At 37.9% G+C, this 71600-nt stretch overlaps 4 protein-coding genes and 1 pseudogene across 15 annotated transcripts in view; 4 read left to right on the forward strand and 1 right to left on the reverse strand.

Annotated features, from left to right (window-relative positions):
• Positions 1–20686: 20686 nt before the first annotated feature.
• LOC110600595 lies at positions 20687–22087 on the forward strand (annotated as a pseudogene).
• A 4769-nt stretch (positions 22088–26856) lies between these two features.
• LOC110631290 lies at positions 26857–38830 on the forward strand. Of its 4 annotated transcripts, none has more exons than XR_006348438.1 (11): positions 26857–27469; positions 28077–28331; positions 30555–30797; positions 30963–31112; positions 31266–32623; positions 33616–33689; positions 33805–33886; positions 33967–34092; positions 34232–34325; positions 35387–35544; positions 37753–38830. XR_006348438.1 is itself a non-coding variant. In XM_021779058.2 (11 exons), exons 1-11 carry the CDS (start codon positions 27029–27031, stop codon positions 37972–37974), a joined length of 3213 nt encoding a protein of 1070 aa, XP_021634750.1. In that variant the 5' UTR covers positions 26860–27028; the 3' UTR covers positions 37975–38830. The 4 variants fall into 4 exon arrangements, 3 of the variants coding, with proteins under 3 accessions (XP_021634751.1, XP_021634753.1, XP_021634750.1); XM_021779058.2 differs by having other exon boundaries at positions 26860–27469; positions 34222–34325; XM_021779059.2 differs by lacking the exon at positions 35387–35544.
• A 3809-nt stretch (positions 38831–42639) lies between these two features.
• LOC110600596 (uncharacterized mitochondrial protein AtMg00810-like) lies at positions 42640–46722 on the forward strand. Its single transcript, XM_021737463.1, has 3 exons — positions 42640–42861; positions 44216–44350; positions 46273–46722. The coding sequence occupies exons 1-3, from the start codon at positions 42640–42642 to the stop codon at positions 46720–46722; spliced, it is 807 nt and encodes a 268-aa protein (XP_021593155.1).
• Positions 46723–51104: 4382 nt separating this feature from the next.
• LOC110630946 (protein TIFY 6B) lies at positions 51105–54816 on the reverse strand. 3 transcript variants are annotated; one of them, XM_021778605.2, is made up of 7 exons: positions 54528–54816; positions 53289–53530; positions 52795–53057; positions 52624–52714; positions 52259–52535; positions 52100–52160; positions 51105–51350 (listed from the first exon to the last, which is right to left on the reverse strand). In XM_021778605.2, the coding sequence occupies exons 1-7, from the start codon at positions 54610–54612 to the stop codon at positions 51317–51319; spliced, it is 1053 nt and encodes a 350-aa protein (XP_021634297.1). In that variant the 5' UTR covers positions 54613–54816; the 3' UTR covers positions 51105–51316. The 3 variants fall into 3 exon arrangements, with proteins under 3 accessions (XP_021634297.1, XP_043806040.1, XP_043806039.1); XM_043950105.1 differs by having other exon boundaries at positions 53331–53527; positions 54528–54815; XM_043950104.1 differs by having other exon boundaries at positions 53331–53530; positions 54528–54815.
• Positions 54817–68435: 13619 nt separating this feature from the next.
• Positions 68436–71600, forward strand: part of LOC110630873 — a 7068-nt gene continuing 3903 nt past the window's right edge. For 6 of the 7 annotated variants that reach the window (XM_043950195.1, XM_021778502.2, XM_021778503.2 and 3 more), the window contains exons 1-2: positions 68437–68748; positions 70938–71600. The exon at positions 70938–71600 is cut by the window's right edge. In XM_043950195.1, the coding sequence (XP_043806130.1) occupies positions 70962–71600 (639 nt within the window). In that variant the 5' untranslated portion in view covers positions 68437–68748; positions 70938–70961. Of the gene's footprint in view, positions 68818–70937 lie in introns of all 7 variants that reach the window. The other variant, XM_043950194.1, reaches the window with a different exon arrangement.

A 71600-nucleotide genomic window follows, 5' to 3' on the forward strand; every position in this document is an offset into this window, starting at 1 on the left:
CATTTTTCTAATCCACATTAAAATGTGTGTTCATGAGTCATTCAACAGTGCATAACTCTTGTACTTACCTCGGTTGTCCCTTCCTTAAGACACTGGATAATTTATGTAGTCTCCTTTATACCCTCACCTCTCTGGCTTTTGGGTTTGTTTTTGACTCGTCCCCTTATCTTGTTAGTGTATTTGCCTTAGGCTATTATCTTGGATCTTTTTGTATGTCATTTTGGTTATTAATAAGAGAGGTTTTTACTATCATTATTATTTGTTTGCATGTTACATAATAATGATTAACATCCCTGGTTCCTTATTATTATGTTGATAATAATAAAATATAACTAGTATGGTTATTGATTGATAATCATGAGATGATTATGTATATATTGATATAATTCAATAATCATAGATATTTGTTAGAGAACAAAGTATTGGATGGACCCACACTGAGATCACTACGTGGGTTATTGTCATAAGTGGATCTCAAAGTAGTTATGTCTTAATCCTTTGACTTGAGATTGTCATAGTTTCCTACATAAGGACTGTTATGTTTTGATATAACCAAACATTGTCTTTAATTGGACAATCATAAAGGTTGTGATTGAGCATAATATAAATTATGTAGAGGATATTGAATAATCAAGAGAGAATTTGTCCCTCTCTTTGAGAGAGATATCTTCTGGGCCCCTCGATAAGTGAGACTGAGAAATGCATGGCCGTGCTCAAATGAATTGATAGTGTGATCAATATCATTTGAATTTATCAGTCTACTTAGAGATCGAGAAATCATAAGTTTGAACATTATAAGTTTGACATTGACCATGACTTATGTTCAAACTAGATATCATGTGACAAATGGATTAATACATGTTCTATTTATTAGGCTTTATCAGACTATCGATCCTCATATTAGTTGGGTAGTCATAATGTCTTGCTAGAGGCCGCTTATGATTTATGGACCTTGTGGGACTGGACCTGTTGCCAATTAATGTGAATCTATTGGGTCAAACACAAGAACGTTGTTGATGTACTATATTAATGGGCTAAAGGCCCATTAGTATAATTAATAATAATAAAGTGTTATTATTATTAATATTAATTATTTATTATTATAAGATAATAATATTTAAAAGGATCTACAGTCTATCTGTAACTGTTACAGATAAAGAATTCTATCACATAAGATATTTGAGTATCTGCGAGATTGTGGTAGTTGGTTATGAACACAACTCTATCACATAAGATATTTGAGTATCTGTGAGATCGTGATAGTGGGTTCTGAACACAACTCTTTTACGAAAAGAGTTGTGGAAAAACACAAGACTGAAACATATAAAAACTCCTTCTACGAATTATGGAGTTAATGTTTTTAGAAAAATTTAGTCTAACAGTTGCATATTGTGGAGCACATAATCTATCCATCCTTGAGAGAGCTAACACTCTAGAAGGATAAGAGACGTTCGTGTGGATACCATAGCGGGTGTTCGTTGAAAAGCAGCACCTTGAGTCCGAGATTGTATATTCTCGTCGAGTCTAACAGGTTAGTAGCTTATCCTTCCTTTCGAATTAAACAAATCACACGGATCCCGGGAAGAAAATCAAAGATTTTAATTTTTCCGCTGCGTGTTTGGGTTGCAGTAAATCTCTGAATTTTCTAACATATCTTCCCTCAGCGCCTGGACTTTGTCATTAAGCCTTATGTACTTTTGAGCTTTATCCATTAGCTGCTGATAAGTAGCAGCGGGATTCTTGATTAAGGAATCCATGAATTTGATGTTGCGAGTTTCCTTTTTCAGTGCCTTATGCGCTATTTCATGATTTAGCTCTTCCACCTATATCGTTTTAGCATTGAAATGTGAAATGAAACTCCTTAAAGACTCACTCTCTCCTTGGCGGATCTTTCGCAAGTCAAAAGAGAGTTTTTTAGGAAGTATAAAGGTGATAAATCTAGATTTAAACATCATAGCAAATTAAGTAAAGTTTTGAATAGAACTTGAGCTCAAATATTGGTACCATTTCTGAGCCAAACCTATGAGTATGGACAAGAATACTTAGCATAACACGAAATCATTGATGTCTTAAAGCTGCATCATTGTTATGAAGATTGCTAGGTGACTCATGGGGTTTGCTGTTTTATCATATTTATCCAAACTTGGCAGCTTGAATTTGGTAGGGAAGGTTTCTATAAGCATCTACTCCAACAGGAGCGAGGCATCGTCCAGGTCATAGTCCTCCTCCTACTCTTTCTGGTACCTTTACACTGCTCTGACCAGCTTCCAGTCGACGTCCTTTGGAGCCTTGTCCGATGACTCCTCATTCTCCAGATTGGTCTTCCCTTTAGACTGTGTTTGAATTGCTTTTATCCGAGTCCTTGATGTAATACCCGGCTAGACTCCGGTATCGGAATTCCTACCGTCCGGTGGAATCTCGGATGTCGAAAGCCTCTAGTAGGGTAGAAGCATGTTTTCGTAAAATGTTTTAAGGTATTTCATAGTTTTAAGTATGGAAATTTAATGAGTTTTTGCATGAAAAGTCTTTGGAGGAAAACCCAGGTTCGGCCGCCGAAAGTCAAGTTCGGCCGCCGAACATGCATGCGTTTTGGAGGCACGTTAGGCCCCCGAAAGCATGAGTGAGGAAAGTCCAGGTTCGGCCGCCGAAAGTCAAGTTCGGCCGCCGAACATGGCATGCATGTGGAGGCACTTTCGGCCCCCGAACGTGGCCTGGCCAGCCACCTATAAAAGGGTCACTTGGCCGAAATGGGCGAGCTTTCTCCCATTTTCGGCCACAGCTAGCTTCCGACCTCCCTCTCCCCAGATCTTGTGTTCTTTCTCCAAATCTCCTCCATTTTTCTTGAGTTTTCACCTCTCATTGCAAGTTTTGAGCATTTAAGACAAGTTTTGGAGCCTTGGGAACTCAAGAGCTCATTTGCTTGGATCTCCGAGTTTAGGTCGTCTCTCTCTCGATCTTCAAGAGGTAAGAGCCGATCTTAAGCTCATTATATGTTTTAAGTAAGTTTTAAGTGGTTTTATGGGGTAGAATGGCATGTATAGGGTTGTATGAGTTTTTAAGCAAATGTTATGTTTTTGAACAATGTGAGTTGCTTGTGTGTTGTAGTTGGGGTTTTTGTTGGTTTGATGCCCCTAGGAGCTTGTATGTTTGCTTGTGAATGCTTGGGAATGTTGTAGAATAGGTTTATGCATGATTGGTTAGTTTTGGAGGCATAAATGCATAAGGGAGCCAAGTTTCTGCCCTTTGGCAGAAACCAGGTTCGGCAGCCGAAGGAGCTTTCGGCCGCCGAACGTGGCTGGGGAGGCAGGCCTTTCAGCTGCCGAAGTTGCCCCCGAAAAGAGACTTTCGTCTCTGTCTGGGACTTTCGGCCGCCGAAGGTGCCGCCGAACCTGCCTGACTTTCGGCTCTGGAGGGACTTTCGGCCGCCGAACCTGCCGCCGAAAGTGCCCTGTTCAGCCATTTCTGCATGTTTTTATGTAGTTGTTTTATGATGTTTTAGGGGGTTTTTGGGGGATGTTTTAGAGTTATGTTCATGTATGTTTGGTCCCTCATTGGAGTCCACCTGTGTAGGTTCGGACCCGAGGAACCGAGGACCCCAGCAGTGAGCCAGCTGCTACAGAGTTTGTCAGAGCTAGCCAGAGGTGAGTGGAATAAACCTTAAAGTTTTAAAATAAATGAAGTATGAATTTTGAGCATGATCCATGCATCATGAATGCCATGAGATATAGTAGGTTGTTTGCATTAGTATTCACGAATATGTTGCATTGCATTTATGATGTTGATGTGGATTGGTCATTGGATGATCCTTTAGTCCTCATATGATATGATGATGTTATGGCATGATATGGTATGGAAGTCCAGGTTGTACCCATTCTACGTCCCTGGCACGATGTAAGAGGAAGTCCAGGTTGTACCCATTCTATGTCCCTGGCACAGTTGGACTGTATGATATGTTATGTTAAGAGAAAGACCGGTTGTACCCATTCTACGTCCCGGCACAGTTGGACTACGTAGAGGACTATTGGTGACAATACCATCCGAGATGTGATTAGTTGTGATGTGTTGCATTACATAATGGCATGAGATTTTTTTTAAATATTGTTTTCTATTATTCTGCTCACTGGGCTTTGTAGCTCACCCCTCTCCCCTAACCCCAGATGTGCAGGTACAGGGTAGACCAGGAGGTTAGCCAGAGTTTTGAAGTATGTCTATGTAATAGTTAGATTGTGGACATGACAATTGTACTATGATGTAATGTAAGAAATTACAGTATGTTATGTAATGAGGTATATTGAGGTTATAGATGTGTTTGACCCTATGAGTATTGTAATCCCTTGTTGATGCATGATCTTAGATATTTGATGATACAGATGTTAGCCAACTCAACACATGTATATATCGCCCATTGGGGCATTGATGAGATCCCACAGAGGGGTAAAGTTTATGATTATGTTTTAGTGCATGCACAGGTTGAGTTTGGTGTATGAGAAATGAAAGAAAAGTTTAAATTTTATGCATGTTGTTGATCATGTATGGGATTATACAGGTTTCCAGGATGTATGTTTGGCTTGCTACGGGTCCCGGCGGCCTTAAGTCGACCCGGATCCTAGCGCCGGTAGCGGTCCGATTTTCGGGTCGTTACAGAATGGTATCAGAGCCCTAGGTTCATAGGATCGGACCTAGAGTGTCGGGCTCATAGATGTTATAGAAGGTCAAGCACAATAGGAAAGATCATGTCCACTAGGATAGGATGTGGAGTCCTGTCTTGTTTGATGATGTGAAATGCCATGATTATATACATGTGCATTGATGCTATGATATGAATGATGTATATGTGATGAGGGTTCATGTGTGCCCACATGAACCATGTGATGCTAATGTTTGTATGATGTGTACTGGTTTTCAGAAAATAGGATGAGAGGAACTCGTCGATCTGCACGATTGACTGGAGTGCCACTTGAGGATGAGGGCACGAGCGCCCGTCCTCCCACATTGCCTAGGGCAATGTCTTGTAGAGCAAACAGAGAAAGAGTGTCAAGGGACCTTAGAAGGTCTTTTGATGCTAGCAGAAGGGGGACTGATAGAGGAGGAAGTTCTTCAGATGTGAGGGAGGTTACAGAAGAGGATCAGAGGAGGGATGGGAACCTGGATGTGAGCATGGAGGAAGAAGGGACAGGGGAATCTCAGGGAGGCGTTCAGGCCTCGGGGTATGGTTTTCCACCCCATTATCCACCCTTCCCACAGGGTTCAGGGTATCCGATGGGAGGTACATCGGATTACTCCAGCTTTAACCCCTACCCTACCTACATGCCCTATCCACCTTTCTATCCACCTTACACACAGTACCCAGCTTATCCACCCTCACCTTTCTATCCAAACCCGGCAAACCCCACCTCGGGGAATGCTGCACCTCCACCTCCACCACCTACAGAACCAACAGCCCCAGTTACTCAACCTCCTAGACCTAGCTCAGCAGATGGGAGTAAGGTAAAGATGACAGATTACCTCAAGTTGGATGCTCCCAAATACAAGTCAAGGGATGACCCCTTTGAGTATCTGAGAGTAGTGAAGACAATAACTGATGACCTAGGGGCAAGTGACAGCAGGGCCATTCAGATGGCAGGGTTCACTTTAAAGTGCAAGAAGGCACGGGAATGGTTCAAGTGTTATGTGGACCCGAGACTAGACGATATGACATGGGAGGAATTCGCGAATGAGTTCGCGGGATGGGCTTTTCCAGACAGTTCCAGAGAACTGAAGATGATTGAGTTTGAGCAACTGAGGCAGTCAGAGCACATGGGTGTAGAGGAGTTCACGGATAAATTCTTGGAGCTGTTGCCTTTTTCAGGGCAAGCTCTAGATACAGATACGAAGAAAGCCAACAGGTATGTTATGAAGCTGCATTCCAGGTACTCCTCGTTGATTCAGTCAGCTGAGAGAGAAAGTTTCCACACTGTGGTGGATATGGCTCGAAGAATGGAGGCAAGTGCTATAGTTGAGGGGTCAGTGAAGCAGTCAGTGACCCAGTCTTCAGGGGTTAAGACCCAAGGTAGAGGAGGGCCAGGTCTCTCTTCTCAGAGCTCAGGTAAGAAGAGGTGGGATAACACCACCAGGAAGCCGAAGAAGAATAAGTTTTGGAACAAGTTGAAATCCGGTCTGGGATTTGGCGGTGGCTCGAGCTCAGGCTCAGATGGTACAAAATGCCAGAGATGTGGAAGACCGCACAGGGGAGTGTGTCGAGCTGGGACTAACACATGTTTCAGATGTGGACAGGAGGGACACATAGCTCGGGAGTGTCCTAGAGCGCCTTTTATGGGCCAGCCCCAGCAGACAGCTTCTGGTAGTGTGGCACAGCCAGCAGCTCCAGCCACAACTCAGGGCAGTGGCAGAGGTAGAGGGAGAGGGGCAGCCTCTTCTTCTGGTTCCCGAGGTGAAGGTCCATCAGCTCCAGCCAGGATCTTCACCATGACACAGCAGGAGGCTAACACATCCAACACCGTGGTGTCAGGTAATCTCGTCATTGGGTGTTCTGATGTGTATGAATTAATGGACCCGGGTGCATCTCATTCATTTATTGCTCCGAGAGCCGTTGAGAGGTTGGGTCTGATAGTCTCTGGGTTAGAGTGTCCCCTATGGGTCAGTGGACCCAAGTGTGACCCGTCAGTGGCAGTGTCAGTCTGCCAGTACAGTCCAGTTTTTGTTGAGGGAAGATGCCTCTCCGCCGACCTTGTGGTTCTAGATTTGACAGACTTTGACGTCATTCTAGGGATGGATTGGCTATCTACCCATGGTGCTACCTTGGACTGCAGGGACAAGGTAGTCAGGTTCAGATATCAGAACGGGTCAGAGGTCGTCTTCAGAGGAGACAAGAGGGGCACACCTAGAGGTCTGATATCAGCTCTTCAGGCTCGTAGGTTGCTTAGGAAGGGATGTCAGGGGTACTTAGCTCACGTGAGAGAGCTAGACAGTTAGGTCAGGGAGCCGGCCTCGGTGCCAGTTGTCAGAGAGTTTCAGGATGTTTTTCCGGATGAACTTCCAGGTTTACCACCTGCTAAGGAGATAGAGTTCGAGATAGAGTTGGTGCCTGGAACTAGACCGATCTCTATCCCTCCCTACAGGATGGCTCCAGCTGAGTTGAAAGAATTGAAAGAACAGTTGCAAGAGTTGGTAGAAAAGGGCTTCATCCGACCGAGCACTTCACCTTGGGGTGCACCAGTTTTATTCGTAAGAAAGAAGGATGGATCCCTTAGACTTTGTATCGACTACAGACAGTTGAACAAAGTCACTACCAAGAACAAGTACCCATTGCCAAGGATCGATGATCTATTCGACCAGCTAGCAGGAGCGGGTTGTTTCTCCAAAATAGATCTGAGATCGGGGTACCATCAGCTGAGGATCAGAGAAGAAGATGTGCCAAAGACAGCTTTCAGGACCAGATATGGGCATTTTGAGTTCCTTGTAATGCCGTTCGGGTTAACCAACGCCCCTGCAGCATTCATGGATCTCATGAACAGAGTATTTAGCCAATACCTGGATCACTTTGTTATTGTCTTCATAGATGATATCTTAGTGTATTCTAGGAACGCAGAGGAGCATGCCCATCATCTGAGGTTGGTTCTGCAGACTTTGAGGGAACATGGCTTGTATGCCAAGTTCTCTAAGTGTGAGTTCTGGCTAAGGAGCATTTCGTTCTTGGGGCATGTAGTGTCTGAGAATGGGATTGAGGTGGACCCCAAGAAGACAGAAACTGTGGCTAACTGGCCTAGACCCACTTCAGTGACAGAGATCAGGAGTTTCTTGGGTTTGGCAGGTTACTACAGGAGGTTCGTTCAGGACTTCTCGAAGATAGCAGCTCCTCTGACCAGACTAACCAGGAAGAATCAGAAGTTTCTGTGGACCGACCAGTGTGAGGAGAGTTTAGAAGAGCTTAAGAAAAGGTTGACTTCAGCACCAGTTTTAGCTCTGCCATCTAGTGATGAGGACTTTACAGTCTTTTGTGATGCGTCCCGTGTGGGACTGGGTTGTGTACTGATGCAGAATGAGAAGGTGATTGCTTATGCTTCTAGGCAGCTGAAGAAGCATGAGTTGAATTACCCCACACATGACCTTGAGATGGCAGCAGTAATCTTTGCACTCAAGATGTGGAGGCATTACCTCTATGGGGTGAAATGTGAGATCTTCACAGATCATAAAAGCCTGCAGTACATCTTGAGTCAGAGGGATCTGAATCTGAGGCAGAGGAGATGGGTAGAGCTGCTGAGTGACTATGATTGCAAGATTCAGTATCATCCGGGTAAGGAGAATGTCGTGGCAGACGCCCTAAGCCGGAAGTCACTAGGCAGTCTATCCCACATCACGGCAGAGAGGAGACCAGTGGTGAAGGAGTTTTACAAGCTCATTGATGAAGGTCTACAGTTGGAGTTGTCTGGTACCGGTGTCTTGGTTGCCCAGATGAAAGTGACACCCGTGTTTTTGGAGCAGGTGGCTCAGAAACAGCATGAGGACCCAGAGTTAGTGAAGATTGCCAGGACTGTTCAGTCAGGCAATGATAGTGAGTTCAGATTCGACAGTAAGGGGATCCTCCGCTATGGGAGTCGATTATGTGTACCATATGACATAGGGCTAAAAGGAGACATTATGAGGGAGGCTCATAATGCGAGATACAGCGTTCACCCCGGAGCCACCAAGATGTATCAAGATCTGAAGAAGGTTTATTGGTGGCCAGCGATGAAGAAAGAAGTGGCACAATTTGTGTCCGCCTGCGAAGTATGTCAGAGGGTGAAGCTGGAACATCAGAAGCCGGCTGAAATGCTTAACCCGCTACCTATTCCAGAGTGGAAATGGGAGAATATAGCTATGGACTTCGTAGTGGGGTTACCGGCGGCGTCCAACAGAGTGGACTCCATATGGGTGATTGTGGACAGACTCACCAAATCTGCTCACTTCATTCCTGTCAGGAGTGGCTATTCTGTGGACAAGTTGGCGCAGGTGTATGTAGATGAGATCGTCAGGCTGCATGGGGTTCCTGTTTCGATAGTGTCAGATAGAGGGCCCCAGTTCACCTCCAGGTTTTGGCGGAGTCTGCAGAATGCCATGGGTACTAGGCTGGATTTCAGTACTGCCTTCCACCCCCAGACTGACGGACAGTCAGAAAGGACCATCCAGACTATCGAGGATATGTTCAGAATGTGTGTGCTGGACTTGGGCGGTTCTTGGAGGCAGCATCTACCTTTGGTGGAGTTTGCCTACAATAACAGCCATCATGCTAGCATCGGGATGGCTCCATATGAAGCTTTGTACGGAAGGAAGTGCAGATCACCTGTTTGCTGGGAGGAAGTTGGAGAAAAGGCCTTGGCAGGGCCTGAGCTAGTAGAGATCACCAGCAGGGTGGTACCCATAATCAGAGAAAGAATCAAGACTGCTGCAAGCAGACAGAAGAGCTATGCAGACGTCCGCAGAAGACAGTTAGAGTTTCAGGAGGGGGATCTGGTATTGCTTAAGGTGTCTCCAATGAAAGGAGTGGTTCGCTTTGGGAAGAAAGGTAAACTCGCCCCACGATACATCGGACCCTTTGAAATCTTGCAAAGGATTGGAAATGTGTCGTACAAGCTGGATTTACCTGCTTCAATGGAGAGAATCCATCCGGTTTTCCATGTTTCAATGTTGAGGAAGTTTGTGTCAGATCCGAGCAAGGTTCTTAGTGAGCCTGATGTGGAGGTCCAAGAGGATCTCACCTATGTTGAACAGCCAGTACGGATCATAGACACCCAGATCAAAAAGTTAAGGAACAAGGAAATCCCGATGGTGAAAGTCCTGTGGAACCACCACAATTTGGAGGAATGCACTTGGGAGACACGGGAGTCTATGCTCCAGCAGTACCCTCATCTCTTTTAAGGTTAGATCTCTTTGTGTTTATGTGCTGTGTATGTATGTTATGTTTTATGCCATGCTTTGTGCTAGTTGAGGTACATTCGGGGACGAATGTTCTTAAGGGGGGGAGAATGTAATACCCGGCTAGACTCCGGTATCGGAATTCCTACCGTCCGGTGGAATCTCGGATGTCGGAAGCCTCTAGTAGGGTAGAAGCATGTTTTCGTAAAATGTTTTAAGGTATTTCATGGTTTTAAGTATGGAAATTTAATGAGTTTTTGCATGAAAAGTCTTTGGAGGAAAACCCAGGTTCGGCCGCCGAAAGTCAAGTTCGGCCGCCGAACATGGCATGCATGCGGAGGCACTTTCGGCCCCCGAACGTGGCCTGGCCAGCCACCTATAAAAGGGTCACTTGGCCGAAATGGGCGAGCTTTCTCCCATTTTCGGCCACAGCTAGCTTCCGACCTCCCTCTCCCCAGATCTTGTGTTCTTTCTCCAAATCTCCTCCATTTTTCTTGAGTTTTCACCTCTCATTGCAAGTTTTGAGCATTTAAGACAAGTTTTGGAGCCTTGGGAACTCAGGAGCTCATTTGCTTGGATCTCCGAGTTTAGGTCGTCTCTCTCTCGATCTTCAAGAGGTAAGAGCCGATCTTAAGCTCATTTTATGTTTTAAGTAAGTTTTAAGTGGTTTTATGGGGTAGAATGGCATGTATAGGGTTGTATGAGTTTTTAAGCAAATGTTATGTTTTTGAACAATGTGAGTTGCTTGTGTGTTGTAGTTGGGGTTTTTGTTGGTTTGATGCCCCTAGGAGCTTGTATGTTTGCTTGTGAATGCTTGGGAATGTTGTAGAATAGGTTTATGCATGATTGGTTAGTTTTGGAGGCATAAATGCATAAGGGAGCCAAGTTTCTGCCCTTTGGTAGAAACCAGGTTCGGCAGCCGAAGGAGCTTTCGGCCGCCGAACGTGGCTGGGGAGGCAGGCCTTTCGGCTGCCGAAGTTGCCCCCGAAAAGAGACTTTCGTCTCTGTCTGGGACTTTCGGCCGCCGAAGGTGCCGCCGAACCTGCCTGACTTTCGGCTCTGAAGGGACTTTCGGCCGCCGAACCTGCCGCCGAAAGTGCCCTGTTCAGCCATTTCTGCATGTTTTTATGTAGTTATTTTATGATGTTTTAGGGGGTTTTTGGGGGATATTTTAGAGTTATGTTCATGTATGTTTGGTCCCTCATTGGAGTCCACCTGTGTAGGTTCGGACCCGAGGAACCGAGGACCCCAGTAGTGAGCCAGCTGCTATAGAGTTTGTCAAAGCTAGCCAGAGGTGAGTGGAATAAACCTTAAAGTTTTAAAATAAATGAAGTATGAATTTTGAGCATGATCCATGCATCATGAATGCCATGAGATATAGTAGGTTGTTTGCATTAGTATTCACGAATATGTTGCATTGCATTTATGATGTTGATGTGGATTGATCATTGGATGATCCTTTAGTCCTCATATGATATGATGATGTTATGGCATGATATGGTATGGAAGTCCAGGTTGTACCCATTCTACGTCCCTGGCACGATGTAAGAGGAAGTCCAGGTTGTACCCATTCTACGTCCCTGGCACAGTTGGACTGTATGATATGTTATGTTAAGAGAAAGACCGGTTGTACCCATTCTACTTCCCGGCACAATTGGACTACGTAGAGAACTATTGGTGACAATACCATCCGAGATGTGATTAGTTGTGATGTGTTGCATTACATAATGGCATGAGATTTTTTTTAAATATTGTTTTCTATTATTCTGCTCACTGGGCTTTGTAGCTCACCCCTCTCCCCTAACCCCAGATGTGCAGGTACAGGGTAGACCAGGAGGTTAGCCAGAGTTTTGAAGTATGTCTATGTAATAGTTAGATTGTGGACATGACAATTGTACTATGATGTAATGTAAGAAATTACAGTATGTTATGTAATGAGGTATATTGAGGTTATAGATGTGCTTGACCCTATGAGTATTGTAATCCCTTGTTGATGCATGATCTTAGATATTTGATGATACAGATGTTAGCCAACTCAACACATGTATATCGCCCATTGGGGCATTGATGAGATCCCACAGAGGGGTAAAGTTTATGATTATGTTTTAGTGCATGCACAGGTTGAGTTTGGTGTATGAGAAATGAAAGAAAAGTTTAAATTTTATGCATGTTGTTGATCATGTATGGGATTATACAGGTTTCCAGGATGTATGTTTGGCTTGCTACGGGTCCCGACGGCCTTAAGTCGACCCGGATCCTAGCGCCGGTAGCGGTCCGATTTTCGGGTCGTTACACTTGAGGTCTTGATAGAAGCCACCTCCCTTATTATGTGAGCCATAAATGAGGCCTCCTCCCGAGCCTTATATTGCTTGAGAGTTGCTTGCAATTTTTTAATGTACCGGAGCATTTTCTCGTTATTTAGATTATTAAGGTCTGCCTCATTGACTATAGAAGGTGTATTCTATCCACTGCCAAGGGTGGAAGAGATGATGGCCCCTTTGTTGGCAGCAGATTTAGCAGCAGTTTGGGAGTTGTCGGCCATTTAAAGAATAGAAAAAAAAAGGAAAATATCTTTTAAGAGAAAGCGAATGAGAAATTAGATTTAAACCAAATCAACAAGAAGAATTCAATGGATATCCCGGCAAAATAGAACTGAACTGCGATTGATCAATCTGCAAAGGAGAAGAGATGAGGTGGTCAGCGCCTATGGGTAGCCACTCCGATGCTCAAGTTAGCAAATTGATAGAATGGGCGAATGTAAGAAATTGCTTTGAGTTTAGAATGAGTGTTTAAGAATGTGTACCTTAATATACTGTAATGAGATGGAGTTGATTATCGAATCTCTTAGAAATTCGACTGGTACCGGCTAGCGGATAAGGGATCCCGCGTTTATAGGCATAACAGGTATTTGCTAGATTGTATCATGCTAATAGTAACTTTTCATGAATACTCGACCTGCTAAGAAGAGTGCAAGTATTGATGGAGTACTGAGAGTTATAGAGTCCTAGTCTAACATTTCTATGGGTGAGACTTCTGCAATCACATGTCAGTTTATTAGATTCTTGCCACGTGGTCATGTCTTATGGTGAGAGTTTATGACTCACTTTAGACGATTATTATGTTACATCATGTCCATTCATATTCAAGTATTATGCATTGCCCTTCGATTGTTATGGTGATGGAGGAATAAATATATTTTTCGAGATGATATTCAAAACTTGAAATATAAATATTGCATTTTATGAAATAAAATTGTAGTTGTAACGACCCCAAAATGGACCGTCACCGGCACTAGGATTCAGGTCGGCTTAAGGCCGCCAGAACCCGTAGCAAGCCTGCTATACTCTCTGTGTACCTGTAAATCTCATACATGATCATACAGTTTCTGTGAAAATAAAACTCTTCTTGAGCTCATCAAAGCTCTCTTCGCACTGGTTTGACCAGACGAACTTCTGGTTCTTCTGAGTCAGTTTGGTCATAGGAGCTGCTATCTTTGAGAAGTTCTGAACGAACCGCCTGTAGTAACCTGCCAGTCCCAGAAAGCTTTTAATCTCAGTCACTGTCGTGGGTCTGGGCCAGTTAGCTACAGCCTCTATCTTCTTGGGGTCTACCTCAATACCCTCTGCTGATACCACATGTCCCAAGAAGGAAATGCTCCTAAACCAAAACTCACACTTCGAGAACTTGGCATATAAACCATGCTCTCTCAGTGTCTGCAGAATTATCCTCAGATGCTGGGTATGCTCCTCTGCATCTCTGGAATACACTAATATATCATCGATGAAAACAATGACAAAGTGATCCAGAAACTCACTGAACACTCTGTTCATGAGATCCATAAATGCTGCAGGGGCGTTAGTCAACCCGAACGGCATCACTAAGAACTCATAACTATTGGATCATTCAGCATTCACTCACATCACCAAATAACTAAGCAATGCAACATATTCGTGGATACTAATGCAATCAACCTATTGCATAATCATGATGCATGAGATATGCTAAAACATTCCATTGTGCAAGTAAAAGAGTTAAGTTTAGTTCCACTCACCTCTGGCTATCTGGACTGACTGACTCTGCAGGCTGTGTAAACTCTGGAGCAGTACTCACTGCTGCTCTCTCTAGTTCCTCTGGTCTGTACCTATACAGATGGACTCAAATGAGTGACCAAACTAGCTTATGAAGCACTCTATTAAACTTCCCAAGAATTAGGGGTGAGCAGTATTCGGTTCAAACCGAAAAAACCGACCGAACCGAACCGATTTAAAAATTTGGTTCGGTTTTTTATATATTTTGGTTCGGTTCGGTTTTTAATTTCAAAAATTTTGGCTATTTCGGTTCGGTTCGGTTTTGATCAGAAAAAAACCGAAAAAACCGAACCGAACCGATTAGTAATAATAATATGTTTTTTCAATAATATATAGAAATTAAATCATATTAAAATAAAAATATTTTAATTAAATTTTAAAATATTAAAAATAAAGTGTAAAAAATAAAAAAATTATTAAAAATCGAAACCGATCAAACCGAACCGAACCGAATCAGACCGGTTCGGTTCGATTCGGTTTCTGACCAAAATCGGTTCGGTTCGGTTTTCATAAACACTCAAATTTTGGTTTTTGGTTTATTCGGTTCGGTTTGGTTTTGAACCGAACCGACCGAATGCTCACCCCTACCAAGAATCCCCTTAAACTCACTCTAACATCCATGCAAAGCATGCAAAAGAAAGCTGGACAGGACACTTTCGGCGGCAGGTTCGGCGGCCGAAAGTCTCCTCCAGAGACGAAACTCAAGCACCTTCGGCGGCCGAAACTCCACTTTCGGCTGCCGAACCCTTTCGGGGGCAAGTTTCGGAGCCTGAAAGGCACTCCAGAGACGAAAGTCTCTAACCTTCGGCGGCACATTCGGCGGCCGAACTCCCCTCCAGAGCCGAAACTCAAAAGCTCGGGGGCAAGCTTGGGAAGCCGAAGCCACCTCCTCACACCTCCTCAAGGGTTTGGCGGCCGAATGTACCTTCGGCTGCCGAACCTGAGTTCATCAGCAGGGCAGAAACTTGCCCTGCCTCTCGCCCAATGCACGAAACTCACTCCACTTCACACACCTCAATACTTCCACTTGCATACACTCATGTATATGCTGAAAGGGGTCAGAAACTACCTAAACACCCCAACAACACAACACAAATAACACAGAAACAGGTTCTATGCACAAAATCATCAAAACCTCACACATAACCCTATTCATGCACCTCTCTCCATAAACCCCATAAAACCTTCATAAAACATAAAAACAAGCTCAGGATCTTCACTTACCTCGTGAAAACAAGTAGATGAAGGATCCTAACGTGGAGTTTTGAAGCAACTCTTCTTTCAACTCTCTAAACTTCACACCTTTGAGTTTTTAGCTTAAAACCTTCAAAAGATCATAAAAACGAAGCAAATCTTTGCATGATTTAATGAAAACATGAAAGAATACTCACAAAGGACAAAGTTTCACCTCAGCAAGTGAAAGAAACGGTGCTCTTACCGCTTCAACCGACTGAGGGCCATTTATAGGTGGCTGGCCAGACCACCTTCAGCGGCCACACGTGAAACCGAAAGCCATGCATGTTCGGCGGCCGAACCTCAACTTCGGCGGCCGAACCTGGCTTTTCTGCCTTGGTTCATTTCACTCAAAAACTCATTGCCTTATGCTTTAAACCTATGAAACATACCAAAACCTTATAGAAAAATATAAATCTAACCCATCTAGAGACTTCCGACATCCTGAACTCTATCGGAAAGTAGAATTCCGATGCCGGACTCTAGCCGGGTATTACAGTAGTTAATGAATCTGCTTGTGAAGATATAAATTAGGCCTCAATACCACACTATACTAGGGATTCCTTAGCTTCCTCCATTGGATGGGTGGATGAAATTGAATGTAGACAGGCCATCTAAGGGGAATCTCGAATTAAATGAGTGTGGGAGAGTGCTTAGGGATGGTTAAGGTTGTTGGTCAGGAGGCAATATGATCTAATTGAGGATGTATAATGTTTTTCAAGCCAAACTGACTGGAGCAGTAAAAGGGTTACAACTTGCCAGGGGTCTTGGGTTTAAATAAGTTATAGTGGAGATGGATTCCACCATAGCTATGGCTATGTTTACTAACAATCCTCAATATGATAAGCGAGAGGTTATAGGGCATTCATGGAAAATGTGTTTGAAGCGCTCGCGTCGCAGATAAATTGGCTAACCTAGCCATTGCTACCACAGTGAGAATGTTGCTCTTATTTTCCCTCCTCCCTCTATTATGGATCTTTTATTGTGGGTTATTTAAGGTGGATCCACTCGTAGAACAATCCAAATTTTTTTTTTTTTACTTTAAGCCTCTTAATATAAAAGGAAAACGATTTAATAATGTAATGCGGGCACAATTTAATAAAATGGGATTCTCTTATTTTCACGTATCAAAATATAAATATATTTATGAAATTAAAAATATCATATCAAATGGGATTTTTAACTTGGTAATTACGTGAACTAGGATCTCTAATAGTGCAATTTTGCACATGTTATTCAAAATATTTTGCATACTATTTAAATTTTTTTTTTTTGAAATGGGCATACTATTTAAAATTTTAATATTAATATTATTATTATTCTTCATTTATTATTTTATTATGTTAATGTATAATAAATTTTTATTTTAATTATAATTTATGCAAGTATAAATTATTCAACTTTTATTGTTGTACTTTTATTATTTTTCATTTTTCAAAACAATGAAAATAAAAAAAATATAAGATGTAATAAAAAAGGATAAATAAAAAGTATTACTTGTTTTAAAATAAAAGTCTAATTAAGATGTTAAAAAATCAATAAAACAAAGAAGAAAGAAAAAGAACTTTCAACTTGAAAGAAAATAAATTTAATTGATAATTATTTATGATGATCGCTGGATTTCTTCACCCCGGTTTAAAAGGCCAGGCCCATGAAAACAGTCCATGATCCGAAGGCTTCAAAATTCCCTTCGAGAGCCAGGCCCAGCCCGCTCAGTCACAGGACCGGACTCCGCCTAGACTCCTCAATCAAGCCGGCCCAAACCTCTCGGCCCAGTAATCAGGCCCTCACCAGGCTCAACTTCAGCCCTACCATTCAACCCAGCCCGGAAAGGGGAAAATGACCAAGATGCCCCGCTGGTAGGTCCTTCCGCATGTGTATCAGAGGAGAATCATACGTATCAGAGGAGAATTAATGGCCGTTACGCATGGAGCAGGCGCCTGACACATCCGTACATACGGAGCTAGGCGACAGAAGACAGCTAGCATTGTGACAGAGAGACAAATATATATATCACGGTAGAGGCTACGCAAAGGGGACACTCTACTTCTTCCTTCTCCTTCCTGGACACCATTTTTATTCTTTCTGTAACCCTTGCCTAAATATACTACTCTGAGCCATAAAATCTGACTTGAGCGTCGGAGGGCCTCTGCCGGGGCACACCCGGTAGGCCCCTGACCATTCTTTCTTATTTTACAGGTCCTTTCACCAGGAAGAACATGGAGAGGTCCACTAGGGAGCCCAGCAAGAAGGGACCCAGAAGAAAACCAGATCTATCATGGACCAGGAAGAGGAAAATATTTATCAAATGGCGTCGTCTGTGGGAAACGAAGGAGATTTTCTCATCACCGGAAGTTCCACTCTTACAAAACCCACTGAGATCCACGGTGGCTAACCACAACGAAAACAACGTCATTCCAAATGATCTGAGCTCTGCCCAAGAGGGGCAGCGGTTCTTATTTTCCAGTCCTACAACTCCAAACAACCAACCACCCATTCCTTTTAACCCCTCGCCGAGCTTGGCCGGGAATGTGCCCTCCACGAAGGAGATCTTTTCATCACCGGAGTTTCTAAATGCATCCATTGAGATCTACATAAAGGTATGAAAGTTCATGCGAAAAGAAAGCTGGAGATTTACAATAACCCAGCTGAAAAGAAAAACCCAGCTGGTTTAAGAATATCTTGACAGTCTCTTAATCTTCATTTTCCTACCCTCGTTGTTTATTTTAACATTTATTGAATTTTATTGCTACTAACTTTTTCTTTGAGATCTGACGAGATGAAACTTCAGATCGAAATGCTTGTCTCTGAGTATAGATTTTAATCTTTTCTATAAAAAGAAAAAAGAATCAATGGTATATATATTTTGTGAGTTAGCTGTGTATATATTATCAAGGTGAGAGGGGCAGGTCGGCTGTAAAATCTCAGGTTAGTAGGTTAGAAAGAAGATTAATAAATAAAAAATAGGCGAGGTCTGGCTAACATTTCAGGTCGGATAAGGCATTACGTCGGATGAGACACAATTCAGGGCCATCCAACTCGGTTGCAGAGCAGCGCCCCTCAAGCATCGGAGCAACATGGAGACAATGAGAAATGAGACAATGAGAAATGACCAAACATCCGGGCTGCTCGAGATGGATGAACTCTGAGGTCGGTTGGGTTGCGAGGTCGGCAATCCTTCAATCTCTCATTGAGCAGACCTGTGTTAGCACCAGGACGCTTGATCGAAGCATCGGAGAATCTGTATGGTCAAGCCTTTAGGTTGGACACTCAAGAGCTAGACAAGTTCCGGGAAAGTTTGAGCGGATAACCCAGTTGAAAAGAAAGGTTCATTGTGCTAAAGAATATTTTGATCGTCTTTCAGATAATTTATTTTAATATTTATTAGATTTTACTATTACTGGTTTTTTCTTTGAAGTCTGATGAATATTCTCCGTAAAAAAAAAAAAAAAAAAGAATGAGAAATATATACATATATATTTGTTGAAATTGTGAGGTCGGCTGTAAAATTTCAGGTTAGCAAGTTAGAGAGAAAATTAATAAATGAAAAATAGACAAGGTCGGACTAACATTTCAGGTCGGATAGGACATGAGGTCAGAGGATACACGATTCATAGCCATCCAACTCTGTTGCAGAGCAACGCCCCTCAAGTATCAGAGCAACCTGGAGATAATAGGAAATAATCAAATATCCAGGCAAGGTGGATAAGCTCCGATGCGGTATGCCATCCAGCTCAAAGACAAGGTGACGATCCAATGTCGCGTCCAGTCATGGGTGTCACCGGCGAAGCCCAAAACCGTGCGTTGTAACAGCAGAGAAAGCTCGGTCATCTCGAGGATGGGGAAGACAACTGCGGGAGGTCGCGGGATCCTTTGCGATGCCTTCGACTTCGTATACACCGGCGAAGCACAAAGGTTGTCCTGCCATTGGCAATCCGGGCTGGCGACGCCAGTGGGTCGGCTGCGCATGCATTTGGAGTGCGGCTGCTGCCTGGGATCGCTGAAGTTGAGCGAGTCGCCGAAGTCCAGCGAGTCATGCACGAGATTGTTAAGGTGGAGAGGACTCTCCCGTGAAGGAAGACCCGATGGCCACGCAGGTTGGAGGGAAAGCTCAGACAAGTTGATAGAGCGAGTTTGGAAAGAACAACTTTAATAAATCAACAAGAGATTCTCAGTAAACATCACGAACTCTGCTGGACATTGAACCACATGAATGAATCAGCTCGTGCTTGACAGTCGACGGACCCAAGCTCGGGACCAAAATCATGAAGTTGGGCAGATGTACGCCTGAGGTCGAAGTCACGTCCGAGGTCAATCCCGCATTCCGGGTCGGAATAGCAAGACAAAGAGGAACTTGGTAAATCCGACAACCACAGCGTCAGATTACTCGCTGAGGTCGGATCCGTGCTCGAGCTTGGATCTGTGATCGAGGTAGGAGCCGCAGTGGAGATCGGGCTTACATTTCAGGTCGGATAAAATGATCTGTCGCGTCCAGTTGCCGCTCTCTGCTGGGGATCGCGTAATGTCGGAGGTCGGAGCCGTGTTTAGCAAGACAGAGAAGAACTCGGCAAATCCGACGACCACAGTATAAGATTACTCGTTGAGGTCGGATCCGCGCTCGAGCTTAGATCTCTGCTCAAGGTCGGCGCCTTGTTTGAAGTCGGGTTCATATCTCAGGTCGGACAAAATGATGTCGCCAAGCAGCTGGGGCGTGACTCATAACTATCCGACTTGGTTGGATAACAATACCCATTAAGTATCGGTGCAACAGGGAGAAAACAGGAGATGATTAGAGACCCAAGCCGATCGAGGAGGGATTCGGGTTGTACATACTGGCCAATTTGAAGACGAGTGAAATCGGAGTGCGGCTGCCGTCTGGGCTCACTGGAATCGAGCGAGTTGTGCGGCACGATAGCCAACTTGGAAACTGTAGATCCCAACCGACAAATAGACGAGATGGTTACGGCTGAGAGGGCTAACCTCTGTGGAAGACGACCATGCAAATCTGCATTTGCTCAGTCAGAAGGAAAGAGGTCCTTTCGGCCGGGTTGGACAAGTTAGAGGATGAGGGTGATGTAATTCGGCGAGTTCTTCTCCTGGGTTGTGTTTAATGAGGTTGGGATGTGGACAAATGATGGAATAGAGGAGGTTCGAATAGTTTGCATGGCTGGTTCTTTTAGAGCTGAAGCTACAAGAGACGGGAAGAAAAGGAAGCGAGAAAGAAGGGACTTGTTACTGAAGTGGCCACTCACTGAACTAGAGGCTTTAAATTGTTCAACGCAAGAGACAGTAGGACAGCTGAGACAGTGACAGACAGAAAACTATAAGCTTTTATTTTCTTTTTCCTCTTTTTTACTATTTATATGCTATTTGATTGGGGAAATGGGGGACAGAGGAAAAAGGAAAACTAATTTTATCTTATTGGAACTGGAATTAGAGGAGAGAAAACGAAAGATAGCAGAACTCAAGAACAAATGAACAGAGGAGGAGTTTACAATCAACGTGGATTTACTAATGCAGTTATACAAAATGCAGTTATACAAGACATTGATCTCAGTGATGACAGCAACTGGATTGTGATAAGCTCCTCAAGGGGGGCAACCATTTATTTGCTATTAATCCCTTTGGAGGGTCAGTGAACTTGAAATGGTTGGCATGTTTAGATCTTTGCAATCCTGTCATAAAATGACATTGATCTTGCAATTATGAAGAGTGGCTGATTTCTTGTTTGCTGAGGAACAGATTCACGTTATGGAGAAATCCTCAATGCTGCGAACTCTATAAGACCATCTTTATCAGTGCCCAAACAAGTTTTCTGAGGAAATGGTTAGGTGTATGGCTGCAGCATACTGCTGGCTTCATAGCACAGCATCTGTCCCTGGAAAAAATAGATCACCTATATTGTCAAGATCATCCACTAACCTTGTAATCCCTCCGCATGGTATTGGACAGGACCGAGATTGGTCTTGCAAATCCACGATAGAAATATCTTGGAACTCAACTGATAGAAGTCAGTTCTCTAGTGCATCTTATGCCATCAACAACTACAGAGTTCTTGTGGAGCAACTGGAGAAGGTGACTGTTCAATCAGATGGAAAACAATGCCCAAATTGCTTTCTGGATCAATGTGTATAATGCCCTTGTTATGCATGTAAAAGATCACATTATCAGAAGATTGTTTCTTCTTAACGATGTGTCCATATGGAATCCCTCACAGCTCTTTGAGGAGGTTAGCCTTGTTTCATAAGGCTGCTTATAACATTGGTAGCCACATAATCAGTGCAAGTGCTATAGAGCAGTCAATCTTCGGCTTTCGCACACCCCGAGTTGGAAAGTGGCTTGAGACCATCCTTTCCACTTCATTGCGGAAAAAATCCAGTGAAGAAAGGCAACTTATTAGTTCCAAGTTTGGTCTATCAGATGCCCAACTCCTAGTCTTTCTACCCAAATTGCTTGAAAGATTTGCAAAAGAAGCCTCTATCAACTCAGATGATCTTCTTGAATGGATTACCGAAAATGTCAATAAGAAACTCCAAGATTCAATTAAGAAATGCAGTCATAGGAAATCAAGCAAGAAGGCATCTCAGATCATAGAGTGGTTACCTTACAGCTCAAGGTCCCAGTATATTTTCTCAAAGGAATCAACAGAGCATTTACGTACCTGGTCCCCCTATTACTCTCTCGTTATCAGCAGAATAAGGAATGGATCTAATTGCTGGAGGGATACAGTAACTGGTGCTACAGTGGCTGCAGCAGGAAGGTCAGCTCCCCGTTCAGGTGCTATTGCTTCCGCTTTTCATAACTTCAAAGATAACAATGATTTATATGCGAATGGTGCCACTCTCAAATATCTTGATAATTGCTTATTGCCATGAAACTTTATTATTAATGCTAACGCGGACATTCCCGAGAAAAAGATCACGAATTTTATAAATTGAAAAATCTTGGAGAAATTTACACATGCAAAAATATTGTTCATTGCATCTCTAAAATTGCATGAGTTAATACTTGCATGTATCTGAAAAATAAAACTAAGTGACATGTGCGACATATTATTGATTGATGAATATCATTGAATTAACAACGAGCACCCTCGTTATATGTGCTCTGTGCAAATTCTTATTTTGCAGAAAAATCCTGAATCTTTCAGAAGACTCTGAGACATAGAGACCTCAGAGGTACAAGGCTGGCACAAAAGCAACCGGCGGGGCCCCGAGGTCACCCCGGAACAAAAAGACCAGGATCCCGTAAGAACCTCCTGGCACAAAAGCAACCGGCGGGGCCCCGAGGTCACCCCGGAACAAAAAGACCAGGATCCCGTAAGAACCTCCTGGCACAAAAGCAACCGGCGGGGCCCCGAGGTCACCCCGGAATAAAAAGACCAGGATCCCGTAAGAACCTCCTGGCACAAAAGCAACCGGCGGGGCCCCGAGGTCACCCCGGAACAAAAAGACCAGGATCCCGTAAGAACCTCCTGGCACAAAAGCAACCGGCGGGGCCTCGAGGTCACCCCGGAACAAAAAGACCAGGATCCCGTAAGAACCTCCTGGCACAAAAGCAACCGGCGGGGCCCCGAGGTCACCCCGGAACAAAAAGACCAGGATCCCGTAAGAACCTCCTGGCACAAAGGCAACCGGCGGGGCCCCGAGGTCACCCCGGAACGGCCGGTGAGGATCTTAAAAGACCTCCCGGAGCATGAAGACCGGGATCCCCTAGAACTCCCGGGAAAACAAAATAAAAACGGCCGGTGAGGATCTTAAAAGACCTCCCGGAACATGAAGACCGGGATCCCCTAGAACTCCCGGACAAATGAAGAAGACCGGGATCCCCTAGAACTCCCGGGAAAACAAAATAAAAACGGCCGGTGAGGATCTTAAAAGACCTCCCAGAGCATGAAGACCGGGATCCCCTAGAACTCCCGGAAAAATGAAGAAGACCGGGATCCCCTAGAACTCCCGGGAAAACAAAATAAAAACAGCCGGTGAGGATCTTAAAAGACCTCCCGGAGCATGAAGACCGGGATCCCCTAGAACTCCCGGGAAAACAAAATAAAAACGGCCGGTGAGGATCTTAAAAGACCTCCCGGAACATGAAGACCGGGATCCCCTAGAACTCCCGGGAAAACAAAATAAAAACGGCCGGTGAGGATCTTAAAAGACCTCCCGGAGCATGAAGACCGGGATCCCCTAGAACTCCCGAAAAAATGAAGAAGACCGGGATCCCCTAGAACTCCCGGGAAAACAAAATAAAAACAGCCGGTGAGGATCTTAAAAGACCTCCCGGAGCATGAAGACCAGGGTCCCCAAGATCTCCTGGCAAGAGAAGACCTCAATAAGGTCTTGACAAGAGAAGACCTCAATAAGGTCTTGACAAGAGAAGACCTCACTGAGGTCCCACCAAGAGAAGACCTCACTGAGGTCCCACCAAGAGAAGACCTCAATAAGGTCTTGACAAGAGAAGACCTCAATGAGGTCTTGACAAGAGAAGACCTCAATGAGGTCTTGACAAAGGAAGACCTCAATAAGGTCTTGACAAGAGAAGACCTCACTAAGGTCTTGACAAAGGAAGACCTCACTGAGGCAGAAGACCTCACTGAGGCAGAAGACCTCAGAAAAGTAGAAGACCTCTCGGAGAGGTAGAAGACCTCAATGAGGCAGAAGACCTCAACGAGGCAGAAGACCTCAACGAGGCAGAAGACCTCAAAGAGGCAGAAGACCTCAATGAGGCAGAAGACCTCAAAGAGGCAGAAGACCTCAAATGAGGCAGAAGACCTCAACGAGGCAGAAGACCTCAAAGAGGCAGAAGACCTCAAATGAGGCAGAAGACCTCAACGGGGCAGAAGACCTCAATGAGGCAGAAGACCTCACTGAGGCAGAAGACCTCAATGAGGCAGAAGACCTCACTGAGGCAGAAGACCTCACTGAGGCAGAAGACCTCAGAAAAGTAGAAGACCTCTCGGAGAGGTAGAAGACCTCATTAAGGTAGAAGACCTCACTAAGGTAGAAGGCCGGCGAAGATCTCAAAGATCTCCCGGAGCAAAAAATGGCCGGAATCCCCAAGATCATCCGGTGCTACAAGCAAAAACAACTCATAAGAACACAGTTCTGATCTCACATAAAAGATTGGGGCACGGAACCATAAAAAGCTAAACTCCGACCTCCTAAAGGACCTCGAGTCATCAGGTAGAGAGACTTTGATCTCACACAACAGCCAAAAGTACCAAAGCACCATGCCAATCTCAAGAAAACGAGCGCAGTACTGGTAAAACCAATAGGCAGACCGAATTAAGGCAAGGCGATTCTTAAGCAAACTGCATACCAAAATACAAAGCCAAACAGAGAATCAGGGGCAATCATAAGAGGCACCGACCTCGAGAATTGACCACTCACACCAAACCAACTCAGCTGACCTAGAAAAAGGTCCAGGCAACAAAGAGCCCGCAAAAAGATAACCCATAAATACTCAAGGGCAAAAAACATACACGAGAGTCCGACGCTCAGACAAAAATAATAAAAAGGCAAGAAAGGGATACCTTCGACAAGAACAGTTCTCAGACCACACGGTCATAAATAGAGTTTAAAGATTTATCCCCTCACCAGTCATGGAATAACTGCTGAGGAGATAAAGGGGCAATTGATGATCGTTGGATTTCTTCACCCCGGTTTAAAAGGCCAGGCCCATGAAAACAGTCCATGATCCGAAGGCTTCAAAATTCCCTTCGAGAGCCAGGCCCAGCCCGCTCAGTCACAGGACCGGACTCCGCCTAGACTCCTCAATCAAGCCGGCCCAAACCTCTCGGCCCAGTAATCAGGCCCTCACCAGGCTCAACTTTAGCCCTACCATTCAACCCAGCCCGGAAAGGGGAAAATGACCAAGATGCCCCGCTAGTAGGTCCTTCCGCATGCGTATCAGAGGAGAATCATACGTATCAGAGGAGAATTAATGGCCGTTACGCATGGAGCAGGCGCCTGACACATCCGTACATACGGAGCTAGGCGACAGAAGACAGCTAGCATTGTGACAGAGAGACAAATATATATATCACGGTAGAGGCTACGCAAAGGGGACACTCTACTTCTTTCTTCTCCTTCCTGGACACCATTTTTATTCTTTATGTAACCCTTGCCTAAATATACTACTCTGAGCCATAAAATCTGACTTGAGCGTCGGAGGGCCTCTGCCGGGGCACACCCGGTAGGCCCCTGACCATTTTTTCTTATTTTACAGGTCCTTTCACCAGGAAGAACATGGAGAGGTCCACTAGGGAGCCCAGCAAGAAGGGACCCAGAAGAAAACCAGATCTATCATGGACCAGAAAGAGGAAAATATTTATCAATTTATTATGAATTTTATGATTGTATTCAATTTAAATAAACAATTTTATCTTAATTTTATAGTTATTATTATTATACAGTTTTTGAAATTAATTTAATTTTAATTTTTCATTTTATATTTTTTTAAATGAAAATTAGAGAGTAAAATTTAAAATCTCTCAAATTTATTTAAATATATTTTTTCTCAGGTTAAGTCTACTAGTATGTATAATTATTTTTAATATTATGATAAATATTTATATATATATATATATTAAATTATCATAATATAATATTAATTTCAAATATAAACTTGACTGAGAGCACTAACTTTTTTCTTTTACCAAAAAATAAACTCTTGTACGTCATTCAAGCTTTAAAAAATAATTTAATTGACATTTTCTTAATCGATTTCTTTTCAAGATCGGAGAAGTTAGCCCAAGTTTGAATGCTTTTTGTATAGTGATGTGACAATTTAAAAATACATTACTGCAAATATAGTAAGATTAGTAAAATTAATCTTAATTTTTAGATTAATTTAAATTTAAATTTAAAAATACAATTTGAATTTAAAAATACAATTTATAATTTAAAAATACAATTTAAATTTAAATTTAAAATTATAACTGTAACCAAGTTCAAAATAACATTAATTTAAATTTAAAATAAAATCTAATCTAATTAGAATTGAAATATTCCATTGGTTATAAATAGATAAAATATATAATATATAAATTATATTATTAACTAATTAAAAATTAAATAAAATAATATATCTTAATTTCATTTATAAAAATGACAAATATAACTTATTTTTAGTAATTAATAATTAAAAAATTAAATATCATTAAGAAAATAAATTATGAATAAACATTTTATTGTATAACTAATATATTAATTAACAAAAAAAACTTCTTATTGGATTAATTTGGTTAAGTGGTCAAATCGATAATTAAAAAATAAATTTGTGAAAATACTAATTAATAATATATAACCACCAAATGAATTAAATTTTTATTCAATTAATGGTTTATAACCACTATTAAAAATATGAATGATTTTTTAATATTTAGGATTAATTCAAACCGATAATGAACAACTTCTGATTTTTTTGGTTGAACCGACCAGCGGATCTGAATTTGACAATGATGAAATCGGTCAAAGTTTCCCGCAGAGCAGCTCAATCTGGAAGAAGAAAACGTGTTTCCAGGTGTGAGAGTTTGAGTCCCGTGCATGTTGTCCAAGTGTCTTTCTTTCACGCGCTTCCTCCAAAAAACCAATTAAATAATTAATTAATTAACCAAATTCCAAATTCTAACCCAATCATTACTTCACACCCCATTAGCTAATCATTCTCTCTCTCTTAGCCATTAGCCTGGCACTGCCAATGCCATGGCCCTGGCCCTGGCTGTTCCTTTCTTCTCTCAATTCCCTCCCAAATCCCTAAACCTTTCCCCTTCTCCCTTATGTCTCTGATTTTCACTTCTCAGATCGCTCTCTCCCATGGCGATTGTTACCGGAGATCGTTACCTTGAGAAGCTCTTCAATTTCGTCGAACACCACGCCGGCCCTTTGATCGATGGTTCTCTAGTTCTTAAGCTTAATCCTGCTGGTCTTCACTACATCCAATCCAGGCTTGAGGCACTTCATGAACTCGAGAATCTTCTTTCTGGTGCGCCTGTCGACTATCTTCGCGCTTACGTTTCTGACCTTGGCGATCACCGCGCACTTGAACAGCTTCGTCGTATTCTTAGGTTGCTTACTTCGCTTAAGGTTGTTTCTGTTTTGCCTTCGCCTCTTCGTGACCCTACCCCGCTTTCTTTGCTTCCTTTTGGGAGATTGAAGGTGTTGGAGCTTAGAGGGTGTGATTTGTCAACGTCCGCGGCTAGAGGTTTGCTTGAGTTGAGATATACTTTGGAGAAGATCATTTGTCACAATTCAACTGTGAGTTTTTTCCCCTAATGTAATGTTCTATTTTTTAGCTTGCACTAATTTTTCTATCTTAGTTGAAATGCAAGAAAATCTGTATTGAATTTTTTGGCTTTTGTCAAGGTAGACGAAACACTGGAATTAACGGAAATAGAAGCGATTGAGAGGGGATACAAAAATGGAAAGATTTGTGTTTATTGTATTTGTGCTTCGTTGAGGACAAGGCTTGATAATGTTTTAATTGGGCTGTAGTGGAAATTGGTGTTCAATTATAGCAATCCCCAAAATCAGATTGTATTGCTTGAAATTGTTAGTGTTGCAGAACTGTCTGTAGGCATTTGTTTTATAAGAGTAGAAGGAAGCAATTGTTGCAATAATAATTAATGAAACATAGTATACAATGGCATTTTTCTATTTAATGATCAATCAAACAGTTGCTGTAATTTCTTGCTGATTAATTTGTTTTTTCGTGTTGGGTATTGCTTTCTTGGTATGAATTCCTTAAATTATTTTACATTATAGCGAGTGCCTTTTTTTTTTCTCTTGCTGATTTTCTCGTGTAAACTAGTGTTTGGCACTTGTCTTTTCATTTAATGTCTTTCTTTGCTTTTGAAAAATTTAGGATGCTTTACGCCATGTGTTTGCAAGTAGGATTGCTGAGATAAAGGACTCTCCACAATGGAATCGGTTGTCCTTTGTTTCATGCGCATTCAATCGACTGGTTCTGATGGATGAGTCTTTGCAACTTCTTCCTGCTGTTGAAACTCTTGATTTGAGTAGAAATAAGTTTGCAAAGGTGGATAATCTACGGAAGTGCACCAAATTGAAGCACCTGGACCTTGGGTTCAATCATTTGACATTTGCACCCTTTAGTGAGGTAGGAATCAGTGAATTCCTTCTTTAACTAGCAGATTTACTTGAATGATTTGGCTGCTTCAAAAATCTCAGTGGTTTATATCTTCATTACAAAGTACATTTCCAGTTTGTTATGTACTAGATTTTGTTTCCAGGTTGCAGCTGTATTTGTCTCTATCTTCTGTTGAATGCTTTTGTAAGGGATATGTTTCCTCATGAGAGTTTAGTCATTCCATCCGCTAGTGTAAGGTATCACAGGTTCATGCCAAATAGACATTCTAAACATATTGAACTCAATTCACTAAGTATTTATACTCCACTAAAGCTAAGTCAATTCCTAAAAAGATGGAAAAGTATAATTAATCCTTAGTGCTGGGTAGATGTGCAAATTTAGTGCCCCACTTTGAATCAATACAAGGAATGAGCAGTATTTATATATACACATATATAGAAGTTTAAGAATCTAGTGGCTTGAGTTTAGGGCTGAAGGTGGCAGAACTCTTACATTGAATTTTTTTTTTTTTTTTGAAATTGTTTTTCTTATTCTACTAACTTTCAAGGGCTGAAGGTGGCGTGGACTCTTACATTGATCTTTTTTTTTAATTGTTTTTCTTGTTCTACTAACTTTCAAGGATTGCTATTAGAGCTACACTTAGTGTGCAAATAAGTTAAACTAAAGCCCAATAATTTGGTTACAGTTAGGACAAGTGTTGTCATGTTTCAGGATGTGATCACGGGGCTAGCAGTGGCATTAGAGTTAATAACTGGTGAATAGTGATGTCCCAATTTATCTTTGGGGATTTGGATAGTAGCATAAGCAGTGGAGTGGAGTTCAATGGCATCAGGGATGTTCCTAAGGGAGTGAGTGCATGGGAGGCAACGTTTGCAGCAGCCTAGATTAGCAAGCATGTTTCACAACTTATAAGAGTGTGTTGTTTTGTTTTGCAAGTTTCTATAAGGATCATTGAATCATGTTAATCGGTGTGGAGGCTAGGTTAGTGCTCATATAGGAGGAATTGTTAGGGTTCATATAATTCTACAGTCCTATATCCTAGGAATAAAACAAAAACTGAATTAAATAAATGAGGCTGCTTCACAGTTTCTGCAACAATTCCTGGTTGTAAAGAATGCTATGAGAGCTTCATCTGGCTTCCGTAGTTATTTCAAGTCTTCACTTTATCTTAAAATATTTGTGCCGTATATGAATGCTTGGATAAGGGTATAATATTTGGACATTTTGAAGAAATTTTTAATCGGTGGAAGAGTGAAAGTTTCAAAAAATAGTTGGCATCAACTAGGACCCGTATCATAAGAATGTGACTAAATGTTATATTGGTTGCTATCCAGTACTGTACAACTGACCTCATTTCAGCCTAGCGCCAGTAAAGTACAAATCTTTTACATAGCTCTAATGAAGGGAAAAGTGTGCATATAATTGATCCCAACTAGATTGGAATTTGGACCAAGTCGAGTTGTAGCCAAGTTTGACTTTTGAACAAATTATCTTTGTTATTTAGTTATGCAGAGTCTAAGTAACGCATTAGCATGCTACCACTTGTTGATTTATCTTTTTTCATTGCTAAGCTACTTTAGTTCCAACTTCTTACTGCTACCCCAGACAGTTTTGGTTGCATAGTAGCAGGTATATGATGTGAAATGGTTAAGGAAGGGAAATTGTGTTAGTCAAAAGGATACTTTGAGAATTTCATTTAGAAATCTTATTTGTTGACTTTTTGTCTTCTGTCAGACTACTAAGTACTAACTACATCAGGCCCAAAATGTTCAGGTTGATATTTTCTCACATGGCCCATCCTCCTATTCTCTTTATCCATGTATCACTTGCATGTAAGGAAGATATCTGGTAGACAATATTGTTAGGTTATCCTAACTTGTGCTCACAATTCTAAGTAGAGGTGAAGACAATAAGACACCAAGGTGAAAGTTGATTGTGAATTTTTGTATCTTGATGCATCAAATATGCTTAAGCCTTCACAGCAATGTTTTTGAATATATTCAACTCCTATATTCAAATGCCCATAACTTGGGAGCTTAAATTAATTGTCTTCACCAGATTAATCCTACTATGAAATTTGCTCAAAGATTCACTTGCTGGTTAATTACTTGAATAAGTTAATAATAGAATGATATGTTCTGTAGTTTGAATCTGAATATTTTTATTTCGCCGTCAATTTTGATTTTAGGAATTAGCTCTGGACCCATACGCCAATGTTGTTGGACTATGCAGGTCTCCTGTCATATTGTTAAACTGGTTTTGAGGAACAATGCTCTAACTACACTATGTGGGCTCAAAAATTTGAAGTCACTTGAAGGCCTTGATGTTTCCTACAATGTTATTTCCAATTTTTCAGAGCTGGAGTACCTTGCAAGCCTTCCATCTCTTCAGAATTTATGGTTGGAAGGAAACCCATTGTGTTGTGCCAGATGGTATCGAGCACAAGTATTCAGCTATTTTGCTTATTCAGATACAGTAAGTGATAGCCTCTATTATTAAATCTTCTTTTGAACTTGCAGGTGTCCACTTGGGGAGTTGTTATTTCTTGTCGATTAGAGTATGGTATCTGAATGGTGCATTATGTTACTTGAATCTAAATTTGTATTCCTACTAAACCTACAACTTTCTCTGGCTGGTTAGTTGAAGTTGGATGACAAAGAAATCAGCACAAGAGAGTTTTGGAAGAGGCAAATTATAATTGCCAGCAGGCAGAAGCGACCTTCCAGCTATGGATTTTATTCTCCTGCAAAAGAGGATGCTGAAGAAGAGGGTGGCATCATCAGAAAAAGGGTAGGTGATTTTACTGGTGTTCAGATTTGGGGAAGTTACTATTGCTTCTGAATTTTAATGGCATAGGTTTACCCTGCTTTTAAATACTGCACGTCTTTGTGCAAGTGAATTCCTTTGTTGTTATTGATCTAATAGTTGTGACATCCTTTGCAGAGAAAAGTATCTCGACTTGCTGCTATTGAAAGTGAAGGAGACAGCATATACTTTTCGTCTGACCAGGAGTCACCATCGTGTGATAATGATATTCAAAGCAAAGAGGAGAATGTCTTGTCTGATGATGAAGCTGAAATAGTTGATTTGATTAACAGAGTTGAACTCATGAAGAGAGAGGATTCTATTCTTTGGTTGCGGGAATTTAAAGAGTGGATGGATCATGAATCTGAGAATTATGTGGATGGGGGTAAACATAGCAGGGCCACATTGCATCATATGAAGGAAAATCATTTTAAAAGCAAGGCAAACCAGAAGCATCATGGTCAAAGTTCAAGATATGCCTTGAATTCTTTTCATGCCTCAGGAGATGAAACTAGTATAGATGGCTTGGATTCTGATGCTTCTTCCATTGTGGGCATGTCTTTACCAGGCATGGTTGGACCAAGTCAGAAGTATAAAAATTCTCATCCACATGAAGGGTTAACCATGCAAGGATACCATAGAGCAATTGAAAATGGTAGATTATCACCATTGACTGCCATAGATGATACAACAGAGTCTCATTCCTCCTCTGCATATCCTGGGTCCCCGCCCCATTATCAGGTGGACCTTCTGCATCGTCGTCACAATTTGGTGGAAGAAATTTTGCAGCTATCTGCAGAGTCCTACTCAGTGGCTTCTTCTGATAGTGATACCAGCTCTAGTGAAGATGATGTATGTGAATATGGACATGCAGTTCAAGAAGACCATTCACAGGATGAAGAATACTTGAATTTGAGTGTTTTAGTGAACTCATCTTCAAATCTTTTTGATAAAAATTATGATCAGAAATATGGAATACATCATTTAAGGGTTAATGGAAGGTTTTTGTTTGATCCACATGATGTACAAACATCAACTAAAACTAAAAGTTCAAATTCAAAAAGAATTGATTCCCCTGCTGTTTCTAGTGGTGGTGAAATATCTCAATTCGCTGATGAAGAGGCAGATTGGCTCGAGAAGCCAAAAAGTAAAAAGAGACCGAGGAGAAGAGTTATTTCACTATTAGAGAATGGGGTTGACAAGTCATGGACGTCAGAAAGACCAAGTGTTGAGATGGATACTTGCGAAGCTGATGAAGAAGATGAGCAAATGAAGCAAATTGTTGATACTGGCAATTTTCATGACATTACTGATAAGAAAAAGTTGCAAAAAGCTGCAATTAAAACTCCAGCAGTTGCAAATATTGGTAGATTCTCCGATGATTTTATTGAGAAGTATTTTACTGCAAATGTTGCAGATTCCAGAATTAATGAGACCTGTAGGCATTATCTGCATTGTGATTGTGTAATTGAGCCAGAATCCTTGTACAAAGAAAGGTAAACATCTCCTAATCACCTGAAAATGAATGAATTTATATGTTGTCCTTTTCTTTTAACATTTAAATTTGAACTTATTCTTCTTGATTCTAGAATACTTGTAATATTTGAGTTAATATGCTGTCACATGCACACAATCTGTCTCCCCTTATTTTCTAAGTTTTTCTGAACTAAAATTTGGTAGAGATTTTCATCTGTACTTGAGTTCTCTGAATTTAATGAGGTATTCTTCTTTGGACCGTGCCAAATATTTACTGTATGATTGGTAATTGGCAAGTGCATTTGCTTTCTTCTATGCTCATTATTGATATGTTATATGCTGTAGAAGTTCTCTACATTAATTAAATTGTTTAGTTATATTTTATACTTTTCTCTTTTTCTCTTTTTCTTTTTCCCATTTTGTTGGTGATGATAACACATTTCCTTTGGTTTTTATCTTATTGAGCTTGTAGTCTTCAATTAATGAATCAAAGATCAATGGTACTGTTGACGTGTTAAGGGTCAGTTTAATAACTTTAAACCTCTAGTTTGAATGAATAAAGCAGATATGGGATGAGACAACGGTAAATTGTCAAAGGTGGCGTCTGGTGCTTGTTCTGCCAATTGGCATCTAGTTTATTGTGATACTACAATGGTGCTTGATACCTTATTTTAACGTCATTAACAATCAGTTGATCCAAGTTACTGATAAACTAAAAACTGTATTTCCGTCTATTTATGTATCTAAATTGCATCTTCCTATCTTGGGCTCTTGTATACTCGCTTTGTGGTATAACCATGGCTTCCAAGAGTTTTTATGTGCAGTTTTCAGCTCTTTCTTATATTTTTCAGTTCATTGAAGTTGGTCGTCTCTGGACCAGTTGGTTTGTTTGTTCATTGGTTCTCTGTAGGGAACAAAACAATTTCAATATTTGGTTTTGATATTTAACACTAACAGGTGTATTGCAACCATCTGTATTCTTATTCCAAGTTCTTCATTTTGTTGCATGCAGAGAAGTAGCTGTATTGCTGAGCAGTGCAAACAAGCTGTATGTACTACTTGTTGGTGTAGCATTTGATGGGTCAGGTTAGTTGTTATCAAGTTGCTGGAGATCTATTCCTCACTCAGTGTCTTTCTGGTGGTTTTGTGGATATTTAATTAGCACTGGTGGTTCTACTTCATAAGTTTGGATGTTTTGCAGGAAATATTTTGAGTTTACTGGGTTGGCACAGGGTTGAAGATGTTAAAGAAGTTTTGGTCGGTGTAGGACTTCAGGCCATGAGGTGAGTGATTTCTGGTACAGTCAGCAATTATTTTTACTGGACATTTTCCTAAAATTATTTAGTATTCTGTTGTTGGACAGGGTGTACATCGAGAGGGGAGGAACCTACCTGTTCCTAACAAGGAGCATTGAGAAATCAAGGCTATTACTTTACATGTTGCAAGTGTTTGTTCCATGTGCAACGAATGATAAATGCTTACTGAGAAGGTAATCTATCTTTTGCTCTTTATTTACAAGCTTGATTATGTGGTTGATTGTGCTTTGAATTAAATCCATATTTGATACTTGAAAGCATTTATATTTGAGAGATTTGGATTTTTGGAATTTATATGGCAGTTTGGAGCAGGTTCAGGTTGAGTTGTTTGAGAAACAAATATGTGGAGGTGCAAAAATTAGCATATTCCAATATGCTATGGTGCTTTTTAGCCACAAAGATGAAGGTATACTTCTCAATAATTTAAGTTGATTCAGTTTTGTCTTACAATTTAATAAATAACCTACCGGTTATGCTCTTCGATTATTGATTTAGCAACCTAACATTTATGCATTTCAGAGTTAAAAATAACTCAAAGAAGTGGTATTGGCTGTTTAATATGGTGCATGTTGATCTGTTACTAGTTTCTCTAACTCTTTTTATACTTTTTGGGATCCATTATTCCTCAAGCTGATTGATGCTTTTCTTGTTTATTCTACATGCCAAAAATGATAACATTGACCTACTGATACGGAGAAGTGAGGACAGCCGTCTCCTAGTTTAATAAGAATTTTTGTCTTCTATTTTGATTAGAATTCTTTCTTTTTCTATTCCTATATTATTTGGGATTCCTAGGTTATCTAGAATTCCTAGTTAAACTTTTCTACTATTTCTATATTAGTTTTAAGAGTCTTTTATTTTATTTAGGATTCTATTTGTAAGTCCTACATTAATTAGGATTATTCTATCCCTATTTTGATAGGATTGTCTTCCTAAATTATAAAGTTCTATTCCCATCCTAATTAGGGGAACTAAAGCTTTATAAATACCCCATTATCTTATGTTTCAGAAGTCAGTTTTCACTTTAATAAAACATAGAACAAAGAATTTCTTCACACTTTTACCCATTATCTTATGTGTTACCTGCTAGTTGTCAAATCACAAGTTTAATTATTTTGACACGAAGGAGGAAAATTTAGGAGATAAACTCTGAACTTAAAGTAGATGGAATTGATTATCTTGAATCTCGATATTAGACATATGTTTGAGTGTTGCTGGGGGCATGCATCCAACATTGTCGTTCACAGAATTGAAGCATCTTTTCCCATCCTATTTTCAAATTCCTGTGGCACCCATTACAACCATCACTGCCACTCCCATAGAGAACAAAAGAATGGAGCTATCATTGTCTGCTACTTAGGGCTTGCCTTTCACATTGATATTTGATTATGTGTAGTCCCCAATTCTGCCTTTTTCCAACTAACTTTGGGCTTTCCACTCATGGCATGGATCAAACTGCTGAATCAGAGGAATCATGGCTTCCAAGGTCACTTTTTGTAAGTGGAGCATATGTTTTTCTATGCATTGAAGAACTTAAGCAGTTTGCCTTTCCTTCAGTAGATGCATCCTCCTCTCCATATTTCTCCCTTGATTGGTGTTGCTCCATCGGGGATGTATCCGAGCTGGTAACTTTTCATTTATACCATTCCTTTTATTTTATTAATATAATTTCCTACTTTTATACTGAAGTTACTGCAATTAGTATTCTTGTTAGCTTGTGCCTGTTGATGCCAAATTAAATGCCTCGTAAGGTTGATGATTTTGCATCCCTTCTCCATATATTTCACTGTGTTCCCTCTTTTCCTTCCAGTTCTCTGCCTCTGTCTCTCAATGTATCTTAATGTATTTTGGGGTAATTTCTCGTTAATCTCCTATGGCAATCTAACGTGGTAAAATAAGGTCATGTCTGAAATCACTTATTTTGCTGTTTAAATTTTGTCTTATGTATTTTTTTTTTATTATTATTTTTTGGTTTTATTGCTGAGGGAGGTGATTGAGACTTTTATTTCCTGTGCATCTCGCATATGGAAACAAAGATACACCCAATTCTATGAATTGCTGGTGAGCTTTCCTTTTTTCGTTTTGGTCAACAAAATTATTTTTATTGCCAAAAGAAAAATCACTATACAGCCAGTTTAACAATAAAAGCAATGAAGCTATCCAACTCATCCTTACAGTAAAGTCCCAAAACTTCAGCTATTTGACGCCTCCATTTCCAATCAAACACTATGAAGGCAGCAATCAGCATACCAAACCCACAACCTACAATCAAATCCCAGCAGCCTCAAAACTATCAGTCCTCCACTCTGAATTAAACTGCAGCTGCCACTGACATAAATGTCAAGTCTAATCTGTGATACCAGCTCAAGCCAATCCCAAATCAATTAAGAAGGTGCATCAGCATGCGGAGACCAATAACAGACTGGTCCGTATAACATCGAATTAACTCCAGCAGTAAGCAACCACCAAGAAGATGCCAAATTATCATCTTCCAACATTGGTCCAACCCAAATACACAAATACAGGCCACTCAAAGCATATGACTCTGCTGGATGTATAAGAGTAAACAAGAATTCATAAAATCACAATCAACTAACTCATCCAATTACTCGACAAGAATATGCCTTCCAACCAGTACCCACCCAAACCAGTGAGCCTGGAGAAACCACTGCTTCCCCTGCATTTTCCTCAGCTCAAAACCTGTAGAAAGTAAATTTATATCCATTTACTCTAGTTTGTAACCCCTATGTTGGAGTTTGGTTCTAAACCATCAATTTAAATCTGACAGCGACAACTATTCTATGGATAATCTGATTTGCATCAGGCACAACCTGCTGAAAAATCACTTTGTTTCTCTCCATCCAAATATAATAGACAGCCACACAGAAAGCTACTTTTCTTACTGAAGCAAGCAGCGACTTCCTTGTTTTCTTAGTGAACCAGCTTACCTCTCTTCTCCAACTTAACTTCTATCTTTGGATAGCACACTTTTATAAAATAGCATCCCACACTCTTACTGAGAAAGGGCATTCAAAAAATAAATGCTCCACATCCTCTTCTTGTCCCTGACAAAAACAACTTGCATCATTCATTACTCTCCATCTTACCAGTCTAGTTTTCACTGATAACCTGCGCATCAAGGCCAACCAAACAATGAAGCTATGCTTGGGAATGTGATTTCTTCCCCACACCAGTTTCCACCATGTTACCCTATTATGGGGAGCCCTTAACTCCTTCCAAGCACTTGCAATTGAGTAGTTCCCATTTGAAGTAAGAGCTCATGTAATTATAACTTCTTGATCTTCATTGATTCTATATTTTTTAATATCCTCCCAAGTTGCATCAATGGTTTTATCTGTAGGGTTAGGCAGCCTCCATATTCTTTCCCTTCAAAGGTTTAGCTCTTTTGCTTGGTTTGGGATATCTGCATCATGGATATTTAGGGATGGGTATTTATCTACTATACTTTTATCATCCACCCATGGGTCAAACCAAAAGGATAGATTCCCCCCAACCTGTATATAAACCATTTTTTTAAATACATCCCTCAGGTTGCACAAATGTCTCCAGGCCCAACTGACATGCATTCCTTTTTGTTATTATTAAGAATCTGCTGTTTGACTTACTTGCCCAAGAAGCTGGTTTTGAGCAAAGGCAACCTATACCACAGCCCCAAACAGGAAGGCTTAGTATCTAATTTTACTTGATTACTAAATAAAATGCACATAGTAATCTATCATCAGTATTCGTCTTCTCCATTTCTAGACCCAACATTGTACCATTGGTTTGCTGCTGAAGATCATGTTGATTTATAGTTAGAATACCATTTTCAGGTCATTGAAAGCGGGGAGGGTCCATGTGTAACCTTAATTCTTGAGCATGCTACAACAAAATTCCGTTCCTCATCAAAGGTCCATGAGGAGAATACAGCCAGCTCTATGACATGGAAGCTCAAGTGGTTCTCTGAAGACGGTCTATTCAATTTTGTGGCATTGTTGAAGGCAATTCATTCAGGGATGAAGACTTCTCCTCTGCTCATAACACGTATGTTGTGAGACTCGTCGTATATAAGATTATTTGTTTCATATTCATTTCATTGTTTTTGCGTAGGCTCTCATTCCCCACTGGCTTCCTCTTTTTTCTCTGATTTAATTGATTTCTAATTCATGCATTTCTAGTGTGGGCAATTCAATAGCTTTCTTTGCTTGTGATTCTTTTATTTGTATTCTTTTAGTTTTTTATTGTGTACAAATTGTATAGTCCAGAAGATATAAAGTCAAGGTTGGTTGGTCTTTTACTGTGTCCGCTCACCTGATTTCATTATCTTAGGAGTGAAACTATAATTGCAATCACCAAGTTTTGATGTTAGCTGTAAAGAGATTGAAATTGAAATTAATATCTAGTCTTCTGTGATGAAATTTTGTGCTTGTTTTATTGTGGATGGTTTATGCTCTCATGGATTCAAAATGGGCTTAAACAGAATTGGGCCTTGCGGTTTCATTTTATTTGTAGGCCCAATGTAGAGGGTTTTATTGGGCAATTCCGAATTTGAATTGAAGCTAGGGTTTTTCTTTAGGCAAAAGCCCATCTCCAATTCTTCTGTATATAAGCTATAAAGCCGTCTCCTCTCATTCTTGGATGAGAACGAGAAGCCGCTCTGCCACTGTGAAAGATTCTGCAGGTATCAGTCACTCCATTGCATTTGCATTTTGTAGAACTTCTAGGAATTTGTATAGAAGAGAATAAAGAAGGCAAATTGTCACTGCTTCGCAAATCTGATAGCGAAATCGGTCCTTTTAGTTGCCGATATGAAAATCCTAACTATCGAGCATAAAATGCTTGTAACTGGCCTCGCTCTCAATGGCTTTTTGCATTCAGATGCTCGTACATTTTTTTTGGTTTTTTTTTTTTTTGATAAAAATCTTTTTAAGTTTTTTTCAAAAAATATATGCTTCAATATTTCAATATTTCATTAATTATTCATTTTATAAAGTGTATGTTCTTTTCATCAATCAAACTATTGGTATTGCCCATATATATACACATTCATACTATTTGTATTGTATTTTCTTGGATTTGTCAATCAGAACTTTCAATGTGGAAGGTTATTATATTATATGTTTGGATAAAATTAATATACATGTTTCACTGTTTCTAAAATTTAATTTTGTTTAATTTTGGCTTAAAGGCTAATTTACTTTGAGTTATGTAACACGTGAAATGTTAAAGTTTATCATTTAAACTTGAATTATTATTAAAAAGTCAAATAAGTTTCACGTGAGAATTTAAAACGAGTTATACTTTCCTCAGTTAATTTGGTCTTACATGGATTTATGTGATTCTTTAAGGTGAATTTTGTCATTTTGGTTCTTTGCAGTACGTTTAATTTTTTATGTTTTTTATTCCCTCAAGAAATATGTAATACTTGCTGCTTTCACTTTAAGTCAAAAATTAATTTTTACGTCCTAACAGAAGAATAATAATAATAATAATAATTAAATAAAGGCAGTATACTCTAGTATATTCTATGCTCTCTTAACACAAGCTATGTAGCTTCTATACGCTCTCTTGAACTCAGGATATGTGGCTGTATATCAAAGTGTGCTTCATTGCCTAGAAACGTAATGGTCTTTGAGCATCGGCTCCTCATTTTCTAATCTTTGGAATCTCTAAAAAGGAAAATCATCACGTAAACAAGTGAAGTCACACATTGAGAATAGAAGGGGCTTGAATCTCTTTTGTTATATTGATATTTGGTTCCAAAACCTATTCTAGTGTTGTTTGGAGCTTGTATTAAAGAAAATATTATTACTTTTTATAATCCTCTTTAATTTTTTTTATTATTAAAATTATTATTTAATTTTTTTTTATATTATAATAATATATAAATTGATTATTATAATTTTATTTTATGTTATTTTATTTTTAAGAAATTTTTTAAAATATCTCAAATTATTTAATAAAATTTAATATTTTTAATATGGATATAATTAAAAATTAATAAAAAAATTATGATGTTTAAAAAATAAAATGGATAAAAATTACGGAATGAAGTTAATAATAAATGTTTGTCCATTAACCTTAAGCTGAACTGGAATCAGCCAGCTCAGTTAAGATGAAAAAAAAAAATCAGTTTTTTAAATTTAATGAGAATCAAAATCGAATAAAATCGGCTATGCCATTGATGCCTGCAAATTCGGAAGCTGCTTTGAGTCTTTCTCCAACTGCTTCAATGCATAAAAAGTGAAAGATATATATATATCCGAATTGAAGTTGTTTATTGAAAATCTGAATTATTTTTTAACCCAATCGAATTCCTAAACTAGCTAAACATATGTAAAATCGAGTTTACATCAATTGCACCCTATTTTTCACCTAAAAAATGGTTATTGCTTTTCAATTTAAAATTACGAATTCATAAATAAAATTTCACAATGGTCTTGCTTTCAAATTTATTATATCTACGTGCTATAACTGGGATTTACTTTCGCCAATAATTTGTTAACTTGTTATCCTCATTAGATTTAAATCTTTGTAACGATAAAATCACTAACACTCTCAGGAAGATGCACTTGGGGCCCAAGTACCTGAAGCAGCATTTGCATGAACAATATCAGATCCAATAAAGGCATATCCAAGCTAAACTGCATTCAGAAAACATGTTATATTTTAAATTCCAAAGCTATTACTAAAATATACAGACATGAATGGCGTCACACATAAAGTAATTCCAATTGTCTGAATCAAAAAATGAAGTAAAAAGTTAACATGATAAACTTCCATCTGCATAATGTGAATCGAAAATTCTGTTTCTCCCAAGCATCAGTTCTTAAACACCAAGCAACGTGATGATTTAGATCTTGAAGTTGCGGCATTCCCAACTTGACTCTAGCCACATTATTTTTGTAAAACTTCTAAATTTATTAAAAGAAATAAAAAGAAGAAGACCAGTTTAAAGCTGCTAATGCTTAATAACACAATTGAGGTTCCAAAGCTCAATGCTGTGAATAAAAAATTTAAAAAGTGATGATGTACTAAATAAGAACATGCAAAAAATAAATAAATAAATAAATAATATGGAGGCTCCTTATTCTACAGTTGTCATAATTTACATTTCAAACACTACAGGTTGTGGAATTGGTCAAGCCTGTACAAATATTATCAAATAATGAGTTGTAGAAAGAAGATTCAACCTTACATCTAAGCTGTAGCCAACACCAATAAATGCTGAAAAAACAACATCTCTATCCATATGTCCCTCCACAAATCCATTAGTCCACTACAATAACGGAATCCCTAAAAATTACTATGGTTCTCAAAATTAACCACAACTAAACACCTGTGGACCAATAGAAATAAACAAAAAGAAAGCTTACACCTAAAAACCACCAACATGAAAAGAAGACGATGAATTCTCCTTTCCATAAACATCAACTTCTGCCTATGCACAGTTCATCTTAAGTCCATTGTATGGAACACATCTTACACCAAAACTCAAACAGCTTTTTATGTAATCCTTGTAAACCTGTCGGCAGGGTAGTGAGGGAGATTTTCTTTTTGTGTATGATAAGGCCTTAATTTGATAATATTTAGATTTTTAGTGCCTTCTGATCATGTTTCTTGGATTCAAGTGTTTTAACATGGAGCACAGTGTGATCAAATATGACATTGTTTGGGAAGTATTCTCATTTTTGCCTGGATTCTCTTAAAAATGAGAAATATCTTATCAAGAAGATAGATTTAAGAAATTTTACTTGAGAACAAGAATTTATAATACTTCTGATTCTTGCCGAAGTTAAATACACATGCTATGGGATAGATTGATGTGACGCGAATAAAAGGATGGAGTATGAGCTCATCGGCTCCATATTTATTAGCCGACTGCCCACCATTAATGAGTCGCCTAACACACCTTCCATCCAATCTGACAGAACACAGTATGGAGAATGTAGGATGATCATGGTATATATATCCTAATCCAAGCCTAGTTGGACATCACTTAATTTCTCCTAGAAATAGTTGGATATCACTTAATTTCTCCTATAAACCTCACACTCATATTACTCCCAAAATCTTAACTTAATCAACTATCAGCTCTATTAACTCTCTAATCACCAATCCCTACTCATTGATTTTTTTGCGAGATCGAACCTTGATCCAAGTATTCTGTCTGATGAACCCAATGGATCTACATTTATCAATTGGCGCTATCTGTGAGAATGAAGGAAGATTATCCTATCACCGAAGTTTTCAAACAAAATCTAAAGATCCGCATGGCCAACTAAGAAAACAACTCACCAACACCTGTTGAAAATGAAAATCAAATCCCAGAAACCCTTACCCCTTAGAGATTTTCAATGACCTTATTTACACTCCCCTCCACTAAAATGATTCCAACATAACTTCTGTCAGCAACTACATACCAACGAATACTATCCCTTAAACCCCTTTATCAAACCAAGACCTACAAACCATATCGCTGCAACTACAGCAAACCATGATATGGATGAACCAGATCATGTAGCAAAGAGGCCTCACCTCGCCAATGATCACAAACTCAATATCTATCGCAACTTCTAGCCAAATACCCACATCCACATTCATTCCAGAGACAAAACCATGAGTTAGTAACCACTACCCATGCAACCAGAAGAATAAGGAAAGATGAACCGGTCAAGAAATCTCCGGCTAAGTCTAGAAGCTGCATCGTGAGAAGCTTAATGGAAGGGGATATTGACATGAGTAGGCGCGCAACATTGGAAAGATATGAGACGAAAAGCAAAGGAGAAGGAACCAGCTTGAAATCCCTAGTTAATGTCAAAAAGCCCAATGCAAGAGATGAAGGAGTGGATAAGAGGCTAGAAAGGCTGAAAGAAGAACTGTTGGCTGAGTTGAAGAGCCAAGCGGGAGCATATACGTGCCTGAGAATGTCCTCCCTTTTTGTGACTCGTATCCAAGAAGAAACCATCCTCAAGAAATTCATACAATAGCACAGGAAACCAGAGACCATATAATCAACTACAAGACCTAAACCCATTCTGATGCCTTACTTTGCAAGGTATTTCCAACTACCTTAACCGGAGCAGCTATGACATGGTTTAACAACCTGGAAGCAGAAATAATCAAAACCTTTTATGACCTGGCCAACTCATTCATGGGAAGATTTATTGCCAGTGTTCCGACTCAAAGAAAAATTAGCTACTTGAAAACAGTCAAACAAAGGAGAGATAAGACTCTGTGAGAGTATGTGGCTCGTTTAATGTGGAAGCCCTCCAGATCCCGAACCTCAATGAATCTAAAGCCGTGGAAGCAATACAGAAGGGAACCACCTCGACTGAATTCTTTGAGTCTCTAAGTAGGAAGGTGCTGACCACATTGGCAGACCTTACGCAACGGGCTGAGAAGTTGTTGACCAACATAAAAAGTTTCTAATTAGGAGGATTTAGATATTTGGGATCCTAATTAGTCTTGATTATAGAAATTTAATTCTTATTATAAATATTCCTAATTTAGGTTGATTTTTTGTGTATAAATATTCAAGCCTTGTAAAGATCAATTTAATTTAGAATAGAATAAAAAATTCCTCTCAAAATTCTTCATGGTATTAGAGGCTTTTCTTAATTTTAGAGTTTAAATTTAATTTTTCCTCTTTAGGTTTTCAAAACCTTAGATCTACCTTTTTGGTACTACCCTATCTAGGGACCTTTTCACATCTCACCACCGGCATAAGGAGGATCGCTGGATCGTTGCCGACTAGGCCGCCCAGCTCCGATGCTGGAAAGTCGCTCGTGGGCTTTCTTTCGGCATCCTTTTCTGTTGGCGCTCCTTTTCGACCCTCTTCTCGGCATGTCACACCTCTGACCGGCCCTATTCCGTGATCGGATTCTCCTTTGGGTTTTCTAAGGTGTTTTAATAGTAACTTGGCCATTTCTATCTCTTTGTGTTACTGGCGCTTTTTTACCTTCAAAATGTCATATAAGAAAGGCACTAATAGAGGTGATGTACGTATTTTGATACTGCTCCATAGATTATTGATTCTGGTGCAAATAGACACATGGAGAGTTCCTCTAAAAACTTCCTTAATTACCTTCTATGTCTACAAAAAGACAGTCAGAATAGCCAATGGCTTTTCTATTCCTATCTCTAGAACCGGATCGATTGTTTGTACTTCCAATATTAAGTTATCCTCTATTCTCCATGTTCCTCATTTTCCTATTAATCTTTTATCTCTCAATACTCTTACCAAAACTCTTAACTGTAAAATTAAGTTTTTTTTATGATCATTGTGTTATTCAGGACCTTCAAATTGGGAAGAGGATTGGCTATAGTAGACTGCATGATGGATTATATATATTGGAAGGGAATCTGGATTTGAATTTACCTCAGACTCTTTTTGGAAGAAATCAGGATGTCAACCAGGTGGCATCGACGGTTAGGACACCCATCCTTATTTGTTTTAGAGAAACTTTATCCTGATTTATTTTTTAAGACTCAATAGGGTTCTTTAGTTTGTGATGCTTGTGAGTATGCTAAGTATACAAGAACCTCTTATCCCTCAAGTAATAATAGGAGTATGATGCATTTTGTGACCGTCCATTCTGACGTTTGGGGACCTACTCAAAAGGTCTCACTATTTGGTAATCATTGGTTTATTATTTTTATTGATTGTTGTACTCGTATGACTTGGGTTTATTTGATAAAGGTAAAGAGTGATGTGTTTTCTTGCTTTCAATTTTTTCACAAGGTATTTTATACTCAATTTGATATCAAGATAGAAGTTTTGAAAACTAATAATGGCACAGAGTATATGGATGGACATTTTTCTGCTTATCTGGAATCTAATAGGATATTGCATCAAACTAGTTGTCCTTATACTAATGCCCAAAATAGTGCTGATGAAAAAAAAAGACACCTATTGAAAGTAGCTCGATTTCTCCTTTTCACCATGAACCTTCCAAAAACCTATTAGGAAGATATAGCCTTAGCCGCAGTTTATCTCATTAATAGAATGCCTCTCAAAGCTCTTGCCTTAAAAATCCTTTTAGAGGTGCTAAAGAGAAAAATGCTTATACTATTCCACTAAAGGTGTTTGGATGCACGTATTTTGTTCCTACTCTCCCACACAGAAAGGTTACAAGTATTACCACCCTTGATCTCAAAAATACTTTGTCAGTATGGATATTACATTTAGAGAGACTGAACCTTACGTCAGTACTATTCCATCACCTCTTCAGGAGGAGAACAATGAGAGAGAAAAGATGATTTCTAGTCTTATAACTCTAGAGCATTTTACTCTAGTGGAGACTACTATATAGGGGGAAACTAATGGTGATTAGGAAAAGATAATAATTGAGCATTTGGATAAACCAGATTTAAGGAGATACTCAAGAAGAGACACAACAGAAGTAAAACAAGCTATTGTGCAGTCTACTCAGTGTCATGAATCTTCCTCTTCTCCATTTGGTGAGTCATCCCTGAACCTTGAGCCTATTATTGATCTAGATAAACTAATTGCCCACAGAAAAGGAGTTAGGTCTTAGACAAAGCACTTTATTTCTAACTTTCTCTCTTATGATTCTTTGTCTCCATCCTATAGAGTGTTTGTCTTGTCTATTTCCTCTATGTCTATCCCATAAGATTTGAAGGAAGCTCTCAAAGATTGTAATTGGAAAGGAGCAATTATTGAAAAAAGGAAAACCTTTACTAAAAAGGAGACCCGGGAGTTGATGTCTCTTCCACTTGGAAAAAAATTAGTTGGTTGTAAATGGGTGTTCACTGTGAAACATAAAAGTAGATGGATCAATTGAAAGATTCAAGGCCAGACTAGTTTCCAAAGGATACATTCAAACCTTTGGAGTGGATTACTAGGAGATATTTGCCCTTGTTGCCAAAATGAACTTAATCAGAGTATTGCTATCTTGCGCTGCCAATATTGACTGGGACCTACAACATTTGATGTGAAAAATGCATTCCTATATGGAGACTTGGAGGAGGAAGTGTATATAGAAATCCCTCTTAGATTTGCTAATGAAAAAATACAAGAAAATGTGTGTATGCTAAAGAAGGCTTTGTACGGGTTGATGTAGTCATCCAGAGCTTGGTTTGATTAATTCAGCAGAGCTATGATTTTCTTTGGCTATCAATAGAGCAATACTGACCATACTCTATTTATCAGACATCATAAGGGTAAAATTACTCTTCTCATAGTCTATGTTGATGACATAGTAATGATAGGAGATGACATAGTAATGATAGGAGATGACACTGAAGAGATGACTCGGCTAAAAAACCTTTTGGCTCAGGAGTTTGAAATTAAAGATTTAGGAAAACTTTAATATTTCTTGGGAATCAAGGTTGTCAGATCAAAGAAGGAAATCTTTATTTCTCAGAGAAAATACATTCTGGATCTTTTGGAAGAAACTGGTATGTTAGGCTGCAAGCCAACAGAAACTCCCATTGAAAGCAATCACAAGCTACAAGCAGGGATTGGTGAATCGGTGGATATTAGAAGATCTCAAAGGCTAGTAAGCAAACTGATTTATCTTTCGCACACTCGACCAGACATAGCATATACAGTCAGTTTAGTCAATCAGTTTATGCATGATCCTCGTGAGTTTCACATGCAAGTTGTTTTTCGCATTTTGCAATACTTGAAGTCTGCTCCTAGAAAAGGTCTTCTATTCTCTAAACATGGTCATCTCTGCATACACGCATTCGCAAATGCAGATTGGGCTGGATCCCTTGATGATAAAAGGCCGACTAGTGGTTACTGCACACTTGTAGAAGGAAACCTTATCACTTAAAGAAGCAAAAAGCAAAGTATTATGGCTTGATCAAGTGTTGAGACAGAGTACAGATCGATGGCACAAGGTGTTTGTAAACTCCTATGATTATAGAGATTGTTAGAGGAATTGAAACTGTTGGAGAGAGATAAACTCCTCTTATACTGTGACAACAAAGCTGCCATCAGTATAACTCACAATCCGGTTTAACATGACCGAATGAAGTACATAAAGATTGATTGACACTTCATTAAAGAGAAGTTAATAAATGATGTCTTGAGATTAGATCATGTGACTTCTGATGAACAGCTAGTTGATGTGTTTACCAAAGGGTTCAGCAACAAGATCTATCACACATTGGTTTGCAAGTTGGGCATGTGTGATATCTATGCACCGACTTGAGGGGGAGTGTTGACCAACATAAAAGGTTCCTAAGTAGGAGGATTCAGATCTTTGGGATCCTAATCAGGCTTGATTATAGAAATTTTATTCTTATCATAAATATTCTTAATTTAAGTTGACTATTTATGTATAAATACTCAAATTTTGTAAAGATCAATTTAATTTGGAATAGAATAAAAAATTCCTCCCAAAATTGTTCAGAAGTATATCAGGCAGGATGATGTCCTGATGACTAGCAGATTTGCAAAAGAGTATCGAGAAAAAGATTCAACTAGAGGGCACCTAGAGGACCAAAGGAGAAAACATGTGGATTAGAGATCCGACTGAAGTATGGGAGCCTTAAACAAATGCAATAGTCACGAGAAGCTAATCAACGGCCTAGGCCCCCCTCAACATAGATAAGTCACCCCCTGAACATCTCCATGACAGAAATCTTGGTAACAGCACAAGACAAGAACTTAATACAATGGCCTCAACTTCTACGGTCTGGCCCTAAGACTCAAGACCCAGACTAATACTGTCAATTCCATCGAACCAATGGCCACAACACAAATAAATGCTACCAACTGAGAGACGAGATAGAGAAATTGATAAAGAGGGGCCATCTGAAAAACTTTGCCAAGAAGGACACCGCCCCGAAAATAGGTCGGAGGATAGAAGAGAGACTATCAGGGACAGAGCAGCAAGGCCCGTAAACAATGATTTGAGTGGACCTATCAACATGATATTCAGGGAGGAAGTAGAGCAACCCCTTCGAGTGAACAAGAAGAGAAGGAGTGCAAACTGAAAAGGGTGGAAGTCATGCAGGTAGCGAAACATATTCTCGGGATAATTAGCTTTTCGACAGCTAATGGGGAGGGGGTGGAAATGCCCCACGATGATGTCCTAGTAGTGGAGGCCATCATCCACAACTTCAAAGTGCAGAAGATTCTAGTAAATGATGGAAGTAAGGCGAACCTCCTTCCCTACTGAGTCTTCAAGGCTATGAAGATACCTGATGAAGTCGAAGACATGGTAAGGGATCAGGCTCCAGTAAAAGGGATAGGTAGAGCGCTTGTTCCAGTAGAAGGGAAAGTCAAGCTATTGCTAACCCTAGGAGTGCCACCCACCACCCGAACCCAATATGCCCAGTTCCTAGTGGTCAAGCTGCTGTTAGCATACAACGCAATCCGAGGCCAACCAGTCTTGTATGACTTTGAAGCAGCCACTAGTATTCAATACTTATGCATGAAGTTTTTAACTAAAGGAGGAGTGGCCACAGTAAAAAGAAGGCAAGAGGAATTACGAGCGGTGTACTTAGCAATGATGGTGAGAGAAGAAGAAGAAGAGGTGCACCCGAAGATTATGGAAGTAAGAGATGAGGAAAAGGAGCAGAGAATTCAGCTGGTAGAAAAGCTTGAAAGCTTCATTTTAAATGAGGAAGATCCCCATAAACATTCAACATGACTGCAGACCTAAGAGATGAGTAGAAAACCACAGTCAAAGCCCTAGTTCAAGGACGTGTGAGTAGCTTGTCCCACAAGCTGGACATATACCCTGACGCAAAACTGGTCAAGCAAAGGAAAAGAATGTATGGAGCAAAAAAAAGAGAAGCCATGGGGTCGAAGGTAGAAAATTTAATGGAAGCTAAATTTGTAAAGGAGGTAGCCTACCCAAAGCGGCTAGTTAATCCCATCCTTGGAAAATAATCTTATGATAAATATCAGATATGTATAGACTTTACTGATCTCAACCAGGCCTATCCTAAAAATTGTTATCCTTTGCCTGATATTAATAAATTGGTTGACGCAACAGCCAGGTTTGAGTATTTTTTCTCTTTGGATGCTATGTTAGGTTACCATTAAATCCCAATGCATGAAACAAATGAAGAAAAAATCTCGTTCATAACTGAAGACGGTACCTATTGCTACCAAGCAATGCCATTCGAGTTAAAGAACACAGGGGCAACTTATCAATGATTGATGAATAAAATCTTTAAATATCAGATAGGTCGAAATGCAGAAGTGTACGTGGATGACATAATAATAAGAAGTTGATCCTTTAAAGAACATGTAAAGGATTTGAAGGAGATCTTCACCGTTCTTGATAAGTATCGAATGAAACTTAACCCAGCAAAATGTGCCTTTTTCATTAAGGGAGAAAAATTCATGGGCTATATGGTCAGTGCTTGAGGTATAGAACTGAACCTCGAGAAGGTCCGAGCTATCCTAGATATGCCTCAATCCACTTGCATTAGGGATGTCCAGAGGTTGACTAGAAGGATCATTGTGCTAAAAAGGTTCATGTCAAAATCAACGGAAAAATGTCTACGTTTCTTCAAAAAGCTGAGAAAATCTCCTAACTTTGAGTGGATAGAAGAATGCTAGCAAGCCTTCAACAAATTGAAAGACTACTTGAGCTCTCCAAAGATCCTCAACTGACCTATAGACAAAGAAGACTTGTATATATTTTTGTCAGCTTCTGACTAGGTAATCAGCACAGTGCTAGTCCAAGAAGAAAATGAGATATAAAAACCAATATTCTATGTAAGTTAGATACTGAAGGGGGCCGAGGTTAGATATCCCAACATCGAAAAAGTAGTGTTGGCGCTCCTCCTAGCTATTCAAAAATTCAAAGTATACCTAGAGAATCATCAAAGGATTGTGGTGATAGACTAGCCCCTCAGAAGAATATTGCATCGGCCAAAAATGTCAAGACGGATTACAATTGATTTACAACTTAGAATTAATAAATTTAAAATTAAAAATAATTAAATAAATATATCTACATGTTAACTCATAAATTTATAAAAATAAATAAATAAATTCTCAAATCTTATGATATATTATCTGCAATTTATAGGGATATTAGCAAACTGAGCGTAACTATTTTACAAGTCTGTTTACGAGTTTGTTCATAAATTTAAAAACAAATCAAACTCATGAAACTTAACGAGTGGAATACTATAAAACTCAAATTTAACACGTTTGCTAAATGAGTCTAAAAATTAAGTTTAAGCTTCGCTCATTTACAATATAAATTAAGCCCATCAATTTTTTATCGAGTAAATCTCGAATAATTTACGAATAGTTTGGTTCATTTATATCTCTATTTTCTGAGAATTTAATATCTTTAAGTTAATTACCCTAACACTACAAATTATATTGCATCAAATATATTGTTACTCAATTTTATAATGGATTGCATTCTAAATTTGGAGAGGAGCCTCCAATTGCCTTCAAGACTGAAGAACCAATATTTGGTATCCATAAGAGAGAGAGGTGTAGCAACAAATTTTCCATTTTGAATATGGAAGTGTATACATATATAAAGAACATAAAAAGTAGGAAAAGAAATCTTCTAATATGAAAAATAAAACTTCTACAAAATATTGTAAGTTAAAATATGTTATTCAGAGTTTCACTACGAGTGTTATCTGTTATGAAAGATTGAGAGACTAAAATTCAAAAACTTAGAATCTAATAGTAAGAACAATATATCTAAGAAATTGAGGGAAATTCAATTTTTTAAAAAATAAAAATAATTGAGTTTACAATTAAAATAAAAAATAAACGGTTATCTATTCCTTCATATTAGTAGTATAGTGCACATTCTTTTAGTAGCATAGTGCACATTCCCTCTCACTGCGGTCTTCCTTCATGGATAAATTCATATCATCACATTCGGTGGAATTATATTGGAGATTTCTTGCTTGCGTTGTATGCCGACGCATTTATCACTTTGAATATATAAAAAAATATTTTAGTTTAGTAGAACAAACAAGTCGATGTATTATTTACATTAGAATCTTCTAATATTGTAAATAAAACAATTCTTTTATTAATAAAAATATATTGAATTTTATTAATAAAATTTAATTATTTTCTTATAAAAATTATATTTCAAACAAAGTGTTATAACATATTGTAAATTAAAATATATTTCAACTTATAAAGTGTTCGGAGTTTCACTATCAATGTTATCCTTGAGAGATCAAAATTTAAAAAGCTGGCACCGAGATAAGAACAATATATTTAAGAAATTGAGGGAAACTCAAAAAAAATTTAAATAAAAATAATTGAGCTTACAATTAAGAACAAAATTAGACGTTGATATAGATCTCTCTTCCTTCATATTGGTATATGCGCATTCTTTGATTTGAATCCTCTCCAGAGGTCCCCTTAAAGGATAAACTCATGCCATCACATTCAATGGAATTACATTTCGGAAATTTCTAGCTTGCATTGTATGGCGATGCATTCATCACTCTAAATGTACAAAAAAAATATTTTTGTTTAGCAGAACAAACAAGCTGATACTTTTTTTTTTTTTTTTAAATGGAAGCTGATGTATTATTTACACCAAAATACTTGATTTACCATAAATTTAAAACACAATGGCATGATTACAATATAAACAAACAGGTTCGACTATAACGACTACATTATCAAGTAAGATACGAGATAGAAGTTCAATTATGATAAAAAGGAGTAAGACACAGTCACACAACACCTCTCAAATCCTAATCCCTCTACGTTTTTTCTAACCATCTCACAACACCGGCACAATAGATAGAAAATACGATAATTATAGCTTTTTGCAACCACCACAAGCTTGACCTAGAATTTTTTGAATCGAGTTACAATTCGAACCCATGAAAAACACATTCAAATTCATACCACATAAAATAACACCTATCCTAATAATTCCATTAACAAGCTTAGGATAAGCACTGTTGACTGTCCCAACCCCATGACCAACCTCCTTCCTTTCAGGATTTAAAAGGATTACAAACTTGTCATTGATTTTACTGGACATGAAATTTGTTAACACCATTATATCATGCCCTACAACAATCAAAATCCTAGAAGCATAAACTTATATAAAGTTAAAAATCATTATTCTTGATAATTTGCAAATAGCACATAATCTAAAAGCATAATCCACAGCAGTGATGGGTACTATTCCTATATAAATTCAAAATATGTCCATCAAATTAAAAGACACTACTGCGTACCTTTCCTTGCGCTTCTCCAGAAACCGAGCCAATGATGCTTTACGAGCCTGAGGTGCAGCCACTGCAAAGACAGCAATAATAATACATGTTATAATGGCAGTACATGCATAACAAGAACAACTTAATAATGATTCAAAATATTTAGAATTAAAGTCACACCTGTTGGAATCAGAGTTGCAGAACTTGAACCAACTGTCTTTGGTGGTTCTGTTGAGTTATTTGTGGAAGCTAAAGGTCCCATTAACTTTACTGTTGCCAATTCATTATTGCTAGTAGAGGTAACAGCAATGGGGCTTGGAAGACCTGAGCATGTATGGGTTTTGTTCCCTACATAAGCAGAAGGCCCCTGGATTGGTGCCTGCACTTGAGCCGGGGAAACTGTTTTATCCTGAGTTACTGAAGACCCATGTCCAGCTAACAGCATAATAGCCTGAGCCTGTAATGTATAAACAAGTAAACAATTAATAATAAAAAGAGCACCACTGCCACTAACAAAAGGTTCAGGAAGCATAGAGGAACTGTACCTTCTCGGGACAAATATCATCATAAACACACACAGAACCAGCATAGAATATGGTCAATTGAGCAGTAGCCACAGAAGACTTTGATACATTTCTATAAATTAAAATCAGCATCATATCAGTAATTCCATCCATCTTTAAAGCATACTGTTAGGTAAAAACACTTGCAGATACCTAAGTTCGGTGGTACGCACAATGGAGCTTGGAGTGGGATGAACAGATACTGAGCTTATGATTGGAACTCGTCCAACAGATTGCGAGTTCAAGGAATTATCACCCACATTTTGCCCAGAGGAAGCAAAATGGCAAGCAGTAATTGTTTGACTATGGTTGGAAACTGGGAATATCCTCATTTGCTGGGGGCGATGAACTGGATATGCATCAAAGTGTTGCACTGCATAATGTTTTGCTCCTTGTTTATCAGGAATCATATTCTTCTGCAATTAATTCAAATAAATAAGGAAAATGAACAAGCATATCTTAATATTGAACAAGATTAATCCTTTAAATTCATATTGACATACTAACTGCCAGGGCTGCACTATATAACAACTATCAACTAATAATCTATCATGGGTACCATAGAATCTCATTTTTCATCTTAAAGGTAAAGTTCATTTTCCTGGATACGGAAGTAAAATTTGTTGAACAGCAGGAACATAAGTTACCAAAATATTAGAAAAATGGGCCACATAACAGCAATGACTAACATGAATCATGCAAGAATATGGGTTCTGATTAGAATCAAAAGCATCGGCAGTAGAAATGGGACTAAAACCAGAGGATATGTGATCATGAGTCGTCTTTCTTGGCTTTTCTTCCACACCAGACTTAAAGGACAAAAACTGAGGAATGGCAGAAACCTTGTTTGAGAAAGACAACTGCATTGTTGAACCTCTCATTGGAACTGCTAAACCAAAGGAAAATTGAAATGAGTTGCCCATGATTGAAGTCTCTGATTAAAACTTCATTGCACCTGGCCAAGCACTACCAACCAGAATATACAGTTCCTTTTTTTAAAAAAATTAATTTCTCACATCAGATATTATAATAATGGTTTGTTTGTATGGTGGACAAATACTTTATAAGCAATATGCATTGTTTTTTCTGTCAAGCACTATCATTAAGAACATCAATATTTCTTTTATAAAGGCAACTCAACATCACCCATTATTTTATCACTGAACCAGCTCATGTGCATGTTAGCAAAAACATTATCCTATCTCAACGCAATAAACTCAAAAGTCAAAAGTAGGAACTTCAAATATAAATATATCAATTTCAAAAGAATATTAAATCTAATTAACTAGTAGAATATTCTTTTTAAGGAAAAAGAATTATATAATAAGCACTGAAATCTATATTCCAAGGGCCGATTCAGCCATGATTTGGACTCGGGATCACCCTGATTAACAGTTTATTAGTTGAAACTGGCTCCAAATTATAGAGACTGATTTTGGTTCTCTTATCTCAACGCTAAACCAGAACTAGACTGAAACCAGGCTGGCATGCTTGCAATAAAGAAATTGAAGCTTGTGCTTAAGATATATATTTGAATTAAAACAATATTCTCATTAAGGTTTCTTGTAGAAGAAACTATTTTTAACCCACGTTTGGTTGATGAGAAAACTTTGTAAAAGAAAAAACAGAACGAGAACCAATTCACATGATTAAGCTTCGAAGTTCCAAAAGATGCAGAAAAAAGCAGAAAATCCGAATTCATTTTATTACCTAAACATGGAACCAACCCAAAAGTTTAATTTAAACTCAATGGGTGCCACAAGTAGAGTGGAAAGTTAAATATTTTGTCTTTCCTTATCTCGAACTTTCTCAACAGCCAAACAAACCAAAACAAGTTCAACAGAGTTTCAAAACAGAAACAGAGAAGAAGGAGAAGAAAAGCATACCCGAATCCTTATAGCCATCAGCTACCTCCTTTTTCACCGTAACCTGGACATTTTTCAAACCAAGACCCAGAAAATCTCTCTCCATGATCAAACCCACGAAGAAAATAATATTACTGGAAAACAAAACCCTTTTTTTTTTCTCTCGAGTGAGTTTACTCTTACCCAAAAGCTTTTCAACAAACCGAAAACAGAGACGATGCTTGCTTCTTTAAGCAGAGAAAGCAAAGAAGAGTTGAAGAGAGAGATCGAGAGAGGCAAGCCAAGACCGACTGGTTTGTCATTTTATTCGATTAGACCACGTTTGTCTTGCTGATAAATAAAATTATAAAGGAAATAAACTTGCTAAATATCTCATACATTTTAATTAAAATATGTTTTCATCCTTATCATGCTCAAAATAAGTTATAGAAAGTAATGTTGAATAATCTTAGATAAAAAGCCAATTTTATATTTTTAAAATTTTTTAATAATTACTGATATATTATATTAATATATTAAATTAATTTAAAAGGTAGTGTTCAACATTTTATAATTATAATTTGAATATTTAAGAACTCAAAACTGTAATTATTGAATTAAATATAATAATTTATTTTTGAAAAAAAAGTGGAAATTGTAGGCAAGACAGCACGTGCGTTAGACAACTTAAAAATTCGTTGGCTCTTTTTTTTTTTTATTAAAACAAAAATTGATTGGCTGTTGTTGAAGGCGGAAGGAAAGGTAGATTTAGTGTCAGTTTAGTAAACACGTGGTTGTCTCGTGAGTTTTTAAATGATTGTCCCCCGTCCGCCGTAAAGAGAATGCTTCCTGTCCCTGTAAAAATAAACCTTTTTTTATAATTATTTTAATTTAATCATAATTTTATTATCCTACTTGTATCGAATTAAGATTTTTATAAAATATTTATTTTACATATAAAAATTATATCTTAAATTTTACAGTAAATTTTGATCGCACTTAACTTTTATTATCCAATAAGTCCATATTCGATCGAAATTTATAATAATCTTTTAAAAAAAAAAATTCAAAATTAACGACTTTTAAAAATATAACAAAAGAGTTATAAACTTATCATAAAATTTAAAATAAAAATTCTATCATTTAAAAAATTAATTTTATATTTTAATTATTTTTTAAATATTTTTATAATTTTATATATCAAAATTTTTTTCTATTATAAATAGTATTTCCGTTCTTATTTGAAGTTTTTTTTAATTTTTTAAAATTTTAATAAAATTTTTTAATTTTTAATCTCTCATTTTTTTATATTATCTTAATATTAATTAAAATTTCTAACAGAATCTAATAAGTCCATTACTATCATCTGTTATTTGAATCTGATGCACTATTATTAATTCAAAACATTCATCTATCTGATGTTAATTCATGCTTCATATTTTGGTGTTGTGATTCTCATTTGCTAGAACTAGCTTTTTCTCTATTATTATTATTAAATAGTCATATACGTATATATATACACTGCATCATGGGTAATTTACAACTTTCTGTATTCTCATTTCTCCTGGCTATTCTATTGTTGTATTTCCTTAATTTTCTCTGTTTTTTTTTTTTTTTTGTATTAAAACATTTGCTTCTATATTTGGTTTTCAAGAATTAATGGGATAATGTTTCTCCTAATTAAATTTCTTGCAACAACTATAATATATGATTTAATGCGGTGAAATTACAGTGAACTTTGCTACATCGTGGTATTTGTGGACGACTTTGTCGGATGCACATGGGTGAAGTTCTTTAAAAATAAGCATATTAATTTGAAAATGCTGTTGAGAAGTGTTAAACAAGCCAAAAAATCTAGAAGATAGTATAAATATAATCAGTTTCCTTGAATACTTTAGAACAACAAATTATTCTAGTTAATTATTTATTTAATTTTATCTTATTTTTAAAAAATCTCTTAAAATAATTCTTAATATTTAATAAAACTTAATATATTTAAGATGAATATAATTAAAAAATTAATAAAAAAAATATATTTTTTTAATATATGTGAAAAATAAAATAGATAAAAATTATGAGATGAAGAGGGTATATAATAATAAAATTTATGTTAATCCCCTTTTGTTCATGATCGTTATAAAATGTTTTAATGTTAAGAAATGTTAGACCAAACTTAATGTATGATATGATGTCCCACTAGAGCATTTGATGAGTGCTCTTGTGTGGGGTTTATGTTATGGTTATGATGCATGCTCAAGTCAAGTTTGGTGAATGAAAAAGTTTAAAATTTTTATGTAAATGTATGATCATGTATGAGATTATCAGGTATGTCAGGTTGTATGTTAGGCTTGCTACGAGTCCCGACGACTTTAAGTCGATCTGGATCCTAGCGTCGGTAGCGGTCCGATTTCGGGTCGTTACAGTAAAGTTATTGATAGAACTTGGGTTAAGGTGTCAATACTATTTTTGGGCCAAACTTGTTAAGATAGATGGAAAGACTCGGCACAGGATAAAGTCATTGACGTCTTGTAACTGTATTGTGGTTCTAAAAATAGTCAAATGGCTCCTAGGATCTAAAGTTTCATTATACTTATCCAAGCTGGGCAAATTGAACTTTAGTAGAAAGGTCTTCACCAAGACCTCTGATCAAGCATAATTTAGCCACATTTTTATCATAATTATTGTTGCTTATTTACACATTTTTTAGTTTAATTTATGATTTTTATCTTGTTTTTACAGAAAAGGAAGAAATTAGAAAATGGGAGAAAAAGTGCAGAAAAAGTACAGAAGGATGATTTGCCCAGTGATTTGCCCAAGATCACCAGCTAAACTGCTCCAATCACTGCCCAGATCAAGCTAAAGCAGAAACCCGGAGGCAACAGACAGCAGTGATATGGGCAGTGATTTGCCCAAGAAACTCGAAGATCACTGGCCAAATCACTCGCAGAGACATAGAGGACTGACTCACAGAGAAGCGATCTGGTCAGTGATTTGCCCAATCACTTGAAGAAACTGGTCAAATCACCGGGCAAATCACTTCGACAGCAGAAAATACAGCAGAGCGGGAAATTGTTCAGGAAACCGAATTTCAAGTTTTCAGAAGTCCAAATCCAACTCAATCACTACCAAAACAATTTCAAGAGCCACGAAAGAGTTTCTCACCTAAGGAATTCCAGTTGCAATTAAATTCAACATCAAAAGAGGAATCACAAGCCAAATTAAAGAGGGATTTCAAAACCCTAGAAGGATGAAACTCTTCAACTATAAAAGGGCAGCCTCCAAACCAGCAATAACATCCTCTGATCAGCAACTCAACTCGCCAGAAACTCTCCAGCATCTTCCTTTTTCTTTTCTTTTCATCTTTTTGTGTATTTAGTCCACCATGAGTGGCTAAACTCTTTCTTTTCTAGTTGAAGTTGGTGAATTTCAGATTTTGTGATGAATTGGGAGATTTAAATCTCCATTGTTAAACTTCTATTTATTTTCAATATTTATGCAATTTGAGCTTTCCATAAATATTACTTTGCTTTTAGAATCAATAAGGGCCCATTGCTTTTAAATTGCTTAAGTAATATTGTTTGAATGGTTTAGGTCCGTAATTGCTTAGGTTGTTCAAATACACATTTAATCAAATTGCATAATCTAAACTTGACCACGCGGTTGGCAAGGATAGAATTAGGTTTCTCTAAGTCTTAATGCAGTTAACAGTTGTTCGATGCTATAATGCCCCAAGGACGTTCCTTGGCAACTTGTTAACTAGTGTTTGATTAGCGAACGTTTCCTAATCAAACTAGAACTAAGGAGGAATTTGGATTGTGAGAAGCGTCTTCCACATCCAAAACTAATTTATTGGAATAAATAGGAGAGTTAAAGAATTAATGATCAATTCTAAACAATCTGAAATAAGATCCATACTTCAACTAGAAGTTTTTCTCTTATTGATTTACTCATCTTTAAATTATTGCTTTCTTTTGCTATTTAGTTTTAATTCATCAACTCAAACCCCCCTCTTTTAATTATTTGTTATTTACTCATCTTGGTTATTATTAGGAAGATCGTTAGTGTCAATTCCCTGTGGTTCGACCCTATTGCCACTATCTACAAGTTTATTGTTGATTGTTTAATAGGTTTATTTTTTACGGCTTCGACAACCGCCTATCAAAAATTGGCGCCGTTGCCGGGGAATTGATTTAAACTAACGTATTTTCCTTTTATGATCAGGGCTGATCGTAAAGAAGCTCTTCTTTACGATCATGAAATTGAACGCACTGCCAAGACCTTACAAGCATGGCTACGGTAAGTATGTCTTTTCTCTCTTCTCAAATTTCTGAACTAACCTCTATTGTGAGAAATTATAGTCAAGCTCGACAAGTTCAACAACTTCAACAAGCACATGCATTTGAAGGATTCTATGGACAGCCAAGACATAATCCCTACCTTGACACATATAATTCAGGTTGGGGAGACAATATGAGCTATGGCTATACAAGGACAGACCATGACTACCAAAGAGATCTGCAATACAATCCATGTTGGGGGGACAACCCGAATTATGGCTATGCAAGGGCTGACTACTACCAAAACTATCAAGCCCAAGCAACACCTCAAAACTCCCATATGGAACTTGAAGAGATGGTGAGAAAATTGGAAATTTCTGGGAAAATTCTCCAACAGCAAGTGGATCAAGCGGTCAACTCAATGAACGCGCACATATTAAGAAGGGAGGAAGAGCTTCAAGATCTATGGGACGATGACGAAGAAACAGACCAAGCTGCTGAATCTGCGGCACAAATCACCACTGTAGAACCTGCTGCTGTCCAAAAATCAGCACCAACCGAAGCTCCTGCTGCAAAAACAGCACCTGCTGTCCAAAAATCAGCAACCTCAGAAATTGCCCCAACTGAACCAGAAGTTGCTGCACTTGCTGAAACTGCCAAAATTACACCAGAAATTACAGAATTTGCTGTTGTCCAAGTTGCTGAAAATAGAGACAGCAACTGCTGTCAAACTGCCATAACCACTGCTGCCCACAAATCAGCACCAGCCGAAGTACCTGTTACATCCCCTGCTGCTGTCCATAAACCAGCAACTGCTGGAAGTGCCCCAACTGAACCAAAATCTGCTGAAATTTCTGAAACAAACCAGCCCCCTGGAGAATCCAGCACAACCAGATTGCTAGCACAGGTAAGTTGTTGTTTGCCCTCCCAAACTGAGATAAATCCAAGGCAAAATGCTATTGCCATCACATTGAGGAGGGGAAAGGAGTTACAAGACAATAGGGATGAAAAATTGCAAAAACAGGGCATGGAAGAAATTCTGCCAGAAAGTGATCAGGGCAGTGATTTGCCCAGTTTACTCGTAGGAACTGACCCGATCGCTGGGCAAACTAAGCTGTCCAGCAGTGGTTTGCCCAATTCTCCAAAGAAGGCAGAAAGTGATTTGCCCAAATCAACAGACCAGGCAGAATCAAGTCAAAGGCAGAAACAGCAACCTATGGAGAAATTCAAGGTACCTCCTCCCTTCCCAAAGAGATTTGCAAGGTCCCAAAAGGAGAAAGAGGAAAAAGAGATATTGGAGACACTTCGCAAAGTGGAAATTAACATTCCCCTACTTGATGCTATCAAACAAATACCAAGGTATGCTAAATTTCTCAAAGAGCTATGCACCAATAGGAGGAAACTTGCTGAACATAAAAAGGTAAGTGTGGGGGAGTGTGTTTCAGCTGTAATCCAAAGGAAACTTCCAACCAAATGCAAGGATAGAGGAATGTTCGCGGTTTCATGCAAAATAGGCAATGTGGGGATAAAGAAAGCCATGTGTGACCTTGGAGCTTCAATAAATGTCATGCCTCTGTCTATTTTTAACTTGTTGAATGCAGGTACACTCAAGGGCACCAGCATTGTGATCCAATTAGCTGACTGATCCATTGTCTACCCCAAAGGAGTGCTAGAAGATGTGTTGGTGCAAGTGGACCAATTAGTCTTTCCAGCAGATTTTTATGTTATTGACATGGAGGAGGATAAGGGCAACATCACCTCTGATATCTTACTTGGGAGACCATTCTTAAGTACAGCAAGAACTAAAATTGATGTGCATGATGGCACATTGACTATGGAGTTTGAAGGGAAAGTTATCAAATTTAATGTTTATGATTCCATGAAATTCCCCAATGATGTTTCTCATGTTTATGGCCTTGATGTTATTGATAATTTAAGTCAAGAAGTTTTTAATTTTGATCAAGAAACTTACTTTATGAAGGTCTTTGCAGGAGAGAAGAAGTGGACAGCAACATCTCTGAAGCAAACAAAACAGGAGACTACTGTAACTTGCTGGATGTGGGTGATTTGCCCAGCGATTTGCCCAGAACACCAGAAAATCTGCTCAAATCACAGCTCAAATCAGACAGTAAGCAGACAGAAAACCAGCAGACAGAAAATGCACCAGAACTGAAACCATTGCCAAGCCACCTCAAATATGCCTACTTGGGAGCTGGAAATTCACTTCCAGTAATTATTTCCAACCATCTCAGCCAGGAAGAAGAGGAAAAGCTCCTTATGTGTTAAAGAAGCACAAAAAAGCAATTGGGTGGACCTTGGAGGACATAAAAGGCACCTCAAGACCATTCGGTGGAGGCTCATCTCGCCAGAATCAGAGACAGGATGCAGCACATGAAGCTATTGACATACGGAGTCCACAAACAAACAAGGTTTTCAAGGTTAATGGGCATCGTTTGAAGAGATTCTATGAAGGTTTTACTGTCCATGTTGTGGAGGAGGTTCCCTTGGATCCCCCCTCCCAAGATTGCTGAGCAAAACACTGAAGTCCAGCCCAAGACAGAAAACAGGGCGCTACTGGGAGGCAGCCCAGAGGCAGTGATTTGCCCAGTGATTTGCCCACTGCTTGCCCAAATCACCGGGCAAATTGACTGAATGTACCATAATCACAAGTGATCGGGGCAGTGATTTGCCCAATTGCCCAGATAAATTGACCTGATCACCGGTCCAATCGCAAGATCAAGCACGCGTGAACAGTACAAGCCCAGCAATTGCAAAGGAAGGAGTGATCTGGCCAAAGTGATTTGCCTAGCTGGGCAAATCACCCTGTCAAATATCCAGAGGACCAGCATTAAATGATCAGGGCAGATCACATACCCAAATCACTTTAAGTAGTTCTTTTCTTTTATTCTTTTACTTTTTACGCTAACTACTGTTTTCTCTTCTTCTTCTCCGAGCTTTCTCTTCTCCGACCACCACTCACCCACCGGCAAACTCAAGACCACCATGGTAAGAATCAAGATGAGGGCCACCGGCGGACCATTCATGTGGAAGAAATTAGGGCTACCCAGACCACCCATCCCCTCCGACAGTGATGACGAAGCGCGGGACACCCCTGCACCAGCACCCAGCAGCCGACCTCCACAGCAGCACCAACAGAGGGGACAACACAGGCAATAGGGTAGGAACCAGCAAATGAACCACCTCCAGCAGCCCCCCAGCAGGATGCTCCTCAGCCACCTGAAGACGAAGCCCCCAACCAGACAGTAGAGGCTCGTCTCAGAAGGATTGAAGATCGAATGCAAAGGATGGAGCACTTGTTGGACCTGCTGGTGGACCATTTTCTGCCCCAGCACCGTGACAGATAGCAATTTGCCCAGTGATTTGCCCAGTACTTGCTCAAGTCACTGGTCAAATCACTCACTGGCCAGGGAGTACCTTTCCCTTTTCTCCTTCATTTTTCTATATGTTTATTCACACATTGAGGACAATATGTGGGATAGGTGTGGGGGTACTGGAGAGTATTTATTCACTGATCACACAATCTTTTTGATTTCTTTTGTTTCTTTTTGTTTCTTTTTGCATTATTTTTTACCCCTTTTTGCACACACCAGAATATTTTCACACTTTTTGCACACACACACAGAATTTTGTAGCTAATTGCTCTACTCAACATAGATAACAAGGTTGAAAGAGTGCCCTTATCTCATGACCCCATTGATTTGCCACCCCTTTAAGCCTAAATTGAATCATTCACAGTATGTTACCTTCACTTAGGGAGTTTTTCTCTTGAATTGAATCCTTAAATGTGCTAAGGTCAAGGAAAATAAAAATACAAATACATGCAAACACAAAGCTAGTGTAACTCCCTATGAGTTGATTTGCCCAAACTATCATGAAAAACCAGCACAAAGCACAAATCACAAACTTGTTCCAATGGTCTAAGACTATGAACTGAGCCTAATAGCCACTTGAATAAGTAACTGACTGAGTAACCGAGGGTGTATCACCCATGTACACAATCGCGTAAAAAGGTCAGTAACTTTTTCAAGCAAATAAGTTTCGATGGTCTAGACTATGAACAGAGCTAGTAGCCACTTGAACAAGTGACTAACTGAGTAACCGGGGGTGTATCACCCATGTACACAATCGCGTAAAAAGGTTAGTGACTTTTTCAGGCAAGGATAAGAATAAGTGCTGCTGAAAATAAAAATATAAATTAAATAAAAAGGAGAAAGAGAGAAGGTGGCAAGTCACTCCTAGGGGTTACATTAAACCTAACATAAAAGAATAAGCATGATTGAATCAAAAACCTTTCTCTTGACCATGGTAGGTGAAAGGAAACAAGGAAAGGAGAGGATGACCTTAGTGCATGTACTCTATACTGTGATACTTCAGTTTAGGAGTCTAGGGGGAGCTGATTAAGTGGAACTTAGGCTCTAAAGAAAAAGGGGGCTTGATTGGCTAAGTTATTTATTGCTTGAGGACAAGCAAAAAGTTAGGTGTGGGGGTATTTGATCAAGCATAATTTAGCCACATTTTTATCATAATTATTGTTGCTTATTTACACATTTTTTAGTTTAATTTATGATTTTTATCTTGTTTTTACAGAAAAGGAAGAAATTAGAAAATGGGAGAAAAAGTGCAGAAAAAGTACAGAAGGATGATTTGCCCAGTGATTTGCCCAAGATCACCAGCTAAACTGCTCCAATCACTGCCCAGATCAAGCTAAAGCAGAAACCCGGAGGCAACAGACAGCAGTGATATGGGCAGTGATTTGCCCAAGAAACTCGAAGATCACTGGCCAAATCACTCGCAGAGACATAGAGGACTGACTCACAGAGAAGCGATCTGGTCAGTGATTTGCCCAATCACTTGAAGAAACTGGTCAAATCACCGGGCAAATCACTTCGACAGCAGAAAATACAGCAGAGCGGGAAATTGTTCAGGAAACCGAATTTCAAGTTTTCAGAAGTCCAAATCCAACTCAATCACTACCAAAACAATTCCAAGAGCCACGAAAGAGTTTCTCACCTAAGGAATTCCAGTTGCAATTAAATTCAACATCAAAAGAGGAATCACAAGCCAAATTAAAGAGGGATTTCAAAACCCTAGAAGGATGAAACTCTTCAACTATAAAAGGGCAGCCTCCAAACCAGCAATAACATCCTCTGATCAGCAACTCAACTCGCCAGAAACTCTCCAGCATCTTCCTTTTTCTTTTCTTTTCATCTTTTTGTGTATTTAGTCCACCATGAGTGGCTAAACTCTTTCTTTTCTAGTTGAAGTTGGTGAATTTCAGATTTTGTGATGAATTGGGAGATTTAAATCTCCATTGTTAAACTTCTATTTATTTTCAATATTTATGCAATTTGAGCTTTCCATAAATATTACTTTGCTTTTAGAATCAATAAGGGCCCATTGCTTTTAAATTGCTTAAGTAATATTGTTTGAATGGTTTAGGTCCGTAATTGCTTAGGTTGTTCAAATACACATTTAATCAAATTGCATAATCTAAACTTGACCACGCGGTTGGCAAGGATAAAATTAGGTTTCTCTAAGTCTTAATGCAGTTAACAGTTGTTCGATGCTATAATGCCCCAAGGACGTTCCTTGGCAACTTGTTAACTAGTGTTTGATTAGCGAACGTTTCCTAATCAAACTAGAACTAAGGAGGAATTTGGATTGTGAGAAGCGTCTTCCACATCCAAAACTAATTTATTGGAATAAATAGGAGAGTTAAAGAATCAATGATCAATTCTAAACAATCTGAAATAAGATCCATACTTCAACTAGAAGTTTTTCTCTTATTGATTTACTCATCTTTAAATTATTGCTTTCTTTTGCTATTTAGTTTTAATTCATCAACTCAAACCCCCCTCTTTTAATTATTTGTTATTTACTCATCTTGGTTATTATTAGGAAGATCGTTAGTGTCAATTCCCTGTGGTTCGACCCTATTGCCACTATCTACAAGTTTATTGTTGATTGTTTAATAGATTTATTTTTTACGGCTTCGACAACCGCCTATCAACCTCCTCAGACAAGGGCGAGACATCACCCAAGTCATAATCTTCCTCCTACTTCTTTTGGTACTTTTGAACAACATGCACCAACTTTCAATCTACATTCCGTGGAGCTTCGTTCAAGGACTCCTCATCTTCGATTTTTCTCTTCCCTTTAGATTGGGTATGGACTACCTCTATCCGAGTCTTAGGCATTTCCTAAGAGGTCTCCTCTTACATCCCGACAACCCCTTAAGAAGCCTCATTTCGATTCTCATATTACTCGGTAGTTATTTGTAGCCTTTTAATATACAGCACTATTTGTTCATTATCTAGATTGCTAAGATCCACCTCTATTGACATGGGGTGTTTTGTGTACTTCCCATGGTGGAAGAGACGATGGCTCCCATTTTTGTTGTAGATTTATTAACTGCTCGTGAGCTATTAGCCATTGGAAGTGAATTAGGTTTTTTTTTTTTTTTTGAGAAACAAGAAACAAAAAGTATTTTGTAAGCCGGATTCCCCAAATGATCAAGAGAATTCAATGGGATCTCGACAATGGAATCAAATGATATTATTGAAAATGCTCCTTGTATGACTTGGCAACCTGCAAATAAGAGAGGTGGGGTGGTTGGTGCCTAGAGGCAACCACTTTGACACTCAAGTCAAAAAAACACTCAAGTAGGCAAGTAAAATAAGAATTATAAGTAGTGATAAACAAGTAGTAGAATATATACTTTAGACCTGTAATCTCAATTGCTTTTATATTGTAAGAAGAGTAAGTTAGTTAATAGTTTTCCCTAAAAATACATAATGTACCAGCGATTGTAGGGATTTTGATGATTTTTTGTAACAACACTCATGGGTAACCAATAGATTTTAGGAAGACTCTGCCATTGCAAGGACGAGTCTCCTCGTAATCGGATTTTCTAATGAAAGTCACGAGAGAGATCAAGTTTTCGTGTCTCGATTACTCAAATCTAGATGTTTGAATTTTGTAATTACAGACATATCATTGTTTAGGCTAATAGGAAACCATATAACACTGTCTTAAACGAATAGTTACTCGTATCATATATAAACGATTCAATTGTAATAAAATATAAAACTTTTATTTACATAATAATACTTCTTGTAAAATAAAGTTATTAAATATCTAATGTTCTAATTATAATACAATTATAAAATACATTGTAGATAAAATAAATGTATATCCATAAGTAACTTTGTCTTAATACAACAAAAATTATAAAATTAATAATTTAATATATTTTTATATTTTTATAAAGTTATTGATTCTAATTTTCGTTTATTAATTATTTTATTTATAAATTTTAATACAATTATAACATGCATTATAAATATAATAAAAGAAAATTTATTATTTAATTCCTGAAAAAATTTATTAGTTAATTTTTTAATTTTAAAAAATTTATTAAAATATTTCTAACGTTATAAAAAATTTATTGGTTAGTCTTCCATTAATTTTAACCGTTAAGTATTACAAAAAGTTTAAGATACTCTGAAGGATCAACTAATAAATTTTTTAAAATTATAGGGACTACATAATAAAATACTTAGAATAATTAATTAGTAGACTTTTAAATCACAAGAAATATTTTAATATATTTTTTAAAATCAAAAAATCGACTAATAAATTTCTCATTTTATAGGAATTAAATAATATTTTTTCATATAATAAATAGATTATTACTAATTAACTTTATCCTACTGTGATAAAAATTTTAAAAATTTATTTTACATAAAATTATTGATTTTAAAATTTAGTTATTTATAAAATAACTGTATTTGGTATTCTATTATTGTAATACCATATCATTAATTATTAACTTTATCTTAATATATTAAATTTTAAAATTAAAAAAATTTTATATTTTAAAATTAAAAAAAAATTATATTTCTTTTACATATAATATTTAATTTTAAATTTAGTTATTTATAATTTGAAATATATGACTAAATTTTTATTATTAATTATTTTAATTATAAATATTTTTTTAATATGACAAAATATCATTATGTGTAAAGTTTTATTCTTATTAAAATTTAATTAAGATAAAAATTTCATCTTTAATGATTTTAGAATATAACATTGTATAAAAAGTTTAGTGACATAGATTGTGATGAAAACATTTTATTTAGCAGCAGAAAATTTCATTTTTCATGAAAAGTTGAGAATACTTTTTCAGAGAAAATAAGTTAATTTCCTTTACCTACTTAAGTTAGTTCCAGAGAAGTTTACTTCTAGCAATAATCAATTTGAATGTGAATTTTATTATTAGTCATGGACTTTACTAAAAATATTAATTTGTTAACCTTTCAAATGTTTTTTTTTTATTTTAGTTAGTTATTTAATGTTATTTTAGATTATAATAAAATTTTAATTTAATAAAATTAAATGTGAATATAACTTCTTAATAATTTTTGTTAAATACTAATATAATTCTTAATAATTTTAATTTTAATAAAACAGAATTATGATTATCTGATTAAATTTAAAATTTTTAAATAAAAAAATAAATTTGCAATTTTTATATTTAAGGATGGACATTTTTGGCAAAACGATTATTCACATTTATTAAAATGAAAGCAAAGGGTATTTTAACCCTTTAATTATTAGTTAATAGTCAATTAAATTTTTAAATTTTTTTTCTTAATAAAATCTCTCAACTTGCAATTTTAATTTAATAATTCTAAATTTAACAAGAGTCAATAAAATTAGTAAAGCCAGTTTTTTTATAAACAAAATAAAATTTATATTTAAATAATTAAAATAAAAAATCAAATAAATTATTTATAAATAAAAAAATATAAACACCTGAATATTAAAAAAAAAAAAAAATCAATTCCAGTCTAGCTCCACCTTTACCTTTATCATTAACATTCTCAAATCCCTAACAATCTCATTTTCTCTGCCATTATCATCTACTTACCCATCCAAAACACAAAATCTTAATTTTTTAATTTTAAAACTTTTAAAATTTTTTAAAAAATAAATATTTAACAGAATTATTTGTTCATGATAGTCATGATATTTATTTGAACTTAATAATACTAAATTATAATATGCGAAATTTATTAAATTAAAATTAAAAGTTAAAGAATTAAATTAAAAAATTAATTAATGAATTTTATTTATATTATAGAGATTAAATAGTAAAATATTTTAATAATTTTTTTTAAATTAATTAATGAATTTTACTAAAATTAAGGAAGTAAATAATTATTTTTTAATAATTATATATATCATATTTTTTATCGCTATAGATTGTTGTCTGAAATATTTTTAGTATTTTTTGTTTTGCCAAGATGCAATCGTCAATGACTACATGCATTCATTGATGCTGCCTGAATTTTAGTCGGGCATGACTTAATTTCTGAATTGAGCTTAATTTTCATTGTAGCAGTGGATTGGATTCTTTTTTTTTTCTGATTTTATTTTTATAATGACCAGACTTTTAATGCAATGAGATTTATATGATAAAACAAAAATCTTATTTTTTATGTTATAATTTTTTTTTGTCTTTTATGTTTTAACTTTTTTAAAAGTTAAATAATATAATTTTATAGTATAAAGTATTTAAATAATATAAATTATCAAAATAAATATTAATTAAATGATAAAAAAGAAACCTTAATTAAATTTGGTTTTTTGGAAAAAAATACCAAACCTAAAATCTCTCTCTCATAACTAAAAGACAAGAGCACGGCTGCCCTGCCCTTCCCTCCTCACCCCCCTTCGTCTCTCCGCCTCTTCTCTGGACAGCCGTGCGCCTCCCGTCGATCGTCCCTCTGCTCTTCACGCTGTCAACGTCGTTGCTGCGTTCATGCTGGTTGCTGCGTTCGCTGGTCCTGGTTGCTTCTTTGCTCTCCTCCGCCGCTTCCTCTGGTCCTCGTCGCTGCGTCCGCTGGTCCAGTCCTGCCGTCCGGTGCCGCTACTCGACGCGTCGTCTGTCACTGCAGGTTTAGATGAGTTTTTGAAAATTGTGGTTTCATATGTGTGCTTTCTGAGATATATGAGATAAATTTGATGTGAGTTTCTGAAATTTGTGAAAATATTAGTATTTATTTGATGGTTTTATTTGTGAGATTTATTGAAATATTTTTGTAATAAAAATTATTGTGAATGGATAAAGAGTTGTTTTGGTGAGATTGTTGAAAATTTTTTAAATAAACACTACTTTTATTTAGAGTTATTGTGAGATTGAGATTTGCTTCTGAATGTTGAAATTTTACATTTTGTGTGAATGTCTATTTTTTTTTTCTTTGGTTGGGGCTACCCGTTAATCGGGCTTGGGTAGTGTCGGTAGTAAAGGGGCAATGGTAAACAGATTTGGGACAGATACAGATAGTGAGATTTAATTTTTAAACGGTTTTGGTATGGGGATTTGGGTTTGGGTATTTAAAATTTGGCTGGTACTCTATCCGGTACCAGTCGTACATTTGTGGTTGTAAATTGATTTGCTTTAGATTTCAACTTGTAGGTTAATTCTTGAAATATATGTTATTGTTCTTGCATAGTGCTGCTTGCTAACATATGTTATTGTGCTTGAAATCTTAAACCTTTTGCTATTGAATTGAAATAGAAAAATCGGGTTTGGATAGTATGCTGTATTATTAAACAGGTTTGTGATGTGTATGGATATTGAAATTAAAATACTAAAGGGGTTTGGGAATTATATTTACAATTGGGTTCAGGTTTGGGATCCCTCAATTTCGTGGCTACCCTACCCATTTACATCCCTATTTGTAGCTTTTTTGCTTCACTAGATTCCTCTCTAATTTTCAATCAAGAATTGGGTTTTTTTGATTGCTGAAATTATTCAACTTGTTTGGGAAAAATCTGTGGTGTTTGTTTGAAGTTTGATGGTTGAAAATTTGGGTTTTCTTTGAATGTTGAAGGTTGAGTTAGCATCTGAAACAGAGGCCGAGAAGTAGAAAAGAAAGGGTAAAATACTGTTTAGTCCTTGAAGTATAATGATATCTCCCCTTTAGTCCTTGTATTTTTAAAATTCACCTTAATAGTCCCCCACATTTCAATTAATATATTAAATAGTCCCTATTGTTAATAATTCCGATAGTCTTCAAGTGGTCAAAACAATGAAAAGTTTTAAAGCCTAAAAGCCCTTCTCCTTCTCCTTCTCCTCCTCTTCTTCTTTCTGCAGCTGTAGCTGCCCCAACCAACCGCTTGCCTCCCTCCTCCTCTTCGTCTTTCATACAGAACAGCCCAATTGCATCTGTTGAGTCACAACATCATTATACTTCTTTTCTCTCTCTCTCTCTCTCTCTCTCTCTCAATCTCCAGCAGTCATCGCCATCGTCGCCTCCATCTGTCATCGCCATTGTCGCCTCCAGCTGGCCGCTTCTCTCCACTGTACTACCTCCAATCGTGCTCGCCTCCGGCCAACCTCATGTCAATCGGTTTCTTTTCTCCCTGCCTCATGTCCATCAGTTTCTCTTCTCATGCTCTCGATCGTTTTTTACTGCTCCTTCAGTCTCTTTTCATTCGATTGTGGAGTTTAAATTATTGGATTTCTTGTTATGTATTGATAATTTGATGGATTGTTGCTCTTTTCTGAGAATTGTGAATTGATAGGTTGAAAATTTTAGGTATTTAGATTTTGGATGAGAATATGGCTTATCATATTTGTTTCTTTTGAAGAATTAGATTTGTATTGACAATTTGTGTAATTTATACTTCGAATTTTTGCTGTTGAAATTTAGTTTGGTTGAGAGTTTGAAAACTATTATAAATGAAGGGTAATTGTGTCTTTTTCCTTCAAATTAACTGCCAATATAATGACAGGGAGTATTTAGTATATTAATTGAAATGTCAGGGACTATTAAGGTGGATTTTAAAATACAGGGACTAAGGAGGAGATACCATTATACTTTTGGGACTAAACAATATTTTACCCAAAAAATTGAGAGATACTTATTTCAGTTTGATGATTGGGTTCTCTAGCTTTATTTGCTGGATTAAACCACTCTAATATGTGATCGTGTTATATATGATTAGCGGATTTTAATCGATGGCTGATGATCACGACACTATCCCTAATTTTCTTCCTTTTGTTGACATTTTTTTAGTCTCCTAATTCCAAATATTTGCTTTTATTTTTGGTTTCTCATTTCTTTCTCTCTGCAAGCAGATACAGTGATATAAACATCAGATAATGGACTTTTCAGAGGAATGGAAGTCCGTATTCCCGATTGGCAGCGTCTTTGGGGCACCTCTTCTCCTCTCAAGTCCCTCCTCAAAGGCCATTCTGGGTCCTCTTTGCTTCAACCCAAAACCTCAGACCCTAACTCAACTCTTTGACTCTCCCTCCCTGTGTCCTCTTCTCAGTCCTCCTTCACGTCTCTCTCTATCTAGATTCCTCTCCACTTCAACAACACTTGATTCCCCTATCCCTCTCTCCGCTGCCTCTTCCATAGCCTCCCTCTTTGGCCCCCAACTCCATGATAATGCTGCTTCTCTGCTAGCCCACAACCGCCTTCAATTCCTCAAATGTCCACATGACAATACTGTCATCGTCTTTTTTTCCACAGGGTGCAACCATGACCAAGTTGGCTTCTTGTTACTTTCAGTGAAAGAAAGGAATTTGCAAGTTGTTGGGGATCCAAAAGGTGGTGTTCTTACTGCCAACAAGTGTTTGAATCAAAGGATAGTGAAGATTTTGGTGAACCCAGTTGTGGATTGTGTTTGTTTTGGAGCTAATGATTCTTGTACGTCTAATATCCTTGGCTATTTATTGGTTTATACAATGTCCTCTGTGCATTGGTTCAGTATTAAAATTTGTGAAAGTAGTGAA

Source organism: Manihot esculenta, chromosome 14 (genome assembly GCF_001659605.2).
Source record: "Manihot esculenta cultivar AM560-2 chromosome 14, M.esculenta_v8, whole genome shotgun sequence".
Lineage (NCBI taxonomy): Eukaryota > Viridiplantae > Streptophyta > Magnoliopsida > Malpighiales > Euphorbiaceae > Manihot > Manihot esculenta.

Excerpts from the sequence above, each read along its gene's own strand:
- LOC110631290 (XM_021779058.2), top strand. The coding sequence starts at position 27,029 with ATGGCGATTGTTACCGGAGATCGTTACCTTGAGAAGCTCTTCAATTTC. Across the intron at positions 33,690-33,804 it reads TGTAGCATTTGATGGGTCAG|GAAATATTTTGAGTTTACTG; the intron begins GTTAGTTGTTAT and ends GATGTTTTGCAG. Across the intron at positions 34,326-35,386 it reads TTTTAGCCACAAAGATGAAG|AGGAATCATGGCTTCCAAGG; the intron begins GTATACTTCTCA and ends CTGCTGAATCAG.
- LOC110600596 (XM_021737463.1), top strand. The coding sequence starts at position 42,640 with ATGGAAGGGGATATTGACATGAGTAGGCGCGCAACATTGGAAAGATAT. Across the intron at positions 42,862-44,215 it reads TGAGAATGTCCTCCCTTTTT|GACCTTCAAATTGGGAAGAG; the intron begins GTGACTCGTATC and ends TGTGTTATTCAG. Across the intron at positions 44,351-46,272 it reads TCAACCAGGTGGCATCGACG|GTTGTCAGATCAAAGAAGGA; the intron begins GTTAGGACACCC and ends TTGGGAATCAAG.
- LOC110630946 (XM_021778605.2), bottom strand. The coding sequence starts at position 54,612 with ATGGAGAGAGATTTTCTGGGTCTTGGTTTGAAAAATGTCCAGGTTACG. Across the intron at positions 53,531-54,527 it reads TGATGGCTATAAGGATTCGG|CAGTTCCAATGAGAGGTTCA; the intron begins GTATGCTTTTCT and ends CCTTTGGTTTAG. Across the intron at positions 52,715-52,794 it reads GTGCGTACCACCGAACTTAG|AAATGTATCAAAGTCTTCTG; the intron begins GTATCTGCAAGT and ends TTTAATTTATAG.